This window comes from Vicia villosa, linkage group LG6 (genome assembly GCF_029867415.1).
Source record: "Vicia villosa cultivar HV-30 ecotype Madison, WI linkage group LG6, Vvil1.0, whole genome shotgun sequence".
NCBI lineage: Eukaryota > Viridiplantae > Streptophyta > Magnoliopsida > Fabales > Fabaceae > Vicia > Vicia villosa.
In genome coordinates, this window is record NC_081185.1 from 161,187,378 (window position 1) to 161,258,242 (window position 70,865).

Here is a 70,865-nt window from a genome sequence, read left to right on the forward strand (position 1 = left end):
AACAAAATATCAGTCCAGTATACTACTATTTTTTTTACAGTATCTAGAATCTCATGTCATAAAGTAAAATAATTAAATGAGCATGCAAGCTCATTCTTGTAGAAGCATCGTCTTCTCACAAAAGAATCAACAAATATGCCTATGATACATGATGCTGATGTCCAGAAACTTTAAGCATGATTGTTGAATTAGTATGCAACTGTTATAGGCCAGCCCTTTACATATACTCCTATATAACCTACCATTGTTGGGTTTTCACCTCAGGACTGTTTAGTTTGTTTAAGGAAATGAGTTTACTTTTCTTTGTTTTTTTAAATTAAATATATAAATGAGATTGTTAACACAGCGCAAATTCCGTTAGCTGCATAAAATTTAAGAATAGAAAATAGCATGACGTTTTTACAATTATTGATAAGAATAGAAAATAAATGTGATTTCTTGAATAAAAAACAGGCCCTTAGCTGGGCAAAACCCAGCTAGCTACCCTTCATCGCTGTGCTTATGAAGAACTAACATCCCTTTGAAATGCTAAAACGTATAATAATGAAAGCCATAAAGAACCTTACCTCCCATGATGCTAGATCCTTCATATAGGTGGGAAGACTTTCAAATTCGCTCTTTAATACCTTTGAAGCGGGGCTGGGAGCATCAGGTACTCTGTTGACTCATAACTTTGAGAGTGAGAATCATGCAGGAATTATCATTAGAAATGTAACTATCCACAAATTTTAACTTACTTCTCAAGTTCTGGTGAAGGTACATTATCTGCAAACAAGGATAAAGAAAGATAGTGAAATTAGCAACATAGAATTAATTTCAGAAGCTAAGGCTAGTTTAGTTCTCAACAAAAAGAAAGGCCATCGAACCTTCACTGAAAATACCAGTAAACAATGTAGAGAAAAGTTGTGTGATAACACATAGCCTAAAAACAAGTATCACTAGGGAAAATGAAACATAACAAGAAAAGAAGAGAAACTCGCAGCTAATAGAAGCATAGAAATGGAATTCTCAAGTTGTATCCACTAACCTTCCAATGCTAACCTGGCTAGACTTGCATCTGATAGCCCAAGCTGTTTCAAACTCATAGATTCATCAAATCTAAAAACAGTTAAATGACATAACAAGTTTTTCAAGAACAATAATCAATCAAACTTCTCAACGGAATTTAGTAAGCAATCTATTCCAAAGCTGTAACATCAAATCTCAAAAGGAAAATAATAAATGAATTGTGAATTGAAAAGAGAAATATGTGTTTTATTTGCAACTATGCAGGACTTAATATCAAATTGATTCAAAAGCTGGAACACTGTATGAAAACTTATAAAAACTAAATGAATTCCATAAGATTAGGATACAAATCGTCATCTTCGTAATTCTTGAAGCCAGAATCAGCCACAGAGAGTGATCCATAAAAAGAAGAGAGACTATCCAATTTATCATCGGAAGCATGAGAATGCATTTCGAAAACTTCGTCTTCCTCTGCAATATTCGAAGCTAAATCCAGAAAATGAAATGAATTACAATCAAAATTTAAGCAGAAAATTACCACCAGACAGAAGAAAAAAAACGTAACAGAATTTGAATTTTGAAAAATACCTGGAACGTAGCCGTAGGTTTTAAGACGATCTTCGAGTTGAACCATATCGGTTTGATTTATCTTATACAGTTCGTTGCAGTGACCTAAAAGCTCTTGGAAAGAAACGGTACTGGACATTGATTCGAGCATTTCGAGATCGGAGGTTGCGGTTGATACATGGCGATTGAGGGATTGAATGAAGGTAGAAGATGCAGAATCTGTTGCAATAATTGAAGGATTTAGATTTTAAAGGAAAAAAAGGGAAATTAGAGAGAGTGAAAAGATTACCGAGAGGAATAGGTCTTCGATCGATGGATTGTTTGAGTGCATTGGTAGAGGATTGAAGATGATTGCAGAATGACGATAATTCGTTGCAGAAGCTGGAGATTTGATCCTTTGACATCATTGGATTAGTTCTTCTTCCCTCTTTTGGGTATTTGAATTTCTTATAGGGTTTATGTTTGTGCGGGAATTCCACTAAAACAAAATAAACTGTTTTAACCTTTGATGATTAAAGTATGTGACCGTAAAATAATCATCACAAGTGCGCCTGTAGCTCAGTGGATAGAGCGTCTGTTTCCTAAGCAGAAAGTCGAAGGTTCGACCCCTTCCTGGCGCGATAGAAGTTTTTCTCATTATTTTTCTTGATTTTAAGGGTTCTATGGTCAAACTCCAATCTATTATTTTTGCATTTTATTATTATTAATTTATTTATACACCTCTATTAATGGATTGATTTATTAGAGTTGTGAAAACGAACTACTCGATCAAAAATCTGGTTGATAACGCCATAAAAAGAGCTTTTAGTTTTTCAACTCATATAAATAAAAAAATTCTATTTGATAACTGTTTTTAGTTTTTAGTTTATAGCTTTTTTACTAGTTTTTGTCTTTTTTTTTAAAAGCTATTTGAAGAAGCTTTTGAGCTTGTAGCTAGGGGTGGCAAAACGGGCCGCCTGCCCCGCCCGCCCCGCCTTATGCCCGCCAAAAAACGAGCGGAGCGGGCATGCCCGCCAAGTAAAATGGGCATAAAATTCATGCCCGCCCCGCCAAGATGGCGGTTGGCGGGCGGCGGGCTTCCCGCCTATTTTTATTTATATTTTTTTTAATAGATTAATAGGCTTTTTTTTACCTTTTAATTAAACTTTTAACTTATTTTTTAAAACAATTTTTTATAAAAGTAATTTTTTAACAAATTTACTTAAAAAATATTACATATATTTATAAATAAATGTATAAAATAAACCATCAAGGATTGCAATTACTAGAATTAACTAAAAAAAGAGTGAGTTTTGGAGGAGGAGCGGGCTTTGGCGAGCAGCGGGCTTTGGCGGGGCGGGTATGGCGGGCGGCGGGTTTTGGCGGGGCGGGCTTTGGCGAGTGGCGAGTCTAAATCCCAACCCAACCAGCCATTTTTTGGCGGGTGCGCGAGCGGCCCGGCGGGCCCCGGCCCGTTTTGCCACCCCTACTTGTAGCTTTTAACTTGTGACTTTTTCTTCCATTTATACCCTTATTATTTTAACAAAAATCTATTTTTACGCTTCGATATATATTATGATTCAATGTTTAATTTTTTTTAATCTTTAATGTTTTTAATAACATCTAAAGTATACAATAAATTTTAAAATAATGTTGATAATACGCAAGTTAGTGAAACTTAATCGAAGAATCAATGAGATTAATCGAGACGAAGAAAATTAAAATTTTTGTTATATTTTTATAATATAATATTAAATAATAAACTTACTTTTAACATTAATTTTGATTAATTTAACTGAATTCAAATTTCATGTATTTCGTTAAATTTATTTATATAATTTATTTACAAATTTAAAATATTTTAATATTTTTTAAATTTTTCAAATATATTAAAATTGCTTTGTAAGTTTGTATTAATATATTTATTTTTATCAAATATAAATTAATTTAATAATATAATATGATAAGATAAATAAATCACAAATTTCTAAATAAGAATGTCTTTTTGTGTCATTTGTATTTATCAGCTAGTGTAACAAATAATTTATCAAACACTCAAATTAACTTATCAGCCATCAGTCACCAGCTACCAGCTATCAGTCATCAGCTACCAGCTACCAGTCACCAGTTACAGACTATCAGTTACCAGCTAGTTTTACCAAACAGAGCCTTAAACGGGCTGACTCAGTTAGATCTCGAGTTTTTTAGGGTTGACTCACAAAAGCCATGTTATAATATGTGTTCAAAAATTACTATCCGAACCCGATCATATACAAATTTCAGACTATTCGCCTCTAAACGGACTTTTTTTTATGAATAAAACATAAAAAAAATTAAAATTAAAAATTTCATAATATTTATTATAAATATAATAAAAAATTGTTAGATTAAACATAATACATCCTTAAGTATTATATTATTGTTTATAAAAAAAGTAAATGCAATACATGTCTAAATTCTATATAACAAAAATCAAATATTTAAAACAAGAGTAACTAATAGATGATGAAGTTCAAATAGAATAAACATAAAATTTAGTGAAGTGAGAATAAATAATGTGTTGTTTTGGAGTGAGACAACATCAGTAATAATATATTTATAAAATTGTATACTTATGCGGGCCTAACGCGCTACCTGCGCCTCATACGAGTTAGCCCTAATGTGTACCGATCTTTTTAGGGTCTGGTTAAAAAGCTAAAGAATATGGGCTCTAATTTTTAAGGCCTAAGCCCTATTATTTTTGGGAATTTCTCTTCCCACCTCTATAGGTTCCTAACACTTGGCTAAATATAAAAAATGTCTTTAGTTTTTGGAGATATATTTCCAAACACGCTGTTTTTCCATAAAATAAGCGCAATTGAGTGAGACACCCTCATTTTGCCCAAATTTAATCTGGAGATACATCTATGTATGTGTTTTAGGGTGTGTCCGCAGATGCATCTTCGTATTTGTTTTAGGGGAGTTTTCGGAGATACGTCTTCGAACGCGTTTAATTTATACAAAGTAGGTATGTTTTCTTTTTAAATTTTAGGAAGTTTTAGTATTATTTTCTATACTTTGAGAACAATGTTTGTAATATTATGAGATGTTTTTTTAATTAATACGTTACTTTGTTTTATAATGTGCGTGATTATTAATATTTGAATCAAATTATGACATTGTTAGTCGAATTAAAATGACTTTACCTTCGAATTGTTAGTCGAATGAGTTTGAATCAAACTAAAATGATTTTAAGTTAGGACAATGTTTTTACCCAAGATGCATGCAAAGAAGTTTTAGGAGATGTATCCGAAATAATGTTGTTTAAATTGTTTAAAATGCACTCAAAGGTGTTTTTGGAGATGCATATCCAAATACACCCATAAAATTTTTGCATATGCATAAAATGGGGTGCCTGCTTGAATTACGAAGGATGAGGTGACTTAAGATACGTCTAAAGATGCATCTTCTAAAAAACTGAAAAAGATTACTACTTTTTAGCGGTAAGAACCACACGCTAAAAGTGTGAAAAGAAATTCCCTAACTTTTCGAGTATGGAGGGCCAATCTATACGGACTACTTTATTTTGACGGCTCTAGGTCTAACGCACTTCAAACTAGTGATTAATTTTTTGGTTATTACCCTTAATCGTTAATCGAAATTTTCAATTTAATCAAATTAATTGATTTCCGAGTTTTAAATATCTTAAATGTAAAAATATAATCAACTTCACAAGATTACATATACTCGTGTGTAACCGCACGAGGAGTGACATTGTCGTTTTTCTAAGTAATATGTCGATATTAATTTAATATGAAAAGAATATATTATTTAAAAGAATAAGTAATTTAATTATTTAAAAGAGAGAATATATTAATAATTATGCATTAAATTTTCATTAATTTTAAATTGCAATATATATATATATATATATATATATATATATATATATATATATATATATATATATATATATATATATATATATATATATATATATATATATATATATATGGGATGTATCAAGTAGGAGGAATTTTTAAATAAGAGATAAGAGCATCCAATCCTAACCATTGGATTAATCAAGAGAGAGAAATTAAATTATTTATTAAAATATTAATATAATTATTATTTCTCTCTCTTGATTAATCAAATGGTTAGCATTGAATGCTCTTATCTCTTATTTAAAAACCCTCCTACTTGATACATTCCCTATATATATATATATATATATATATATATATATATATATATATATATATATATATATATATATATATATATATATATATATATATATATATATATATATATATATATATATATATATATATATATATATATATATATATATATATATAAAATAAATTTAATAAATATTTTAAATAATATATTACTTTAACATTGAAATATATTGATATTGAAAAAAAATATGTTTTATAAAAATGATTATGGAGCTCAAAAAACTATTAAATTTGATTAATATTTTGTTTAGAGCATAAAATATACTAATATTGATAGTATTAATTAATTTTGCTAATAATATAAAAAAACAATTAACAATAAGTATATATATATATATATATATATATATATATATATATATATATATATATATATATATATATATATATATATATATATATATATATATATATATATATATATATATATATATATATAAATACCCAATAAAACATTTAGAAACTTCTTCTAAATAAATAAAAGGTGTAAATTAATATTTTCTATAGACATTTGTTCAAATACACTTATTTGTTTTTTAGAAAGTGTGTGTTAATAAATAATAACTAAAATTTGTTAAATACACTCTAAAGTATATATTATTAAAACACTCCTTTATCAAAATAAATGAGTGTATTTTATGAAAATTTTTTTTTTTTTAATTAAGAGAATGTTTAAAGGATTAAAAATACAAAATAAGATATTCTATTATTATTTGTTATTATAACTATTATATTATATAATAATAGAACTATTTATTTTTGTCATTTTTACCCTTTAAACCTTCTTTTACTTTAAAAGAAACATAATTATGACTTATATGGCATGGTCAAAACATATGGTTATAGTATGTATATATTTTTCGTTATTACTTTTTTTTGTTAAAAATCATTTTATTTTAATTTATTTTTATAAAAAAAATTAATTCAAATTTATTTAAAAATATTTATTTTGATGTACTATAACTCCATTTCTTTTTTCACGTGTTGCATGTAGGACCTAAGAAGAACACAAAATGTGAGAGGTTACGTTTTAGAGACAAGGCAATAATGTCCATTATTAAAATTAAATACTAGCCTTTAAATATTTGAGTTGCCAAACAAAATATTCATAAAAACAAAATTGCCAAATTACTATCGCTGCTAAAGAACAAACAGATTGAACCTTGAAGCCAAAGATAAATTCCAAACTATTTTGATTTACACATGAGGAAAGATATCAAATTACACTTGAAAACATATTTTTTCAAACTTTATCATATTTATATTTTGAAAGTTTATATCATATATAAATCATTTATATGCAGTTTTTATTAAATAAAATTATTTAATATTAATGTCATTTTTATAAAATCAACGGAATCATCATATTTGATGAACAAATATTTGGCAAATTAAAATCTTCTATAAGTAGCATAGGGTCTCATAATTTTCTTGATTCGATATGATTCTGTTCTAATTAATTCAATGGTGAAAACAAAAACCATATAAACCTCATTCTTCGTCCATTTCTATTCTTTTCATTTACATCTTCCATCTCATTGTTTTCTTTGAAATTACAACGTCACAATGTTTTCTACCACGGTTAGAGCCTATAGTACTCTACTAGATTCACATTCTTTCTTTTTCTTTACTTGATATTCATATAAATATTTAACAATTCTCTCTTTTTTCATGGCAGACTTGTGCTTTGAAAGTGAACACAAATTGCGAGGGATGGTCTGAGATTATAAGCAAAATACTTAACGAAATCAAAGGTATGTGTTACTATAATTTATGTGTATTCTTTTTCTATTTTATTTAGGATTAATTATTATTTTTTTGTTGATGATAGATCTAAACTACAACTTCAATACAAAGGAAGGGGTGATATATATTTCTGGCAGGATGGATTCACCTAAAATTATGAAGATGATAACCAAGCATGGAAATACAGTGAAGCTTTGTTGGATGAAAAGTGTGAAACAATTTCCTCCTATGCATATGCCTATGCATGCTGCAGGTTATCCATCATATCAAAGAGGATTCTACCCTAGTCCTCATCCTACACCAATGCCTTATTATCATCCCTATTATCATCAGTATCAACAGTATCAGTACAATAACTATGATCCCATGTATGGCCATCACCAACATGGTTATTATCCACGGTTACCTTATTATTACTAGTGCTTCTGTTGGTGTTTTTACCATGTTCCTGTCATTATGAACCCTATCTGTGATAATTCTAGAATTGTACTCCTATTATTAGGAACCATATCTGTGATGCTTCTAGAATTGTACTGCTATTATTGTGAACCTGGTTTTTTAAGGTTCATAATTTTAAGCTTTTGATGTTTAAGTATTGTTATGTTTCTAGAATAGTATTATTATTGTGAACCTGGTTTTTTAAGGTTCATAATTCTAAGCTTTTGATGTTAAGTATTGTTGGTGGTTGTTATTTGCTCTTCTATTCAATAATAGTATGAAATCTAAATTTGTTTTTTCATTACCAAAGTTGTAAATTTATATTTATCATAAGCATATTGAAGTTAACAACTACACAATTCAAGAGGGCAAAATAGGGCAAAATCTGTGGAAATATTGATTTCCCTTTTGTTAACTTAATGTACAGTTATATAGATTAAAATGTTGACCACTATACTCTTGTTATAGAGGATAAATTAATGTTGACCACTATACTCTTGTTATAGGGGATAAGTAAACACTAATATGTACATGTAAAACTCAAATATAGACTCTTTCATCTAACTCTAGATCTGTTTTTCTTATTAGTAGTGTTTATGTGAATTCTCCTCTAAGTGCAGAAGTGGCTCTTTGTATGGCTCTGGTAACCCTCCAGATCTCATGTTGAATTTCTGTTGGTGTTTCTTTTTCACTTGTGCCACTTGATCTAGTCGTAGAATCAGCAATCCCAGGGAAAAAATCTAACTTTTCAGCGTCGTTCGGAGGCCCAAACACCTGTAATACAGAAACATAAAACAAAGTGATTAGTAACTAACTAGTATATTACGGCGAGTGTTGTTTCCGCTGTGGTGTTTCCAACAGAAAAGTAGCATATTATAAATCTCATATATCAAATTTTGGAATGTGAAAAAAAAAAGAGCTATACCCTTGCACAATATAGTTCACATTTTGCGGCTAACTTTGAAGATATTAACTTAAATCAGTTAAAGAGGTTTAATCAGTGTATCCATAATAGTACAAGGTAAATAAAGTCACTTACAAGATGTTTGAACCACTGTTTTCCTTTAAGTCCGTCTCCATCTAGGAAGCCTTTTTCTGTGAGCATTAGTCTATCATTCATCGCTCGCCTTTTCATATCTACAAACTGACCTGAAGTTTCTACCAATCTAAGTTCCTGTAGTTCAAAATAAAGACAAGTATAATTATCTTGGAAGATAGACATTCCTTATTGATGCTGAGGTTATTTTTGTTTTGCTTTAGTTACCTTTAATTCGCCGTCGACTTCTTTTGCAGCCAAAGCAAATTCTTTGATTGAAGTTGTTAATGGGAGCAGAGAAATTTTCTGGTCTAACACATTGCTCAATTTGTCCCTGTACAACTGCCAAAAGCAGGGGAAGATTATATAAGTAATATAAGAATATATTCTGTTGCTGCAAAAAAACACTCTTTAATTCTCTTCTCAGATCTTAATGTCTTTGCATTTACTGGTACGAAATTAAATTTGTAAATTGCATTTAGCTCTCAAATAAAACTCCCTAACTTAGGGAGAAAGCAATTAGGAAGAGGTTAATTAAAATAAGAGGTGAATATAGATGCCCACCTGTAACTCATTTGCATATGATAAATAATCGAACGGAAGAATGGAATCATCGGCCAGGCGCAGAGCTAGAAGGCCCCAAATTCCAGTAACTGATACAACAAATAACGCAAAAGATAAATCTTACAATTGCTGCACCGATTAATATTTTATCAAACGAAAAACCATTTTACTAGCATAATAAAGTGTTATGCTAGAAATCTGACCGGCAACATGGCGCTGGAAGAATGGATCTCCATATTCTGCCATCCAGTTATAGGAGTCGAAAGCAGTGTGATAGACAGGAAAATCTGGGGGGAAAAGGGAAAGATATTATTGCATAATCATATCAACCTAACCATATAGCAATAGAATAAAAAAAGTAAATGCCTCTATAGGTGATGTGAACCACATGCATAACTTCCCACAAATCAAACAGAATCCTTTTCGCTCATATTGACTGAGTTATGTACCTTTTCCGTAATACACATCAACAGATGGAACCCCTGCATGTTGCACAAAAGGAGCAAAATCAGAATCAACCCTGCCGAGCCTTTGAATCTGCAATCCAACAAAACAAAAGCAGCTAAGTAATTAGAATATGATAACAAAATTGAACCTGTTTTTTAAATAGCATTGAAGTATCTGCGTTATATACATGTCAAGAATCATATATATACACAGGCGTGTGTGCTATCGAATTGACGATAAATGCATAACCAGTAAATGCAAATAAATACTTGGAAAGCAGTAACAAAAGCATTACATTATCTTCTCCATCGGAAGCAGCCCAAGTCTCGTATACTGATACACCCTTAGAGTCAGGATCCTTGACCTGAAATTAAAGTCAATGCAGCTTAAAATTTAGAATTACTAAAATACCAAAAGCAAGTGAAGTTTATGTTTGTTTGTGCGTAAAGAATTATTCGTATGCACGTTTGGATATGCATTAATAAATGATTGTTACTTAAAATACCTTTCTTGTGACCTCGCGAATAAGATTGTCTAGCTGAGGAGTTGAGCCAACAAAGAATCCAGGGCCTTGAACAGCACAATCCACATTAAGGTATGCTACAGCTTTGGAACCAAGATTGATAAGGTTTTGTTCAACCCATTCAGTGGATCCTATCTACATAAACAGATAAGCTTGATTTACAGAGAATATTACAGGAAATGACATCATAATGGAAATAAAGCTAACTCGCTTAATTTAATAATGGGTATATTGGGCAATTGAAGAACGAAATTGACGATGCATCAGTGTTGTTGATGGCGGATGGCGGTCCATGGAGGAGAGCCAAAATCCCGCCGTTATAGCGGATTATGGCAGAAAAACCCGCGATATCGGCCGATATTTACAATTGCAGCAAGCCCAAAAACCGCCATGTATATCCGCCATAGCAGCCATGGCACCACATAACACTACGATGCACCTAAGGAAACTGAAGAGTTATAAGCATACAAGGGGTAAAAATCATTGCAGTCATGGTATATTAAAATTGAGAAGTGAATTGCAGTGCTGCCACATTAAATGTGTCATATTCTAATATTTCCAAGTAAGTGTTGTTGCGAGTTGCATCCCCATGACATTAAATGTAAATGTTTGTCGTATTCTAAGTTAGCGTCATCTCATGAGTCGTAGTGTCTCCATATTAAATTAAATGTTTTTTGTATTCTAATGTTACAGCATAAACAAAAGATTTGAGCAAGTTACAAAACTTGTTTGCTGTTCAAGAAATTCATTGGAAAAAAGCTATCTAATGCACCAGGTTACGTGCAGTGTTATCAAATATCCGCAATTGCGGCTCTTTGGCGGATATACATTGCAGTTTTTGGGCTGGGCATAATGGTAAATATCGGCAGATATTGCGGGTTCCGCCATAATCCGCTATAACAGCGCCACAAAGGGTCCAGTATGGTAGGATTTTGGCTCTCCTCCATGGACCGCCATCCGCCAGGAACAACATTGGCTACGTTTCACTTTCCCTTCTACCACTTGCAACTAAACCTAGGTGCCACAAGGTAAGGGAAGCTCAAATTTGGCGTTAAATGTGGTGCGGAAACTCACGAGTTATGTGGAAAAAAACAAATCCATCGATTTGATTCTTGGACTACGTATGTTACACATGCAACCCAACTACCATATTGAAGACACGCTTAGAGACATGAGTTGTTAATAAGGAAATATTTCCTACCATGCCAAATTCCTCGGCATCCCAACTGCATAGAACGATTGTCCTCCTTGGCTTCCAACCTGAACTCAGTAGAATAGAGTATCGTCGAGCCAGGTCAAGTAAGGCAGCTGTCCCACTGCTGGGATCAACAGCACCATAAGTCCATGCATCTCTATGGTTCCCAAGTAGAACATGGCGATCAGGCTCTTCTGATCCTTTTATGACAGCGAAAACATTTTGAATGGTGGCGATCTTTTTTTCACCCTGAAAAACAGAAAACATATTGAGAAATGCATGCAAAACACTTTAACAAGCTTCAGTTTAACTTTTCTATTCCTCTTTTTTGACACCACAATTCATTCCTATTTACACAGACATCACGAAAGCAAGGATTCACAATTAAACCGAAACAAGAGCAATGTAACAAGAGCACGCAGTCATAACACAGTTGACTATAAATAAGCCCAACTATTAGATTAACAAGGTTCAAATTTAAGCATATATACATTGTTTTGGGCAAAACCATACCATATTTCAGCATTTCAATTATTAAAGGAACACCATCCATAAACAACAAGAACCAGCTACTTTCTCACTAGATGTTTATAATTTGAAAAGTCTTTTGGCTCAACCAAAGCATCAAAAACAGGAAGACATTTGAAAATAGAATAAAATAAAATTTCCATTTCATTATTTTAATATTTTCTATGATTGAATATTTATCTATTCCATAGTGAAATATTTCATGTTCCAATCCATTTCATCCACCCAATTTTGAACAATCCAAACAATAAAATCAAATTCCATTCCACCCCATTTCATTCATTTCCAGTTTCCTTCAATTAATCTGAATACAACCTCAGATTTACCTATGCATAGAATGTAAAAAGAAACTTATTAAAGCCCAATTTGAACCAACAAAAAAAAAAAAACTCAATTAAACAAAATTATAGTTAAACACTTTTTATATAGATGCTTATTAGTAAGTTATTTCTACAAAAATAAAAGATAAAATAACATCAAATTCAACATATTTTCATAAACTATGATAACATGCTTTCATAAAAAAAAAAAAAAAAACTATCATCTAAGAACTTATGAAAATAAATTAAAAATAACTTATACACATATCATAAGTTTTCAAACTATCTCGGAAGTGATTGTAGTTGTAATTGATTCAGAATATGGAAAATTGATTTTGACATTGCGCTAAAAAAATTTATTATTACTTTTTGAGAATTGATTCTTCTTAAAAGATAGTCTAAACAAAATTTTTACACTAAAATTTAGTGATCAACTCACTTTTGCATAAACTATTTTACATTCCAATCACTTTTAATCCGAATCAATTTTACAAAATCAATTTTTTAAGCCGCATACCAAACACATGAAACACACAGTAGATAAAGTCAAGGCTCAATCATGAAAAGAATAAAAGCAAATGACATGACATTCTAACAAAAAAAAAGGCATACGAGTGGGTACAAAGTACTACTAACCAAGTAGGTGAAATTGAGCATAGTGGGACCAGGACCAACATGGCTAATAACACCCTTATCTTTCAGGTTCAGGGTATCCCTCCATTCGAAAGGCACCAAATTTCCCCCAAGTGAAGACAAAATAGCATCCGCAACATTAGCAGAGATTGGCATGGAAGGAATTTTAGGAAACCTTTCCAAAACCTCATTATCTTCCAAACTCAACCTCTCACTCCCATCCACACTTCCCCAACCAGGACTCACTGGGTCCCCCACACCTTTCATAACATTTCCTCTCTCAAACCCGTTACGCCACGTGTCGTTTTCGTCGTTGTAGATTAAAACCGCCGCAGCACCGTTTTTCTCCGCCTTCTCAACCACCGTATTCCTCCCCAATCCGCCGCCTTTTCTTACTATCACTATACATCCCTTCACATCCACCCCAAGGGTCTCATAGTCTTTATCTCTTCCGTAGTTAACGAACACCGCCTTAGTGTAAACCGAACCGGACGGTGAATAAGCATGGTAGGCGTGAACCACGTCCGAACCGGGTTCGGATGGTTCGGATGGTTCGGTTAAAGGAAGGTTGATGAAAGAACCGTTGGTTAAATGTAAAGAGAGTGAAGAGTGTAAGGGGTAAGAGAGTAGAACGTTGTAGGATGTTGTATGGGATTTGAGGTTTAAGGAAGTGAAGTGATTGAGAACGAAAAGAGCGGTGTTGGAATTGGGTTTGGTTCCGGCGAGGTGAGGGTGCATGGTGAGGGTGCGGAGGTAGGAGGAGATGGTGGAGTTGGAAGAAGACGAGAGGAAGAGGCTTTGGAAGGTGGTGGATTTGTTTGGATGTTTGAGAGAGTGAGAGTGAGGGAAATGGAAAGAGTAGAAAGCGAGGATGATGAGGATTAGGATTGACACCATTGTTGTTAGAGGTGAAAGCTTTGTTGTTATGAGATTGAGGGGTTTTATTGTCATTTTGTTTATGTTTTTTTTGCTCTTCAGTATTTGCAGAAGAAGAAGGAGAAGAAGAGGTTGTGATTGTGAGCGTTTTTTTCTTCAGTGGTGAAGTTAAATAGTAGGTTGGACTTGGCTTGCGTTTTTCTTTTTGATAGTGATTTGATTTTGTATGAGTAGGAGAAAAAGGGGAGTCGTTTTTATATTTAAAATACTATTATTTTTACAAGGTTAGATATTTTCATTTCTAAAAACAAATTGAGATAAAAGGACAGTTAACAAGATTAACTTGACTTTATGACTTTCTTCTAACACTCATTTTTATTAAATAAAATAGAGATCATAAGAAAGTGATAGATAACACTTCATTAAACATTTCTCTGTAAATTGTCTCAATACTACACCTATGTAGTCATGAACGGAAATGAAATAAGAGATTTGTTTATGGTTTTAAAATAATTTTGTTCATTAAGAAGAGTATAACTCTTTGTTAACTCTTTGTTATCGTCTTGCTTTCTTCCATGTATTGAAATATGTTATGTATAAGATAGTTCTATTTTCGACGCATTTTTTATATATTTGAGAATTCGAATAACTATGTTTCAATGACTATCACAAGGAGCGTTCAGAAATTGGCTCACAATGCTCACTGCAAATGTAATATTTGGTCTAGTAACGGTAATATAATTGAGTCTACACACTAGACATTGATATCTTCCCTAGCCTTTCAATGGCTCTCCATGACTCGAAAGAAGCTAGACATTATAATCCATAAGAGTATCAATAGTCAAGCATATCCGTTTCACTTAGGATGTCTAATGCATATTTACGTTGGTTAATTGCAATTCCTAATGAGGATTAAGCAACTTAAATGCCTAAGAAGAATTTGAGTGGATCCAAATCTTTTGTCTGAAAGTTTTTGAAAATATGAGTTTAAAGTCGTTGTATACCATTCGGGTCACCTCCGGTGATAACAATGTCATTAACATAGACAATAAGAAAGATATGTCGACCTGTAAAAGAGTGAAGGAAGAAAACAGAGTGGTCTGCTTCACATCTAGTCATACCAAATTGTATCAAGACAGAGAGCTAAAGCGACCAAACCAAGCACGTGGCACTACTACAAATAACACTTTTTATGAGGAAGATTTCACCTCGAACATGCTAAAAACCGAGACTATAGGTCCTAGGAGCGCCATGTTTAATTTATAAAAAAAACATTTTCCCTCGGTTTTCTCAAAAAATGAGGTAACATATCTATAAGTGAGCGCCATGTTTTATCAATAAAAAAAATAATAAACCTATCCCAAAAACCGAGGGAATATATATATATATATATATATATATATATATATATATATATATATATATATATATATATATATATATATATATATAAGGGATCTCTCTTTGAATCCATGTCACAACATTTAAAATTTTTTCAATGATTTCTCACTTGACACCTTTTCAGCTTCCATTTTTTCTTTGTTAATTTTTTTTAATTTTTTCTTTGTTAATTATTAATTCTTAAAATCTTTGTTATCAATAAAAAAGAATAGGCGATAATAGAAAATGAAATATTTCATTGATATTCAATTATGAATTACAAAAAAAAAGAACAAATAATTATTTCATATATTCATACTTCTGACTCTACTCAACTTCAACAATATCCTTATTAACTATCTCTAACTGAGAAAAAAGTTCAGAAAGAACTCTTTCATATGGTATGAGGAAAGTCATTTCCTTTAAGAATTTAAAAATGGTAAGATGAAGATTAACTCTGACGTTGTGGGTAAGGTAGTACAAGAGATGTTTGTCATCCCAAGTAAACGTTTCCAATTGTTTCTCTCTTGGACGGGGATTTGACACTATAAGTTGATACCAAACTTTTGCAATTAGGACTGGAGTATCAGGACTGGTGAGCTTATCGTAGTTGGCATAAATTAGGCGATGACAGGTTGAGTATATATTGTTAAATCTATAATGTTCAATACAACTATATTTCTCTTCATAGTTTATTGTCTGAGCAATAAATGATGGAGTAATAGTGATAAGAAGGCCATGAATATAGGACTGGATTAACTCAGCATCATGACTAGATGGCACAACGGATGCATTTAACCATAACTCTTTAACGAGATTAGTGTAGATGGATCCATGAATCATGTCAAATTAACCATTCACTTTTGTTTGGAAATAGTTTTCCATAGATCAAAACTTTTATCTTTCAAATCATCGAAATCAACAAACTTTTCATTGATAACGAACAAAAGATTATCATCTAAGGTTTTGAAGATATTTTTGAAGAAAATAAAAGACTTTGAAACTAGGTTTGAAGACACAAAGAATTGGAAATGAGACGTTGAAACTAGGAATAATGGTTAAATAAAGTGGAGAATAGGAAGTGAAACAATCAGAGTAGCTCAAACGCCTCCTTGGAAATTCAAAAGATACGTTACATTTTTAATATGAATGACCATTGATATTCTAGTGATATGATTCCAATGTGCGTCATGTTTTATTTATTTTTAAATAAAAATTATATATTACCTCAGTTTTTCTAATAACCGAGAGGACAATCCCCTTATTACCTTGGTTTTTCTTATATTTTTTATTTGTAAACTAAACGCCCGTTAATTTTCTTAATAACCGAGAGATAAAATAAATTAGATTTTACTATAGAAAAACTCGTTAAACGGATTTTACCCTAATCATAACTTATATGTAGCCGTCCCAAACTAAATATTCAACTCTCTTCTATCTTAAACAAAACATTTTTGGAATAAACTTCCAATATTGTCAATCAAAGAAAACATCTTTGCATTCCTTAGTTGACAACATTGAGAAATTTATTCTCGAAAATGGAATCTTGCCTAAAAAAAGAAGAAGCTTTTTCACCTCGATTTTTAACAAAACTAAGGAGATAATTTTGCGTGATAATTAAGCATATTGATCACCATCCTTAAACAAATAAGTGTCGTCTAATTCATGAGTGTTAACGCTCAAGACAGTATCATTAGCGATCTGCGTGAAACCTAAAAAACTTCTATATAAAAGCATTTCGATATCTAAAATTGATAATGAAACATCATGAAGCGCTTGAAACTATCTACATCCTTCACCTTAAGGTTTGCAAGAGTATTTGCCATGAAGATTTCTCTTGGGTTTAAGGTTTGTGTTCTTACATATTTATTTGAGTAGAAAGTCATTTATTTATCTAACCTTTTTTTGTTATATTACAAAGAAATGCATAAAAAAGTAATTGAGAATATAGTGGTGCCTATCATTTGATCTTTCCCAAACATCTAAGGATTCAAATATCCAAAATATGATCTCCATGGATAAATTAATATTATTTTAATATTATGTGTAAACAATATAATATTCTGGGTAAATATTGTAGTTTGTAAACAAATTATTTTATTAATTGTCTGTGTAAACAATGCAGCGAGTTTTAGTTTTAAAAAAACAGTCTATCTTACCCGTCGATTTTATTGATTAATCGAGATGTATGAGGCACTAGTTTTGTAAATAATAAAAGTGTAGATGATGAGTTCAAACCCGTGTGCAAATAAATTTACCCCTCAGTGTTTTAAAAATCGAGGTGTTAAGTCGTTACTTTTCATGACACTCTTTGTTGCCTCGCTACTTTAGCCAAGGTAAAATGCATTTCGCGTCCGATATTAAAATCACTTTTATCGTAGTGTGGGATTTGTTTTAAACCATAAAGAGAACGAAAAAGCCGACAAACAAGTATAGAATTGTCATGAATAGTAAAACCTGAAGGATGATCCATATAAACTTCCTCTTCCAATTCTTTATGTGAAAAAGCACTTTAATATCCAATTGATGAAGCGACCAATGATGAATGACAACCATTGCAAGAAAAAGGTAGACTGAACTGATTTTGGCCATCGAAGAAAAAATGTCACCATAATCAAGACCAAATATTGGTGTGTATCATTTGGCTACCAATTGGGCTTTGAAACGATCGATCTGACCACCTATTCCAACTTTCATTATACAAACCCATCGATATCCCATTGTATATTTGTCTGGAGGTAAAGTACCAATGTCCCAAGTGTTATTTAAATGCAATGCAACCATTTATTCCATCACCGCGTGGAGCGAATTGGGATCAGTCATAGTTTTACATATAGACTTAGAAATAGACATAGAATCCAAAGCATAAATAAAAGAGACATAGGAAGTAGAGATATAGTCATAATTAAAAACACAAGCATAATTTAAGATTAGGATGATGAAATTGAATACCTTTTTGTAATGCTATTGGAAGGTCAAGTTCAGGTGACGTAACTGGAGGAGCTATTGGAGCAGAAGGTGGTGTTAGGGGATCAATATCATCTCTTGTCTTTGATGGAAGAGGGTAAATATCATGTTGTAGGTTTAGGATATAGTATGGAATCTAATCTTGAAGGACCGATGAATGCATTTGGTTGATAAGATGACAAGCTGTGAGAAGAGCATCTCCCCAAAAACAAGAAGGGGCATTATTGTAAAGTAGAAGAGTTTGTGCAGTTTCAACCAAATGACGATTCTTTCGTTCAGTGACACCGTTTTGCTGTGGTTTGTAAGCACATGATGATTGATGAATAATCCTATTTGATGTTAAAAAGTATTAAAACTGGGATGACATATATTCACGAGCATTATCAGTGCGTAAAATTTTAATGGAAGTATCATATTGGTTTATAATTTTGGCATAAAATTCTTGGAATATATGGAAAACACCTGAACGATTTTTCATTAAAAATATCCAAGTACATTGTGAAAAATCATCGATGAAATTTACAAAATAATACTATCCTAAAGTTGACTTGACACGACTAGGACCCCAAATATCATAATGAACTAAAGTAAAAGGTGATGTAACACTTTTAGTTTCTCATTGACTATAGGTGTGACGAGTAGGTTTGCCTGATACTACTAACACTCTAATGACGAAAGGTTAGAAAAACTAGAAACTAAAAGACACATTTTATTAAGGCTAGGGTGACCCAAATATTGATGAGTAGGGCTTTGAGAAGCAATAGAAACACATACCATCAGTGGCGATAGATGGTATAGTCTTTCAGACTCACTCCCTGTTCCAATCATCTGTCTTGTACGTCGATCATGGACATAAATAGAATTATCAATAAAGAGGACTAAACTAACAAAAGCACAAGTAAGTTTGTTAATAAATAATAGAGCACTGAATCTAAAGACAATTTTGGAAGTGAGTGTGCCTGATCAAGGCCTTGAACTTTGATTTTAGATCCATCCGCCACAGTAACAGAAGGAAAAGAATCAGAAGAAGACAAGTGAGATAAAAGAGATTTACTATTAGTCATATGATCAGAGGCACCAGAGTCAAGGACCCAAGGACCAAGAGAGGATATATAGACAAAGTCTATGGGATTATCAGACTAAGCAACATTGATAGAAGATGATGGTTGATGGGTTGTTTTGAATTGAAGGAACTCATTGTAATCAACGGTCGAAATAGTCACATCTTTAGTAAAAAGTTTTAGAATCGCTAGCAGACTATTCTCCCATGAGTGTTGGTGGTTAAAAAAGCGTGCAACACGGTGAAATAGGGGTTGTTTGAACTGGAGCACGATTTTCCGTGAGTGGAAAATAAAATATGAGGTCAGATCTAAAATTGGGACAGGTAGACAAGTGGAGCGACAGAAAACTAGTTGGAATTGGTCGCCGAACTCGTTGTCAGATGCAGGTTATGAGGTGGCGTGTATGGTCACGTACGGTTGTTGCAGCGGCGCGTAAAGGCGCGCGTGTGGAGACGGTTTGGACGATTTTTTGTGGCTGGGTCGAAGCAGAGCGGACGCTTCTGTCTGCATGGGTGGTGCATCGAAAAGTCGTCAGAATCAACGACAGCGGCGATGGTTGGCTATACGGCAAAAGAATGGGTCTTAAAAACCTTAACTTCTGATACCATATTAACATGATATTTTATGTATAATATTATGTATCTAATGAGATCATAATGAATGTATATTTATACTCATATGATCGGTAAACAATAAAATAATACAATCAATCATATTAATACAATATTAATATTAATCAATTAAAATTTGATCACCAATCGATTTTCACTATAATTATTATAATTATTAGTGGAACTTATTTACTACTTGTTTTTGGATTTTTCATATCGAAGGGATTGAATATTTATTAAATTTTAATATCAACAAACCATAAACAAATTGTATGTATATGTAAGAACCGCATAATAACACATTCACATTTTCACATTTTCATAGCTGAATGGATGGTCTCTTCATCTCATCCCATCCGATCCAATTCCTTCAACGGTGGAGGAGGTTTGATATTGACTAAGCTCACTACAATTCAAAAGAGCAACCCCTGCCACTACCACATGAAAAATTTGTTCCTTATCAAAAACAAATCTTTTATAGATCCTAAGAATAACCCCAACTTGTGCTGTGGCCATAACTCAAATAAAAAAGGTAGCCGACGTTAAAACATTATTCTAGCCTTTCCTTAAAAAAAAATTTAAAATTACTGTTTGTCTGGCATGAAAAAAGAATAAGAATCCATGTTTTATTTTTCTTTCACAGATAGATCCATGCCAAAAGTAGCGTAGATGTCCACCTCTTTATGAGTGGGTAAACCATTATTGCAGCTCTTGTGCATCCATTATGTCTCCCCCACAAAAATACGATAACTGCGCAATCATCATAATATGTTTTTATTTGTGTAAGAGAACTTAGGTAGACCCATATTGTTCCCTCGTGATTCTCTAAATCCAAACATATCTTTCCACGTGGGGTTCTTTGGTTTCTTGCTTTTGGATTTTCTGCTATTATGAACTAAATTCTAATGTGCTACGTGTTTCATATTGGGCAAGAGTACTTTCTTATCCAATAAATGGATGGAGTGGATGATGCCAAGATTATATAGTGTTTTTGGTGCGTTTCATTAAAAACCTTACACCAAATCCATGATATGATTGATGAACATGTACAACTATACAACAATAATGTATGGTAGTTGAAGAAAGGGACTCCCTGGCGTTATGTGAAGGAGACTTTAGCAGATAGAGATTCTCTAATTCGGTTAGGATTGTTTTAAGGGACATGATTGCTTAATATGACCCCAAAAAAACAAGATGCCGGCTATGAATTCGATTTATTTGACAATAAATGCTAAGAACACTCTCTTTTATAGATTCCCTCTTAACACTCTCTCTTTTATTAGATAAAACACATGTGGATTCTAGCACTTCATGTGAGATTCATTTTCAAAGTGAAGAACTCCTACGTATTTCATCCAATAAGAGAGTGAATGTTTGAGGAAATATTAAAACGAGACTGTTCCTAATACTCCTCTTTGTTTGATTTTTATCAAATTCAAATTTTGCAGCTTATGTCTTTTGTCAGCTCAAGTCATCTTTGAATTGTAAAGTGTAGGTTTTATAGCTTAAAGATGTAGTGAGAAAATTAGATTTGCGCGGTAATCGATCTCAGCCGAAATTGAACAGTTGAGATCAAAAACTGCGTGAAACGTTCACTCCACCAACTCGGAACAGGTTACTCGAGCTAAGACCAATGGATTGTTCAATTCACACGTTAGTTGAGCCCTGGATTTGGACCTCAGTTGAATACTCTACTGCCTACATATGAAACCTGTAACTGTAACTGATAGAAAATAAGATATAAGGAATTCAGTTTTCAAGTGACAATACTTAAATGTTAAACAAGAGCAAACAAACATTATTGAAGTTTACTCATGAAAATTTAACCATGCCGAAATAAAATATCTAGTCAGAAGAACTTTGTGTGATCACTACTGAGGAAAATGAGATGAAGAAAATGATCGCAACCTCCTTTTGAGGGGGGAAGTGCGTTGATGCATTTGAATCTTAAGTTAATGCATAATGTTTAACTATGCTACATAAAATCATTATTTGAGTTGTTCAAAAGCTTCAACATGAGTATCATATATGCATCAAGCTCCAACTCCAACAATTGTATTGTAAGTTCCATAAACAGCGAAAAATATTCCACTGATTAATACAATGAAATCTAGGACTATTTGCCAGATGCGGAGAGAAGAGCCAAATAATTTTAGGTGAAATGTGGCTGGCAAAATAAATGAGAGCGAAGCACATAGGGTACTTCCCGTAAATGAGGCGAATACTCCAAATTCTGGCACAAATGAAGCAATGACAGCCAAAACAACCACCACAATAGCCCGACTGGTGTATATTGTAGTTTTTCCTGGTTCTGTTGAGTCATTGTTGTTGTTTCTGTGGATGATTCTGAGTTTTCCTTCCATAATTTCATTTATTGGATGTAACATGATTGGGAATGTGAACATAAGCCCCAGGCATAATCCTACCTGTCATATCAAATGCTAGATGTTAAACATTGAGCAATAGCAGATACTACAAAAATTTGAAAACAAACAATGAAATATTAAAAATTCTTGGCAAAGGAGATCTAAATTAGCTCTTTGTGCACTTTATAACTATAATGCTTAAAAGTTGAGATGTTGATGTGTGAAATTGTTAATTGTACACATGTTTACCAATGACAAATACAAATAGATATGCTACACTTAACATGTGTTTGTGTTTGTGTATGTGTTGAACATGCTCGTAAGCATGTTGATTGCAACACAAAACTCCATAGCAAGGTGTTGTGTCCAACATGTGTCAGAATAAACAAACACAAACGTAATGGATAGATTTAGGGAGAATGACTTCATGTAAATCAGAGTACTGACAGGATACCAATTGACACAAATAATTCAAAAGTGAAAATCAAATAGTTAAAGCAACCAAACACCATAATCACTATCAAGTACTGTCCTCTAAAAACATGGACCAAACAAAGAGCATCAGTAGAGGATTCAATCAATTCAAAAAAGCAATTCCGTAGTCAATTCTATGTGACTAATAAGGTATCTGGTATTTTCCAATTATAAGTTCAAAATGAAGTAATAAAGTGGTTGAGGAAAAGAAACCACAAAAACGGCGAGCATTGTAAAAACGGCAAGGACACTAATAACCATGTAAAGAAAAAAATATGAGCAGGGCATACAAAAATGAATGTCGTCGGTCTTTAATATACCTGTACAGTAAGCGATGACCAATTTCTAGGGAGATTAAGGGTCACAATATCTTTAGTTTCTTCACCAAAAGCCATGTAACCACATAACCCAAAAAGAATGTATACAAGTGTTATCCCACTAAAAGTCTGAGCCAGCAATTTTGGGAATTTAGATTTATCCTTCATCGAATTCTCTAGGGCAAGTGTCATTCCAAATCCCTCAAAACAGAAAACAGCCATGCCTGCTGCAAATGGTAATCCCCCAATGTTCGATGTGATTGCCGTCCTTTCCCCAAATGGTAATCCACCTTCTATGGCCTGTCGTACATCTTCCTTCATTACAATTCCCATAGCTAGGATATTGCACACGTCGGCAAAAATGCTAAATGGTGCTAAAGATGATAAGCTCCCTATCCATGACAATCCAATTTCAATTGGTACTAGCATAAATATGTAAGCGGTAATCGAGAGTCCATTTCTTTGAAATACAGAATCAAGGTTTTGCCCAATAAATATCAAATACGCAATCGACCCTGCACATTGTGCTACCACAAGCACAACTTCAGTCAGATACCGACCCGAGGTTCCAAAGCATCTATAACCCAGGTCTCCATATGATCTTGACTCCGCTAATGGCTCTTCTATTGCCAACTTATCTCTGCACTTAACCTATATCAATGAAATAAAAATCAAACAATGTAGTGACAACAAGCAAGTTGGATCCAAACCCCATGCATGAAACATGAAATCACACACATTAATTGATCTCAGCCGTCAATATAAGATCGTTCAGCTCACATTACACCTACACCGTCAATTTGATATCTAACAGCCAAGATCAATAAATGTATGCATAGAATCAATTACGGTATAAATTATAATAATGGCAGGAATTGCAACATAAAAAATGTTCGATGTAACTTTAAATCAGGTCCTTGTAGTAATGGAATCATCAAATAAGGACCAAGTCAATGAAGTAGCAAACCCATTATCCATATCCTAATAAAAACAACTAGAGAATTTGTGGAAGTAGTGAAATTATGATTTTTTTTTCAAGCAAGTAAAAAAAAGAAAAGGATTCAGCATAAAAAACTGCATATGATCAAACATTTTGACATTGGAAAAGCAAAATAGAGAAAAAGTGAAGATGACCCACAAGAAGGAGCATGCAGTAGTAGGTTGAAATTCCCACGATAGCAACACCAAGCGACCCAGCAACCCAACCAGCAACCCGAAAAGCAAAGGGCAAACCCAAAACACCAGTTCCCACAACAGTGACAATGATATTCCCTAAAGTTTGAAGCTTTGAAGTTTTTTTGGAAGATAACAAAGGGGTTTCGCTACTTTTAGGATCGTAGTCCATTTTTGCTCTCAATCAGCTTCTAAGACGCAATTGTGGTATCAAGATTTATAGAAATTTAGGGGAAAAAGTGAAATTTAGGGTTCATCCCCCATTGGTTTGATTCAGCATTCAGATAAAAGTGAAATTCTGGTATGCATAAAGACAATAAGCTAGAAATTACTGTGAAAGGAAAGTAAGGAAAATTACCGTGAAAAAAATAGAGTCGAAGAGTGGATGCATGCATCTGAATCATAGATAGAAAAGAGAATGGTGTTTGACCCCATGTTGGAAGAAATGACCAAAACAAATTCTAACACGTAGGATCTTAGCGGTAAATGATCGGTTTTTTCAAACCGGATTCGTCACAAGAAAGAAGGAAACGTGAATGTTTTACTTTTAAAAAATAAGTAATTATTTTATAAATTCATAAATTATTTGGAAATTCTATTAATCTAATCAACAGTATAATAAATTAAGAAAGTTGAAAGAAATAACTAAATTAATTTTCTTTTTAATTGGTGATAAAAAGTCAAAGTTAGAGATTAATTATTCATTGAATTTATAATTTTATTCATTTATTTAATTTAAAAGTTTAATAGTTAAGAACGTTTAACATTATCAATGCATCATAACCACTCAATTATATTATTTAAAAAAAATAATAAAATAAACGTCAAACACTTTCAATAAATTAACGGTTGTGATTTATTAACTGTATAAATTTTTTTACACCATCAAGATATTCTAATTAAATTTTTAATTTAATAGATAAAGTGTACAAATTCGACTTAAACATGCAACAAGTGTTACATTTTTTAAAAATGGTTATCTTTAATTCAAAATATTTTAAAATGGTCATCTTATTAATATTTATATTTGTGTGTAGAAGATATCTGGTTAATAAAAAATAAATATATTGTAATTACATTTATAAATTAATAAAGTAATTCAAATTAGGAATATAATGGATTGAGATTTTAAAATATCAAAATGAATTTTTTTTAATAGATGATAAAAATTCAATGTTAGAGATTAATTTATCAAAAAAAAAAAAACTCTACATTCATAGTTTTATTCAATTATTTAATTTATTAAATAAATTGAGATTACATAATAAATTAAAGAGAAAATGCGTAACACATGACAATATAAAATATTTTTACACTGTCAATCAATCACCACCATGTATCTAATTAAATTACTCTTTTATTTAAAAAAAGTAATGACATGACAGATTAATGGCTTTTGATTGGATGACAGTGTAAAACTATTTTACACTGTCAGCGTATACTCTTTAAACCCTAAATTAAAAAGCAATCAACAATAGGAGTGTTTGGATTGAGATTTCAATAGAGTATTTTGATGGAAAAAATCTTGAAATTTTTGAAAGAATTTATAGAATTATATTGACTTTTCATTTTATTTTATTTTTTAAAATGTTTACCATCAAGACTTTTTAGTTTGGATTTTAAAAGATTTAAAATAATTTTTTAAGATTTAAAGAATTTATAATTTTGGAATATTTGAAATGAATCAATAGTTTTTTTTTATATAAAATAGATAATAATGAATTCTTCTTTTACCATTATACTATGAGAAATAACAAAATATATATCTTGTTTTGTGGGAATGAAGTATGAACTAACCGCTTATTGCTTGGAATGAACATTGTTTTGGCGATGTTCACCTCAAGGTTAGTGATGATGAGGCCAAGTTAGAGGATGTTCAACACAGAATTCAATTAAAAGGGTACTCGGATGCCTTGAGAATTCAGGAGAGGAACTACTTAGGTGTTGTAGAGGATGCCCTACACATAGAGAATCTTTTGTAGCAAGAAAAAGCTATGGTTAAATGGAAATGGGAGGTTGACAGAAGCACTAGGTATTTTCACATGATGGCAAAATTTAAGAACAATACTAAAATGATTACCTCTCTCAAGATTGATGGGGTGCTTCAAATTGATCAAGACTTACAAGGGAATCATGTTGCTTTCAAATCCTTATTCTACAAGTTTAATGTTGTAGGGTTGGATCCTGACTGAGAATAGTATTCCTCACATCTTGAATGATGCCATTAATTCAATGCTTTGTAGAGTTCCTCATGCCTTGGAAATCAAGGAAGTTGTCTTTTGCCTCAATAAATAGGGGGGCCATGACCCAAATGGCCTTGGAGCTTTTTTTCCTGCATTACTAGGATATTATTCACCGGGAGGTGGTGGAATCAATCTTGCAATTTTTCAATTCGTCTTGGATTCTGGCAAATTATAACTCTAATAGTCTAATCTTGTTGCCTAAGACTAATTGTGTTTACTCTGTGGATCTATCTAGGCCAATAGCATTGACTAACTTAAAATTCAAAATAATATCCTAAGTCATTGCTGACAGATTAACCACTACATGCCTAAACTTATTTCAATGCATAGAAAAACTTTGTCCATGGCAAATACATAAAGGATTGCATTGGTCTTACCTTTGAGGCTATTAACTTATTACACAAGAAATATTTTTGTGGTAATGTTACTCTTAAGGTGGACATATCCAAACCCTATGACTCTCTTGAGTGGGTGTTTCTTTTGTAGGTTTTAAAGAAGTTTGGATTTAAAGATAAATTTTGCTACTGGATTTGGTTATTCTCATTTTTGCCAAGGTCTCCATTTCTTTGAATGGGAAGCTTTTTGGTTTCCTTTCTTGTGGATGAGGAGCGAGGCAATGTGACCTTCTCCCACCTCTGTTGTTTTGCATTGTAGAGGAGGTGTTGGGGAGAAGTATTACTCTTTTACTGCAAGCCAATAAAACCAATTTGATCTAGGACCCTAGAGGTTTTGAAGTTTCCTTTCATTTCCTCTATACTGATGATATCATGGTCTTATGCAAGGGTGACAAGGGCTCATTTGTCTTTCTTCTCTCTCTTTTTAACAGATATGCTGCTTCTTTTAGTAAATGTGTGAATCTTTCTAAGTCCACTATTTTTGTTGGTTCCTTGGCTGATTCCAGGGTTCACCATATTTCTAATTTGCTTATTATCAAAACATGCTTCATTCCATTTAATTACCCAGGGGTCCCCATTTTCAAAGGCAAACCTAGAGCTAGGTTCCTCAGGCTTATTGTGGATAGAATCAAAGTCAATTATCTCATAGAAAGATGCCCTTCTTAGCTATGTAGAAAAGTCCAAATGATCAAATCACCATAATACCAATATTGGTCTATAGCATCTCTATTTATTCTTGGCCCATCTCTTTGATAAAGGACTTGGAAAAATGCTTCAAAAATTTCATTTGGGTTTTTGACATAGTTAAACACAAGCTCGTCATTGTGGCTTGGAGGAAAGTGTGCAAGTCCTATGGTCAAGGTGGGTTAGGTATTAGATTATAGTCTTTGGTTAACAAAGCATCTAATTTGAAGCATTATTGGGACATGTTGAACTCCAATGAAGACTGGACCTTGCTTCTCAAGGTCAGGGTGGTTAAAAATGACTCTTCCATTCATCATCACATCTCCTTTTCTATTTGGTCCAACATAAAAGAGGAGTGGGATCAAGTTTCTTACAATAGCTCCATCCTAATTGGTAATGGTAGAAATACTTTTTTTTGCTGGAGCCTTGATGCGGACCTCATTTAATCAGCAACATTCAGAATATTTCACTTGTTTACCTTAGATCTAAGGTCTCTGATTTAATCCTCGAAGGGACTTGATTTTTCTTGGATCACATTTTGGCTTTGGTTCCTACTATTTTATCCTTCGCTAACCAAGTCATTTTTCCAATCAACCCGATAGAAGACTCTAAGTCCAAGATTCATTCAACTTCGGGATTCCTCACCATGAAGGAGGCATATCAGTTTAAAGACATTGTTTCTCACATAAATCATTGGGCCAGACATTTATGGAATAATGTCGTTTATCCTACCAATGCTTTCGTGTTCTGGATACCTTTTCACCACAAAATGCATACTGATGAAATTCTTTGCCTCATGGCGTTTAGTGGAAGAATAAACAACATTGACAACAAAAATCAGTTGATCAAAGAATTTATGTATTGCTTTGACTTCTCTTGATGATGTAATCAAGGCAAGTTGCAATCAATGAGAAAAACAATTATCATAGTATGCATAATGGATAGTCCTTCATAAAGAGTGCTTGTAAACCATTCCATTCTCATCTCATGTTGCTAGCACCATCATACCCTTGTTTGCGTATGTTAGAAACATCAAGGTTATGTCGAGAGAGTATATCACATATTGCTTCCTTAAGAGTTAAAGATGTGGTGTCTTTAACATGTGCCACATCAAAAATTCTCTATTATATTAAACTAACTTTATTAACAAATCATAATACAAGAGCCATTTGTTCCTTTTTTTTTACTCATCGCGAGCTTCATCTACAACGATACAAAATTTGAAATCACCAATTTCCTCATGAATTTGCTTTTTCACCCTACTAGAAAGAATTTGCAAGAGCTCTTTTTGAATCTAATGTGAGGTATATTTACAATTTTGTGGAGAATTTTCCAACACAACTTTTGCAATTTCATTATTGTAAGATGCTAAAAGTTTTAACATCTCAAGAAAGTTACCTTGATTTCTTGAATTGCTAGTTTCATCGTGACCCCTTTAAGCACGACCTTGAAGTGCTAACCAACAAACAATGTTAATTGAAGTTTTGAGGCGAATCCTATTACTCATTCTTTGACTTGAACTTTGAACTTGAATAATATTTCTAATATGACCATCTTGATTTAACAAGTCTTGACAAGCTTGCATTGCATTGTTGTGTGGTAAACATGGTCATATTAGAAATATTATTCATTCCTAACTTCTTCCAGGTTTTAAATCCCGTAGAAATGAAGACATGTGATCCGTGACGTCTACTTGATTTTTTTGCTAAAAAGGTAACCTAGTAAGCAGTATGCAACATCTTCGGATGGTGAATATTCTAACAAAGAGGGAAATATGCTAAACCAAGTGTCTTTAAACCTTTTTGGATGATCCTCATTACCGGACAAAGGATAGTTGTCTAAATGAATTTGATATGGACCCCATTTTCTATAAGCTCTTTGTATTGCATCCACTTATTTGGTGGATATTGCCGAATCGGACGGCGCTTTCCAGGATCACGTTCCAAAGAATTTTCGAAGCCATGATGCTCTTAAATTCTTGGAATCTCAAGAATCGTTTCAGGTTCAAATGTCGAGATTATAATTTCTTCATTTCTCTCTTCTCTTTCCATTTCACGTGCTTTCCTCTTGAAAAAAAAATTAATTTTCCTATTATTCATCTTTACTTTTCTAATGAAAAAAATAAAACATAATAGAATGTCAAAAAAAAAAATTATCACATATAAAGGCAACAATTTTATCTAATATTGATAGTAATTAAATTTGAACCTCAAAGGCAAATGTTCATCACACTTGAAGGCAACAATTTTATCTAATATTGGTAGTAATTAAATCTGAACCTTAGAGGCAACAATTTTATCTAAAAATTTATCACACTTTAAAGCAAAAATCTTTACAATTTATCCAATGCAATGACATAACTATTTTCTACACATTGATCAATCTCATTGATCAATATAGTTTTCTACACATAAAATTGAATGACTCAAACATATCAAAATACAAATTCTATCTTTTTTTTAGCAACTTCACAATCTCATTTTTCTGTAAAATACAAGTAAAAACATTTAGAAATTCAGAAAATGTAGAACTCTAACATCCCTAAACCATAAATCTAATATTTAGAAAACCCTAAAAATACAAAATACATAAAGGAAGAAGAAGACCTTTTTAAACAGTTAAAATTGCAAGGATTATGAAAACAACTGCAGCGACGACGGCGAAGACAAATGATTTACGGTGCTCTTCAGATGAATAATAGAGTTTTCAATTTTTACTCTATAAAACCTTTTACACAAAGGAGAAGATATGAAAAATAAAGTAGAACTTTTGATATTAAATAAGGACATTTTAGTATTTTCTCTTATATGAAAAAAATAAAATAAAGGGGGGCCATGGCCTTCCCCTGTACCTACGTGGCTCCGCCACTGCCAAGATCTATTAAAATGATATTGACATCTTCTTTAATTTTAAAATATGCAATAACCTCATAGGTATATTGAAATATCATGGACACTCTAATTTTTAGTGACAATAAAAAATCTTAGGTATAGATGACATTTACCTGCAATTTTTTGAATGTCACTGAAAATTTCTATTGATACGTATAAACTTAGGGTATGTTTGGATTGATGGAATACGATGGAATGGAACGGAATGGAATGGAATAAGTTTATGTTCCATCGTTTGGATCGATTAAAAACGGATAGAATGGAGTGGTATCGAATGGAATGCATTTCATCCCATTCCATCACTTTCCACCATTTGTTGTATCCTCCGATTTGGGCAGAATAAAAAAATTACTCTATTCCATCATGATGTATCCAAACAATGGAATGACGTATTTATTTCGTTCCACTCCGTTCCGCTCTATTCCATCCCACTCCACTCCGTTCTTTTTATTGTATCTAAACATAGTCTTAGAGTGTGAGTGCATATTTTTAAATTAAGGTTATGTTTGAATTGATGGAACACGACGGAGCGGAGTGAAATGGAATAATATTATGTTCTATTGTTTGGATTGGTAAAAATATGATGGAATGGAGCGGAACATGATGGAATGCATTCTATCTTATTTCATCCGATTGTCTGTTTTCTGTTCATCCAATTTGGGATGTATGAGATGAAATGAGACATTTTAAATAAAATAATGAAGTTATATTTATATTTCATTTTACTCCGTTTCATTTAGTTCCGCCATATTTTATTCTGCTCTGCTACGTTGTGTTTCATCAATTCAAATATAGCCTAGAGAGGATATTGTGTCATTTTAACATATTAACATATTCAATGTAATTTTTACTAAAAAAAAAAATCTTAATTTTGAGTATTTAAAGAAAATCAAATTTGAATGAGATCGTTTTAACTCCCTCATTCTTACATTTGTTTCTATTTTTTTTTTCAAACAATGCATTCATGTGTATTCGGAATATAAATTCCAACTTTTGAAAAGTATTGTGAATAAATTACTACAAAATTTGTATACATAATAAGTGGGTCGAAAGATAAATGTTTAATTAAAAAACGATGAATACAATAAATTAAACTCTAAAAAAATTGTTGTTGATAAGATCTCCCTTCATTCTCTTTTATAAATAAATTTTAATATTTTATGTTTATTGAATAAATAATATATTTGAGTTATATATAAATTAAATACATAAATTATTTAATAAATCTAAACAATTAAAATTTGATTATAAACGAAAATGGAGGGAGTATCGATTAGTTGAAAAAATGTGAAAGAAAATACAATGAATATTGGTTAGTTGGTAAAAAAATTTAAAGAATATAATTATTGTTGATGAATTGGAGAGAAAAATTTAGAAAAAAAAATAGGAAAGCAAGATATAGATTAAGCAGAGTTGTTCCTCTATTTCAATATCTATTTTATCAAATTCTAAACATGTGAAAAGAATCAATAACTGAGGGAGGTGTAGACTTTTCAATAGATGAAATGAGAGGTGTATTAACATTACTTTATTTTAATGAAGTGTGGTATAGGGAACCAAAAGCATACTTCATTGTCAATTTGTAAACCATAATTCACCTTTGAACCTTATCTGATATGCATTGTTCAGGAAAGAAAAAGACTTTCTCCATAAGCTTTTTCCCTTTCCTTGATGAACTTGTGGAACAGAAATTTCAGTATGATGATCAGATGATCCAGCGTAAAAATTAAAGTCAACAATGTTAAAGTGAGGCATATTATCAAGGAAATACGTTTTCATACCATTCATACTTTTTTCTTTCACTAAAATCTCTACCCTCACCTCACTCTGTGAACCAAACAAACAAAGAGTTACTTTTCTACATCTCAACCAAATACAATATCTCAGTGAATCTCACTTCTTCACTCATTTAGACTGCACTTGCTTGTAATTCATAAGTATATACAAGAGAATAAATCTCTTCAAACACTATTTGAGGCTCAAGTGCTATGATCACCCAAAAACCAAGTTTTCCATTTTTACCGTACCATGTTGAGGAATGCTGTGAATATAAGTTCAACATCCAACAAACCTCTATAACGCCTCAAAGCAATATGGCTGGCAAACACAGTCCATGGCGTGGATCAGCTTCCTGCGAGGTCCCACTGCATTGGCACCCATATCCTTCAGTTTTTTCATGGTTAGATTCACAAGCTGATACTTACTGATAATCTTCCCCTGAAACATTCTCACAAACTGATCCAGTCCAAGTGATGTCAGCCACTCGTTCAACCCACCAGCTCTTCCGAGCTTTCTCTCGAGATTTGATGCTCTCAAACCTCGATTCAAAGTGGCCAAGTTGGAGGAACTTCTTGGTGCGGGTAATGTTCTGGGCTGCTTGATAGCCTTTGATGTATTAGATAATCCAACTAATTTGTGGGACTTCAAACTACTGACTTGGTGTGGATTTTCTGACTCTACTCTTTGATCTACCCGTGGTGAATTGGCTGAAGGTGATTTAGGTATTAAGGGAGGAAGAGCTTTTGTCACAGTATGAATCTCTGCTTGGCCAGCCAATGAAACAGTCTTCTCTTGTTCATTACAAGAAGGATTTTCATTACCAGTCTCCGTGGGAAGTTCCTCCTGGTTACTTGACGTTACAGGAGGCATAGGGTGCATGTGATTCGGCTCTTCGTTTTCTGTTGAGGATCTTTCGCTAAGAGGTGCAGCCGGAACCATAATGATGACTCTCTGCTTTTTAACTATAACCCAATCATCATCCTCATTCCGATTATCACAGGCCGGAGGATCCACAAGGCAATGTGAAGTATCATTTCTTTTACCAGGAGATTTTCCTGTGCGCTTCTTATTTGTTTTAGCCATTAGTCGAGAACCTGCACGTCCAAACATCGGGAAATAAGCCACAAACAGCACTCACGGTTTCATTTCATTTGATAAATAAAGGCCATGAAATCAACGAAAACCATTACTTGAAAATCATTTGAAGCATACAAACATCTATGTCCCAAGGCAAAATGACTTGTAATCCAGTTGTAGCTACGAATTTAATTTATGGGAACTTTATGTTTCAATGTTGATTGAAAAAGCTTTATATTTAGGAATGAAAATTTTGTCCATGAATTCACATGATCCATCTCCTACTTTGTTACTTAAGTAAATGAAAATAATAAATAATCTCTAGCATTTTGCCACATCCGTCTAGTTATTCACTATTGTTATATATTGACAAAACCATGATTTTCAGGAATGCGCTATAACTGCCGAGGTCGTACGATCTCGCGCGCCTGCAACTGTTCTCCGTGTTGGATGTTTCAAGATCACGGAAGATGGCGGCGCGGTTGACGCGTAGAGGAAAAGTGCTAGATCACGGGATCGTGAGAACAGTGGGACACACGATTTCAACCCTTGACCCCGTTTTGCATCCGCTTTTGATTAGTCACACAGTGTTGTTGATGGCGGATGGTGGTCCATGGCGGAGGGCCAAAATCCCGCCATACCGTCTGCTTTGCGGCGCCGTTATAGCGGATTATGGCGGAAAACGCAATATCGGCCGATATTTACCATTGCAGCGAGCCCAAAAACTGCCATGTATATCTGCTATAGCTGCCATGGCGCCGCTATTTGATAACACTGGTCACACGTGTTACTGACCCATTCGGCCAGATTTTGACCCAATATTCCTTGGAATATGAAAGCTGCCCCGTAATGGTTAGGGCTTTGGCATTTATTGTGTTCTAATTGAGCACTCAAGTTTCCAAATGTTCAATTAAAATAAAATTAAAAAACAATAAATTCATATCAAATCCTTCCATTATTCTCATTTCTAACCTTATTAATCCATTTTATCTCTTCAATCCATATTACCTCTGCATACTTCGCAACCGTTCCTCTTTCTTCTTCACAAAACAGAAGATTTCCATTATTTTTTAAACTTGTTAAATGATATTTTTTAGACAATGTTTTAGTTGAGACGTTATTTTTAGACGATGTTCTTTGGATCATGTTTGAGACAATTCTGTTTTTAGTTGCTGATTGAGTAAATTATATTTCAAAAAAAAAATGTTTTTTAGATAAATATTTGCTATCTATGAAAATGTTATGTTAAGGCTACTTTTCCAAGGCATTTCTATACTTTTGTCTATATGGTGGGATCTTACTATCTTTGTTACGACCTTAAAATTTACGCTTTTTCTATACCCAAACGATCTTTAGTGGGATCCCGATTTTGACAAACATGGGCAAAACATTAATATGAAAAACTAACTTTACAACTTGATTTTTGCGTTCATTTTAATTCCAAATCCCTTTATCTCAAGCAAGTTTCTTCTATATATTGACCCTACGCTCATTGAGCGCTTGTCATGATAAGCGCTCATGTATAAGCTAATTCTATAACAAAAGATAAAATAAGGTTCAATCATTTTTGTATAGTTATAAGCGGTTTTCATAAACTATCTTGAAGAAAAACTGAAAACAACTTATGAACATGCAATGAACAATTTTCACAACTTCTCTCTGTGTTTATGAATGATACTAGATATGCTCGGAGGAACCGAATCAAACAAGCAAATTGTTTGAAATATAGAAGCAATGAAACTAAAATTAAAGGTAAATCAATACTCAATAGTCAATATGATTGATTACCCTTCGTTGATAGCAATTTCTGCAAAATCAGGAAGTGGAAAATCTCACAACAATACCTAACCACAAAAATGAATACAAATTTCAGCTATAAACTTTTCTATTTCAATTCTATTTTGTAAATACCATGAGTGGCAATATTGAAACATGCAATTATGAGAAATATGAATCTAATATAATCGAAATATCGCTGTGCAATTCTCTAGTGGTTTTTCTTTTGCAAGATCGTTAATTTCTGCCGAAAAAATTTAAATAGAAAGATAGAAGAATAAGGGATTACCACGATGAGTTTCTCGCTATTTGTGACGGCCGATGGACACTCCGGCAGCGTTTTTCCGGGGAATTTTTTGTTTTCACGGGAAGTTATGTTGATTCAGTGCGATTCCGATCAAACTTGTTTCTGATTCTGGTGGGCCTCATAAAAAAGAAATGGATTGGGCTTAAGAATAGAGTTACATCGGTTTGAGAATTTGTTCTTACACCTTTTTATTTTTATCTGGCACCCCGTTCTTCTTAAGAGTAGTGCTATTTAGTACGAAAGAAATTGGAGAAGAAATACAAGAACGTACACATGTCATTATTTTAGAGTAGAATTTTTAATTTATTTTAAATTTAATTTTTTATTTAGTTGGGATCATGGGATGGTGATGATAATGAATGGTTGAGATTATTCTTGTCTTTCCTATTTTCATATTTTCTTAACAATAAACATTTTTCTTTTCTTAATATAACAAATATTCCTCTTATTTATTTCTTTATCAATTTCGCGCAAAAAATTTGATAGACTAATAAATATTTATTTTGCAATAAACAAATCTGGCAGGTCAATAAAAAAATATGATATGCATTTTAACTAGTTTTTTTAAAAAAAAAAATCATTGTGTGGCAAATTTTACTGTCTTTTAAAAAAACACACGAGATTACAAGATTTTTCTCATAATTTTGAAATTTCAATAGTGTTGATTTACCTAATTTTTTTATTTAAGAGCTTTGTCTTTCTTCGTCGTGGTCGGCTTATGGACGACAGTTTGAGTTATCCTTGATACAGCCTCTTGAACAATGTTACCTTATGAAGGAATATTGTGCAGGCTTTGTTTGAGCCACATCAACTTTCCTCTATTGCTTGTGAATTCTGCTGTCGAACAATATTCTGCATGTTGTTGAGCAACTCATTAGCGTCTTGTAATCCAATGTTCGCTCGCAGTAATTGAAATACATCTACTTGAGGAGTCATGACAATTGGACAAATACCTACCCGAGGAGTCTGGATTAGATTTAGATGCACAATGATTGGCTGAAGAGGTGAAGGTAGATGTGGTTGATTGATCGCTGCCTGAGCTACAACAACAATGGCAACTTCTCGAAAAGCAACAAAACAAGTAGTTTTGGATCCAACCATCAATTGGAATTTTAGGAATTAAAGATATAGAAATTTTAGGAATCGAAGTTGAAATGACGCTCGATTGGACCGAACGCGACATATCTTTGTCTTCGATTATAAATGGTCTTGATGCTGTGACCTGAGTGGGGATGCATATCCCTAGGGGATATTTTTGCATGTCACTAACACATGCAAGGGGAGCATCCCTAATATGGTTATTTTGTTGTTTGTCTTATTGCTTTCATTTATCATTTATTGAGTCTCCTTCACGATTTTACATCTTCGAATCAAGGTTGAAATCGATTTGTTATTCCTTTTAGCATGCATAAATCAATGATTATGTTTAAACTGGATCAAGATGCTTTTAGTCAATTGCACGAGTCACTAGAAAAAAATTATATGTATTTTTTTATAAAAGTTAGGTGCAAAGAAAAATTTCAAAGTACTTAAAAGTTTGATTCGAATCATGAAAAATTGAGATTTTGTGTGTTTGATTCAAATCAATCAAATTAACACACATTCTGATTCAAATCAAATTCAATAAAGGAGAACCAAATCTTTTTAAACAATTTGATTCGAATAATATTATGCACATGATTCGAATCAAATAATTTCCTGGTCACCTCTGCTCAATTTGATTCAAATCAAATTTTGCACATGATTTGAAACAAAGCATTTTTAAATAATTTTCTTAAGGGTCTGTTACAGTTGATTTATATCATATTTTGTACATGATTTGGATCACGGGGTCTGTGATTTGAATAAGACGTTGTTCTTGATTCTAATCAAGCTGAAATGGGTAAAAAATATGATTTTCTTTTATTCCATTCACTTGCTCATTTGACTTAAACCATGCATTGTTCTTTATTCAAATCTAACCAACTTTTACCACTCAATTTTGTGCTTAATCTCAAGTACGTATAAAACCTTTTGTCAGCACTTTTCATGTAACAGATTTCATAATCATTTTATGATTTTTTGTGAAATCAGCTCTCTCTCATTTTGAAAAAGTTAAAACCCCCTATATACGAATATCTTCCATCTTCAACCTCAATATTGTTTTCCAGATCTTGATAAAATGAGAGATATGTGATTGATTGGGCGTAACGATATCTTAAAACTAATTATTCTTGAAGATTGGGTAAAGATTTTTAGGTTGTTGCAAGATTAAGGAGTTCTCATTGGTGCTAACAAATTCTAGTGTGAAAAGAAAAATGTTATTCTCTCCAAATTTCCTTAGTAGTAATCGTGTGGAAGGCTATGGATAAGGCATAATTCTTCTCAAATTTTCAGATAATTCAACACTCAAGGAATTGGTAGGATCAATGGGCTGATTGCTACGCACAAAATCTTGGGGCAGAATGTGATATGGAATATTTTTGAAGCATTAATCGAGTAAAGATTATGTAGAAGAGTTAAATATGAAGTTGTATACAAGTCAATATCCAAATAGAAAATTACTTTTATTCAGCACTATTTTGGATTAATGATTGTATGAACTTTTGATATATTTGTCAAAATAAAAGCAAATATGTAGATTCTGATGGAAAACCATTGAAGAGTGGACGTAGACTCACGCGAGGGCGATAGAGTCGAAGCACAATAAATCCTGATGTGCTCTCTCTCTCTCTCTCTCTCTCTCTTACTTTTGCATTTAAATTTTGTAGTATATTGCATGCCTAAGTTTTCAATTCTTAAAGCAGTTTGTCATTTATTCAATTGATAATGATTTTTTTGCATTAGGTTTTGTTGGGATTGACACCTAATCGAGGTTTCGTGGTGATTAAAATCTAATAAACTTGTTGAGTTTATAATTCACACATTGAAACATTGTATAATCACTTCTCGTGAAACATACAATTGGTATCAGTCGAATACCTTGTGCATCATCATTCGATCATTCGTGATATTTGTAAATTGATCATGTGTTTACGCGAAATAATTTTATTAGAGTATAATTCTCACTTTTTCACTCTTGACATTTTCGTGCGCAACTCTGAAAATCTTTGGTAATTCATTTATGAAAAATCAGTTGAATTTGTTATAAAAGTCTATTCACCCCCTTTAGACCGTTTTCTTACTCCACATTCTCACCCAACACTGAGAAGGTCATAAATTTACGAATTAGAGAGCGAACATGAAATCATGGAAAATGCAGGAATCATAAGTTGTTTCCTACAGACGGCGCCATTGTTTTATATTGGAGTAAAAAATGAAGCGAGGATTGGAGGTAATGGCGGATTGTAGCTTGCAACGGGTTAGAGAGGGGGTCGACCTTTCAGGTTAACACTCTAATGCCCAAGTCAGATAGTGAGGGAGAAGATTAAATTGAAATTGAGTTCAAATACTTAATTGCGTGAGGGAGTAATGAACTCCCTGTTTGCTAGGAGTAAATTAGAGAGAGTCGTTGAATGCACTTTTAATTTAAATTCTTTGTGATGATTAGGAGGAGAATCTTCATGTACCAATAAGATTTTATAAGGATTAAAGTTCTTTCAAAGTGGTCGGCCGGAGTCGCTATGGTCAGTCCAAAAACAATTATAAATATTAATTACTTCTATTAAGTATTTTTTTAATCATAGTAATCAATGTCATATATTAGTTAATGTTATTATTTTTTTGATAAATTCTTTCGTATCCATGAATTTCAATTGAGTATCAATATCTCAAATGAAAATTGAAAAATTAATTTAAAATTTTAATTAATTTTAAAAAACATGACATTAAATAAAATTACTTTTTTTAATTTTTTAATTATATTTGTTGACTTTTTATACATATCAATAAAGTTGATAATTATTTTTGTTTTTCAAATAATAACTTTTATTTTACTTCTGTATCTAAAAAAAATTTCTCACTTGTTAATAAATAATTACAAAAGTATAATTAATATTATTTTTTAAAATTTGAAAACGACAATTAAAAAACACTTAAATAAGATATAAATGAGTTTTAAAGTGTTTATCTTATTTTATTAGGATCTTCCAAATTTCATTAGGCAAATTTTAATTCCTATTCGTAAACGTTACTAGTTAATTTCTGTTTTTTATTTTGGATGTAGGTCCTCTTTCTCATAAAAAAAAAGTGTTTATTATATTTTTAATGTCATAACACAGTATAAAAGAAAAACAATTTTATTTCTGGTTCATTATGATTTTTCACGCACTACCATGTGCATTTTCAAAAGTAGATAGAGCATCCACATCCATGACACTCATTTTTGTGTCTTAAATGGACCCCACTTAATTATTTATATTACTTCACATTTTTCAATAAATTATACCATTCAATCATATTTTTTAAATATCCATATATTCATCTAAAAGTTAATAAAAATGAAAGGAAAAAGTTAAGACACAGTGGTGTTTTTTTACCACGGTAGCTTTATTATACCACCCATTAAAAGATCAATTATCCAAAACACTCTGACGCCACCTTCAAAACCACCCGATGTGCATGCTCTTAGAAGTGGATTTTGAATTTTTTTTTTGTGGATTTTGAATTTTTTTTTTTTTACTTAATATTGATTTGTTTCGTAGACGTGTCTACAGAAAATTCAAATTTAGACAAAGAAAATACTACATTGCTGCTGTCAAGGATCGAACCCTGGACCAACAGCCTACACCCGCTCAGTCAGCAAGTGCCAACTGATCTGCTTTTAAGTCTATTAAATTTGTCTCAATCCAAAACATGTCCTTTACCTACATAATTGACCTACGTGCATGCATTCTTCACTTAAAGCGTCAAAATAAAGCTAGAAAAAGAAAAGGTGATGGTTGTGGTGACTCATATCAAAAGTAGCATATGTTTCTCCTGAACAATTTTTAAAACGCGTCGACAAAAAGAAAAAAAAAAGAGAAATTCCATAAAGTTCCGTAAATTTCTCAAATCTCTGAGGTTTAGAGTTCCAAGTAAAAATAACTCTATCTTCGTTATTGTATATTCTCAAACAACACCAGTTCCAAGTAATAATAATTCTCTCTTATAGATATCACTAACTCATTCTTTCAGCTCTCAGACAACCTCGACGGCAACCACCGCCACCTCGTACGTCTATCTCGTTTCATTTCATCATCTTATCGTTTTTTCTTCAGTTATTATATCTGAGTTCTCACGCTAATCTTATAGGTATAGTGTGTAATTAATCAATCACGTGAGCGAAATTGTTGAATATTTTACTGATTAATTGAATGATTAACTATTATTATGCAGATATTAATATTTAATTAGGTTTTGTAAGTGGCGAAAAGGGAGAAATGAAATTCGGGTGCATGTTTACGGAATATCTGCAAGAGGAGCGGGAGTGGTTGATGGATGAGAATTGTGCTCATATTAAATATGACAGGTTGAAAAACGTTTTGAAGAGTTGTCAGAATTACAAAGATGGTTCTTCTGATGATCATCATCAGTCTTGTGAATGTCAATCTTGTCCAGGTATGTCATGTCTTCTGCTTTATGTTTATGTTGGTTTTTTGTGTTTTTACCAAGGTATTAAAAAACGGCCGCGGTCGTAAAGCTTTTGCGATTTTGGTGTATAAATGTTGCGACGACCAATTGCCGCCGTTCCGTGTGAACTAACTACAATTTTATTCTAACTTGAGTAACGGTATCAATATCAGCATATGCCAATACCGTTTTGTCGCGGTAGATGTTTATGCATTCATCCATTTAATTTAGTACCTTCTAACACGTTAATAAAACGAATTTGGTAACTTCGAACACATTAATAAAGTGAATTTAGTACCCCTGTAATGTTAGCGAATTTTGTTTTTTTCCCCCTCCCTACCTTTTGGCAACGGTTTTTCAAAAAAAAACCGTTGCGAAAACCTGCCTTTGGCAACGGTGGGGGTAAACCGAAACACGCTCATATTACAGGGGGTAAACTACTATTAACCCTTTTAAATATTTCGGATATGTATATCCGAAAATACCATGAACCTACTTCGAATATGCATATTCGAAATTTGTTCTGAGTCCTTCATTTTTTAAAAACAACAATATTGCATTGTTACAATTGAAGCATCGTAGCAACTAAAATTAATAACTCCTATTATCCTACAAAATATAATGGAAATAAAAAATACGTAGACTAGAATAAAATATCGATATCATAATATAGAAATAGTTGTTCGGACAAATGTTCTGGGTGAACCTCGGGTACCTCATCCTCCTCCCGACTAACTTCACGAGAGGAAGACGCCCGAGACAGCCGACTCCTCGGTGCAGATGAGGATCTTGTAGGCGCCTCACACATTTGGACTGGGACTCGGACTCGACCCCGTCTCCGGGTCACTCTCTGCTGCGCGGCTCTCTCGCGCCGAGTCGATGTTGTCGGTGACTGTCTCCCATGTCTAAGTCCATCGGTACCTGATTGTCAGTCATTTTCCTGAAAAAATTTCACTGGTAAGAGTATGATGAAAACAAAATTGAGAATTAAAAAAACAACTCAGAGCAAATTTCGGAAGTGCATATCCGAAACTGGTTAGAGGTGATTTCGGAAATGCACTTCTGAAATTACTTGCGAACAATCATTTTGACAAATTCTATTTCTTGCCCTAACTCATACAAAATCCAATTTTTTAGGTATAAACACTATCATTGAGTATCAATTCTTCAACCTACAACATTAACCTAATTTCTAACAGCCCTAATAACATTGAACTAGAGTATATAGTTGTGGAATCTTACAAATTTGATAAGCTTTGAGTATCACTTGAATGGAGCTTTGAGCCTTAAATGGAAGTTGTGGAGTAGTAATGCCTTGACAGGAACTTGGTAGAAATGGGTTTGAAGTAAAAAAATTTGAGTTTTTAAGAGAATGTAAATAGTGGTGGTGGTGGTTGTTTGCGTTTTTTGTAAAACCCCAAAATATTTCGGATATGCATATCCGAAGACACTTTTTTTAAAAACAAAGGGTTACTTTGGAGATGCATATCTGAAATTACCCTTATTTTACAAAAAAAAAGGTGTCTTTGAATATGCATATCTGAAGCTTAGGGGTATTTTGGAGTTTTCACCGAAGATCTGTGAATATGTATATGAGTGCATAGAAAAATTATCCTGAGAATTTGTTCATACACCTTTTTCTTTTGATTTGGCACCCCATTTTTTTTAATATAAAAAATATTCCTCTTATTGATTTGATAGGCGAATAAAAAAATCTAGTAGGTCAATTAAAAAATTTGATATGCATTTTTATTAATTTTTTAAAAAAAAATCGTTGTGGCAAAATTTACCGTCTTTTTAAAAAACACCGGAGATTACAAGATTTTTCTCATAACTTTAAAAATCCGGCAGTGTTAATTTACCTAATTTTTTTATTTAGGAGCTTCGTCTTTCTTCGTCGTAGTCGACTTATGGACGGAGATTTGAGTTCTCCTTGATACGACCTCTTGAATAATGTTACCTTGTGAAGGAACATTATGGAGGCTTTATTTGAGCCACATCAACCTTTCCTCTATTACTTGCGAATTGTGCTGCCAAACAATATTGTGCATGCTGTTTAGCAGCTCGTTAGCGCATTGTAATCCAATGTTGGCTCGCAGTAATTGAAATACAGATACTTGAGGAGTCAGGACAATTGGACAAATACCTACTCGAGGAGTCTGGACTAGCTTTAAATGCAGTGAAACATCCGCTTATGGATTCACAATATTTTGCTGAGGAGGTGAAGGTAGATGTGGTTGATTGATCGCTGCCTGAGCTACAACAACAATGGAAACTTCTCGAGAAGCAGCAAAACAAGTAGTTTTGGATCCAACCATCAATTGGAATCTTGGGAATTAAATATATAGAAATTTTAGGAAACGAAGTTGAAATGATGCTCGATTGGACCGAATGCGGCATATCTTCGTCTTTGATTTTGAATGGTCTTGATTCAATGACTTGAGTGGAGATTCATATCCCTAGGGAATATTTGTGCATATCATTTATTGAGTCTTCTTCATGATTTCACATCTTTGAATCAAGGTAGAAATTAATTTGTTATTCGTTTTAGCATGCATAAATTAATGGTTATGTTTAAAATGGATCAAGATGCTTTTAGTCAATTGCATGAGTCACTAGGAAAAAAATTATATGTGTTTTTTATTCAAGTTAGCTGCAAAGAAAAATCTCAAAGTACTTTTAAAACCATGAAAAATTGAGATTTTGTGTGTTTGATTCAAATCAATCAAATTAACACATATTCTGATTCAAATCAAATTCAACAGAGGAAAACTAAAGCTTTTTAAACAATTTGATTCGAATAATATTTTGCACATGATTCGAATCAAATAATTTCTTGGTCACCTCTGCTCAATTTGATTAGAATCAAATTTTGCACATGATTTGTAACAAAACTTTTTTTTTATAGGGCAAATGAAATGATGAATTAACATCAAAGTTGCTGTGGTGTAGTGGTTATCACGTTTGCTTTACACGCAAAAGGTCTCCGGTTCGATCCCGGGCAGCAACAATTTATTTTTAGAAGGCGCTTCTTGCTATTTTCCGTCTTTGTTTTATTTGTGGGTTTTATGTTGTGTTATTTAATTTATTATTTTGTTGTAATGTTTTTTTATTTATAATAATATATTATTAGTTTCAATCTATTACAAATTCAATTAATAGTTTGAGCGACAAATCACATATTTGAAGGTATCAATATTCAATAAATTTAATTTCATCCTTTATATATAATTTTTTTTGTTTTATTGTATTTATTTAAAGTAGTTTTTTTTTTAAATTTTAATAATGTTGAATTTGTCTTATTTTCAATGCATTCTATCATATGAATATATTTATCTTTTTGTAATTTCTTTAGTACCTTGAGTTTGTTGTGGTGTTTTGCGTCTTTGTTTTATTTGAGTGTTTTATGCTATGTTATTTAATTTATTATTTTGTTGTAAAGTTTTTTATTTATAATAATATATTATTAGTTTCAATCTATTACAAATTCAATTAATAGTTTGAGCGACAAATCACATATTTGAAGGTATCAATTTTTAATAAATTTAATTTCATCCTTTATATAATTTTTTTTTTGTTTTATTGTATTTATTTAAAGTAGATTGTTTTTAATTATTATAATGTTGAATTTTTCTTATTTTCAATGCATTCTATCATATGCATATATTTATCTTTTTGTAATTTCTTTTATTCCATTCACTTGCTCATTTGACTCAAACCATGCATTGTTTTTTATTCAAATCTAACCAACTTTTGTCACTCATTTTTGTGCTTAATCTCAAGCTTGTATAAATCTTTTTGTCAACACTTTTCATGTAACAAATTTCATAATCATTCTGTGATTTTCCATGAAACCAACTCTCTCATTTCGAAAAAGTTAAAACCACTTGCATTCGAATTTATTCCATTTTCAACCTCAGTATTGTTTTTAGATTGTTGCAAGATTGAGGAGTTGTCATTGGTGCTAACAAATTCCAGTGTGAAAAAAAATGTCATTCTCTCCAAATTTCCTTAGTAGTAATCGTGTGGAAGGCTATGGATAAGGCAAAGTTCTTCTCAGATCTTCACACAATTCAACGCTCAAGGAATCAGTAGGATCAATGGGCTGATTGCTACACACAAAAGCTTGGAGCAGATTGGTGATATTGGAATATTTTTGAAGTGTTAATCGAGTAAAGATTGCGTAGAAGAGTTAAATATGAAGTTGTATACAAGTCAAGATCCAAATAGAATATTTCTTTTCTTCAGCACTATTTTGGATTAATGATTGTATGAACTTTTGAAATATTTGTCAAAATAAAAGGAAATATGTAGATTCCGATGGAAAACCATTGAATAGTGCACGCATACTCATGCGAGGATGATAGAGTAGAAGCACAATAAATCCTAGTGTCCTCTCTCTCTCTCTCTCTCTCTCTCTCTCTCTCTCTCACTTTTGCATTTGAATTTCGTAGTATATTGCATGCCTAAGTTTTCAATTCTTAAAGTAGTTTGTCATTTAGTCAATTGATAGAGATTTTTAGCTTAAGATTATGTTTTGTTGGGATTGACACCTAATTGAGCTTTCATGGTGATTAAAATCTAAGAAACTTATTGAGTTTAGAATTCTTACATTGAATCATTGTATAATCACTTCTCGTGAAACATACAATTGGTATCAATTGAATACCTTGTGCATCATCATTCAATCATTCGTGATATTTGTAAATAGGTCATGTGTTTACGCGAAACAATTTTTATTAGAGTATAATTCTCACTTTTTCACTCTAGACATTTTTGTGCGCAACTCTAAAAATCTCTGGTAATTCATTTATGAAAAATCGGTTGAATTTGTTTTAAAAGTCTATTCACCCCCTTTAGGCTGTTTTCTTACTCCACGTTCTCACCCAACACTGAGAAGGTTATGATTTACGAACTAGAGAGCGAACATGAAATCGTGGAAAACGCATGAATCATAAGTCATTTCCTACATATGGCGCCACTGTTTTATACTGGAGTTAAAAATGGAGTGAGGATTGGAGGTAATGACAGATTGTAGCTTGCAATGGGTTAGAGAGGGGGGCGGCCTTTTAGGTTAACACTCTAACGCCTAAGTCAGAATGTAAGGGAAAAGATTAAATGTAAATTGAGTTCGAAAACTTAATTGCGAGAGGGAATAATGAACTCGCTATTTGCTAAGAGTAAATTACATAGAGTCGTTGAATGCACTTTTAATTTAAATCCTTTGTGATGATTAGGAGGATATTAATCTTCATGTGCTAAGAAAATTTTGTAAGGATTACACTTCTTTCAAAGTGATCGGCCGGAGTCGCTATGGTTAGTCCAAAATAATTATTATGTATGCTTTTAATCATAGTAATCAATGTCATATATTAGTTAATGTTATTATTATTTTTTATAATTTCTTTAGTATCCATGAATTTCAATTGAGTATGAATATCTTTAGTTAAAATTAAAACAATAATTTAAAATTTTAATTTATTTTAAAATAAAAATATTAAATAACATGACATTAAATAAAATTACTTTTTTGATTTTTTTAATTATACTTTTTGACTTTGTATACATATCATATCAATTAAGTTGATAATTATTTTTGTTTTTCAAATAATAACTTTTATTTTACTTCTGTATCTAAATTTTTTTCTTACTAGTTAATAAATAATTACAAAACTATAATTAATATTATTTTTGAAATTTTAAAAACGATAATTAGAAAACACTTAAATAAGAGATAAATGAGTTTCAATGTGTTTATCTTATTTTATTAGGGTCTCCCAAATTTCATTAAACAAATTTTAATTTCTAATGTATAAGGTTTCCTATTCGTAAGAGGAAGGTTACTGTTTAATTTTTGTTTTTTATTTTGGGCGTATGTCCTCTTTCTGGTAAAAAAAATGTTTATTTTATTTTTAACTATCGTCTAGACGGACATTCGCGTGCTCGTCTATCTGCATATGCGGGTGAAAATATAAACAGTATTATTTGTGTGTTTATTTTTTATTTGATTTTAATTATTTGTAAAAACTAAAAAAAATGAATTGAAAGAGATATGCAAACTGGCATATAGAGATTAAAAAAAAAACATATAAGAATATAAATGGAAAAAAAATAGATTACACCAAACCTATGTTTTGTAGGTTTTGCCTTTATATATAGTATAGATATTATAACAATGAAAAAATGAAATTAAAAAAAAGATAATCTCTTGTCTCATTCGTGGGAGTTTCTCACGCACCGCTATATTTAAAAAGAAATTCTGATATGTATCTTTATAAGCGGGAAAAAAGAAATTTCGTAAAATAACTAAAAATATTAGAGAATGAATTGAGATATGGTCTACCAAATTTTTTCTTAAAAGTCCAAAAGAATCGACTTTTAAAAGAAAAAAAATTAAAATTGATCTGCTTTTAAGTCTATTAAATTTAGGGTGTTCAAAACCAAATCAACCCAATAAAAAACCGCAAACCAAACCAAATCAAACCGAAACCGCAAAAAACTGCATTTGGTTCGGATTAGTTTGGGTCATCTTTTAACAAAACCGCACGGTTCGGTTCGGTTTGCAGTTTGTATTTTGTAAACCGAATCAAACCGAATCAAAGCGCATTATGTTACAGTCTAACTTTTACTTAACTCATATCCAACCCAAACTTAAATCTATTACACCTTAGCCTTATGATTACGAATGATTTTATCATTCTTACACATATGATTTTAGTCCAAATCTTCTCAAATCTCTAATAGCATTATCGCGTCTTCTTTGCCACATACACCTTCCCTCTTTTTCTATAATCTCTACTCTCTTATATTCTTTCTTTTTCACCTTCTCATTTTTATGCAAATGTTCCCTATTTTAGTTTTGTTTTTATCGCACATTTTCTTCTCTAATCTCTCAACTCTTTTATTTTTTCTTTTTCACCTTCACTAATCTCTCGTCTCTTCTATTTTTTTGTTTCATTTTAGTAATTTTTATATTGTTTTATACTATTATTTTATGTTTATTATTTCACTTTTGTCTAATTTAATTTTTACATATTAAATAGAAAGTTGTTGTCAAAATATGATGAGTTTTGTTGTTATTTGATAGTCTATGAATGTCTAAATATAAAGTTATGTTGTCATCTATATGTATATATATGGTTCAATAAAATATTTGTAAAAACCGAACCTATCCAAACCGCATTAGTTTGGTTTGGTTTGGTTTGGATTTTTTTTAAAAACCAACCGAACCAAATCAAACCGCACGATTTTTTCTCTCGCGGTTCGGATGATTTTTTTCGTCAAAACCGCCCAAGCCGCACCGCGAACACCCCTAATTAAATTTGTCTCAATCCAAAACATCTCCTTTATCTACATAATTGACCTACGTGCATGCATTCTTCACTTAAAGCGTCAAAATAAAGCTAGAAAAAAAAAAGGTGGTATTGTTGTGGTGACTCAAAAGTAGCATATGTTTCTCCTGAACAATTTTTAAAACGCGTCAAAAAAAAAAGAACTTCCATAAAGTTCCATAAATTTCGCAAATCTCAGAGGTTCAAACACAGTTGTAAATTACTACTACTTCGTTATTGTTTATTCTCACACAACACCAGTTCCAAGTAATAATAATAACTCTCTCTTATAAATATCACTAACTCATTCTTTCACCTCTCAACAACCTCGACGGCAACCATCGCGTTCATTTTCTTCTAATCAGGTCACTCCCTTTCATTTCATCATCTCATCGTTTTTTTTTCTTTAATTATTATTTCTGATTTCTCACGCTAGGTATTTTGTGTGAAATTAATTAATCACGTGAGCGAAGTTGTTGAATATTTTACTGATTAATTGAATGATTAACTATTATTATGCAGATATTAGTATTTAATTAGGATTTGGAAGTGGCGAAAGGGGAGAAATGAAATTCGGGTGCACGTTTACGGAGTATCTGCAAGAGGAGCGGGAGTGGTTGATGGATGAGAATTGTGCGCATATTAAATATGACAGGTTGAAAAACGTTTTGAAGAGTTGTCAGAATTACAAAGATGGTTCTTCTGATGATCATCATCAATCATGTGAATGTCAATCTTGTCCAGGTATGTCATGTCTTCTGCTTTATGTTTATGTTGGTTTTTGTGTTTTTACCAAGGTATTAAAAAACGGCTGCGGTCGTAAAGCTTTCGCGATTTCGGTTGTATAAGTGTTGCGACGGCCAATTGCAGCCGTTGCGGTGTGAACTAACTGCAATTTTATTCTATCGGGAATAACGGTAATACCATTTTGTCGGGGTAGATGTTTATGCATTCATCCATTAAATTAGTACCTTCTAACACGTTAATAAAATGAATTTAGTAACTTCGAACACATTAATAAAGTGAATTTAGTAAAAGTGTACTGTCTTTTGACAACTTCATTACATTTCTTCATGTGTGTGAAAAAACTTTCCACGACATTCATTTTAAAGCGGATGAGTATTAGATTACTTAGATAAGAATAAGTAAATATATTAGTACAAGAAGTAATATAATGAGAATAAGACTCGGGAACCATAATGGTTTAAATCAGCTTATAATGGTGGATAGGGGAAGAGTGTTGATGTTGCCTATGTACGGGTCTGTTTGCGGGTTGATTTTTTGAGGGTTTGAGAGGAAAAGACTTTGGAGGACTGTGTCTATATCTTGCAATGTGTTTGATATTTTTAAAAAAATTTCAAAACAATATACTACATTAGCATATAAAATTACATTGTTTTTTAAACATTTTAAAGATATCAAACACATTTCAAGATATGCACGCAACCTTCCAAAGTCTCCCCCTCTAAAACCCTCCAAAAACCAACTCTCAAATAGACCAATAGAGTTTTCCTCAATGAATGTTTCTTTTGCATATGATTCTGTTGTTCTACTAATCTTTAGTGTGAAATAGTTACATTTGTGATGATATCTGAACCAGAAAACATAATGGGTCTTCACTTATTAAAGAGTTCATATAAAATTGCAGATGTTTATGTGAAAGTTAAATAAGATGCAGAATTTAATTCTTACCTAGATGAAAAGCCATTGTTCAAAAACCCATGATTTATAATTGTTTCTTGATATGTTTATACAAACTGGCTCATAGTGCTTTTTACCTTAGCTGAAATTGGTGTTTATTCACCAAAATGTGGTTGGTCCAAGTGGACATGGACTCGGGCACCTTATGCAGTGGTCAGTATCAGAGGCTCGATCCTTGACTCTTGCGTACGAATTAAACTTGGTTAGAGATAGAGATTCTCATTTTATGGCCAACGTCAGGTTATCCAAACAGATATTAGTCAAGCTATAAATGGTCATAAAAAATAGTCTATTTGAGGAATACGATTGTACTTTAGGAACTCCTCAAACACCAGAGCTTTGCAAAATGTAATTAGTTTTAAATCGTTACCTGCCGTAGTTTTAAATTGTGCTTAAGCAAAGTACTTGAGTTTTATCATGCGCCTTTTTATTTAACCGAAGTGTTTTAGTTTATGAATTCTAGTAACGTATTGTTGTTTTCCACTTGTAGTATGCGATCAGAAGTTCTTCTCAGAGTTGATGAAGGAAGCATCAGATATAGCAGGATACTTCAGTTCAAGAGTTCAACATCTCCTAAATCTTCATATTGCAAAAGGGCTTCAAAGATATGTATTGCGTTTGCGCCAGTGTTTTAAAAATGATATGGGAGCCCTTGACCAAGAAGGGAGAATTCTAATTGAGTATATTTCCATGAATGCAATTGCAATGAGGAAAATACTTAAGAAATATGATAAAGTATGTATCAACCGAGACAATTTCCTCCCCGGCTCGAGGGTTAGTCTCTGCAGTTGCGCGCAGAGGATACCCGGTTTATACCAAAAAACTGAGACAATTTCCACTTAATGTGCCCCCGTCTTTTTTCAATTATACATATCTAATATCCTTTGTTATTTTACACCAGGTGCACAGCTCTATGAATGGGGAGAACTTCAAATCTAAGATGCATGCTGAGCATATTGAACTTTTACATTCACCTTGGCTGATTGAATTGGGTGCTTTTTATCTGAATACAAGTGGACTAGATGGTTGCGAGCTTGAAGGAATCCGTGGTCGCTTTTCGTGTAGTTTTAATGTTACTAATGCTGTAATGACATTGACTCTTCCAGATTCTGTTAAGCTTGAGTATCATCTAACTTGTGCAATTTGCCTGGTAAGTCCTAAATGCATACCACGCTATGGAAACAAAAATTATATATCGGTAAGACGCTAACGGTTATAAATGGTTGGATTATGATATGATAGGACTTTGTTTTTAATCCATATGCATTGGGTTGTGGCCACATCTTCTGCAAGTCGTGTGCTTGCTCTGCTGCATCTGTGATGATTTTTCAAGGCCTTAAAGCTGCAACTCCAGAGTCAAAGTGTCCTATATGCAGAGAGGTATGCATTTTGCACTTAAGTGTTCTTATATCAGTGATAAAATCAAACCTCTTCAATTAGGAAACCAACTATCAAATTAGAACTAACTCCTAATTCAAAAACCCATTAAGACACCGCCCATCAAAGACGCTCTTAGTTACCGTACTCAGTGTTGTCAAATAACGGTACTACAGTGCATTAGTATAGCAGAATTTGAACAAATTTCCATTTCACCCCGATACGCTTTTAGTACAAATTGTTTTCAAATAGCAGTGCTATGACACTGTTGTGTAGAGATCTGGCAACACTATGTGTGTCAAGTTCTATAGCACCGACACCTCTGAAAAAAGGTGTGTCCGTGTCGGTCGGCACTTGTGATTACGCTCAATTTATTCATATTTTAAAATTATTGCCAGTGTCAACTGTCAGCGTCAGTGTCGCGCCTTGTGGCCGTGTCTATGTCCATGCTTCACACTGCAAAGTCTTAAGGCCATACTGGCAAATTCTATTCATTGGTTTCTTAAAACATTAATGTTCTTAAAACTATATATCCATTTGATTTTTTCTTTATCATTCTCACAAAAATTACTTTCATTAACACTGGTTAGAAGTTGGAGCTTTAGAGCATAATTTTAGTTTGCTTTTATTTTTAATAGTCAAGACTTACTGTCATTTCTTTCTTGCAGCGAGGAGTTTATTCCAAATCAGTCCGAATGTCAGAACTCAATCTTCTTATGAAAAGAAGGTATTGTATGTGTGGTGTATGATAAAAACATTTCATAACATTCATGTATGAGCATTGTCATCATAGTAACTTTCAATATTTCCCAGATGCAACGATTATTGGAAAGAGAGGCTAGCTAGGGAAAGAGTCGTCGCTTTGAAGCAGTCAAAGGAATACTGGAATTTGCAGTCTACATATGCAGTTGGATTGCTGTAGGTTTTGTTATGATTTGTCCATTGAAATATTTTTTACAGGAGTGTAGCAACTAGAAACTGGTTTTTTATCAAAGAGAGAAATGGCAAATAAATCTGAGAACTTGGGGAACTTAGTACCATTTTCAGCGTTAAAAATGAGTATGTATCAACATTATAACGCTTGAGAGAAATATCAAGAGAGGAGATTTAAGGTTAGCCTTCGAAGCAGATGGCGTGATTGAGAGAAAAATATCGAACATTGAACATTTCTTGTTCCCCAAGACATTGGCTCATTTTGAATCTTGGATATGTACAAGGTTGAAAATGTAATCAACCTTCACTGTTTATTTCATAGTATGCTCCTAATTCCAAACTTGTAACAAATTCTACATGTCCCTGCTATTACTATGAATCTGTTATTTGTCTAAGTTTTCCAAAGAGAGTGTTGTCGGTTTTGAATTTCATGCTAAGAGGTGCTATATGAAATCTCAGGTTTCTAAACAAGTTTTGCTTGAAGGATTCATTGATATGCCAATGGTTTGTAGTGCCTTGCTCACATTCATTTGTTTCCAATAAATGTACATGTAGTTATCATTATAGCTCAAGTGATTGTACATCTTATGATGATGTATCTCTTCGGCACTAAAAATCTTTAACACCGTTAAAACTGTTTTAATATGTGTGATATCAAAGTTCATAATAAGAATACACTTCAAATTTGTAACTCTTGTTGTTTAGGCTGGTCATATAGATTGCATGCTCCCATGCATTCCACTGCTTATAATTCTCCCTTTGACTTAGTTCATGCACATGGATTTATTTCTTAAGGCTTAAGTCCATAACATGCATGCTTTCAAGCTGTTTCTTGCTTTTGTTCATACTAAAGTTAATTAACATTTAGAATTAAAGTTGTGCTGTTTGATTTTGAGGGTGAGTTTAGGCACATCATTAAATAATTAAATGAGTTACGAGTAGTGAGTAGACTAATTTGTCCTCACACATCTCACCAAAATGACACTGTTGAACGAAAACATAGGAAAATTGTGGAATTGGGCTTAACTCTTATTCTCTCACTTGTTGGAATCATAGTTTTGTCATACCTGTCTACCTTATGAATAAACTTCTAACATCAGATCAGCCTAATTCATATTCACCTTAATTTTTCCTTCACAAAATTATACTTAATTATAAGTGATTCAAAGTGATCCAGTGCTCATGTGTTCCTTTATTTAGATCCTATAACCAAAAACAAGTCACAATTTAGAAGTTACATAGAAACAGATCTCAAATGTCTATAACAGATATAATGTCTATAATGGAAGGTCAACTTTTTATCTCAAATGTCCTTTACCGAATGCAAATTTCCTTATCTAAATTTATTCTCACGTAGTACATGTACTTTACTTACAAGGTATGTCAGCTCATCTTTATTGCTGCCAAATTCATATGGATCTCTTTTATATGTTGTGGATCCTCATAAATTTTATTTTATTTTTTTAAAATTTCTTGTAAATTTTCAACCATTGGATTGGCAGCATGAGGGACCGTAACATAAATCTGCAGGAGGTGATATTTTTCCATAATAATCATATACTAGAGGTATCTATCTTTGATCAACATCTTGCAACTATAGTGTCTCCATCTGAACCAAACATTATGATTTCACTAATATCTATCATATGCTTACTTGAGTTAAGACATCTTGCTCTAGACCTAAGGCCTATGTAGCTCACATTGAGCTTACTTCAGTCAAACATGCCCTAGCTAGTCCTCAATGGTGTCAGGCTATGCAAAAGTAATATAATGCCCTGTTAAGCAACATAATTTCGATTCTTACCAATTTATCCTGTTATGCATTACTTTATGTGGGTGACATCTTAGTTATTGGTTTCATGGCATAAACAACACACTATATCTCAAAGGTATTAACACAATGGATTCTCAGGAGGGATACTTGTCGTCCTTGAGGCGATTAATACGCTGGATCTTTGAAAGGGATTCTTGTTGTCCTTAAGGCGATCAATACATTAGATCTTTGAGAGGGATTCTTGTCGTCCATGAGACAATCAATACGTTGGATCTTCGAGAGGAATCCTTGTCGCCCATGAGACAATCAATACATTGGATCCTTAAAAGGGGTCCTTACAGCTCGTGAGATAATGAATACGCTGGACCCTCAAGAGAGATTTTTTCCGCCATTGAGGCAATCGATATGTTGGATCCTCAAGAGGGATTTTTATTGCCCTTGGGGCGATCAATGTGTTAGGTTCTTAAGAGGGATCCTTGCTTCCCATGAGACAATCAATATGTTGGATCCTGGAGAGGGATTCTCGTCGCCTGAGAGGCAATCAATATAGTGGATCTTCGAGGAAAGAGAGATCCTTGTCGTTCGAGAGACAATCAATATGTTGGATCCTCAAGAGGGGTCATTGTCTCTATTAATGCAATTAATATACTAGATCTTCAAGAGGGATCCTTGACGCCCATGAGGAAATCAATATGCTGAACCTTTAAGAGAGATTCTTGCCGCCTTTGAGGCGAACAATATGGTAGATCAATAAGAGGTATCACTGTCCCTCGTGAGGAAATCAATATGTTAGATCCTCAAGAGGGATCATTTCCTCTATTGAGGCGATCAATACACTGGATTATCAAGAGATATGTTTTCTGCCATTGAGACGATCAAAACGCTAGATCCTCAAGAGGGATCCTTTCCGCCTTTGAGTTGATCAAGATTGTTAGATTCCACAAGGGGTCTTAATCTCTCACTAGGGCAATGAATACATAAAACCCCCCATAGAAGAGCCATTAATTCCTCCCTTGGGGTAGTCAAAGGCTTGGGGGTCCTCGCCCCACAAACCATTTCTACCTAAGTAGGAGTCGATGATGGATAGCAAAAAAGAAATTATACAAACAGGAATATCATTAAAAAGCAGAAAATAAAATGAGATAATACTAGAGATGGTATATTATAAAAATGGATCAAAATACAGGGGTTCACCCGTTATCAACTAGTCGGCCATCTCGAACCATTAGAAATAGGTCCGTCAACTCAAGTGTATGATCGGGTATAAAAAGGCCACATGTTCTCCCACTCTCTCAAAATACTGGTCGGAGACGGCCACAACCTCATCGTTGAGAAAATACGCCTTATCCTTCAGGCCTCTTACAAGTTAAGAGCTTCCTCAAATGACTTCTCTATGCTCTTTGCCTCCTTAACACGATCTAGGGCCTTGGTGGTTGTTTCTTTGACATGGGTCCTTAAATCATCCCATTTCTTTTTCATCACCTCTATCATTTTCTAACGTTCTTGAACGCTTCCTATGACGAGGTTCGTCTTGGATTGTAACTTTCGGATCATCTAGAAATGTTTCTCTTGGTCAAATTTCTCTACCAGAGACATCACAACATTTGCACCTCTAGGAGGTGCATGTGAAATTCTTGTTGAGAAGTGACTGTTAGTCGGCTAGAAAAGTTTTCTGAGAGAAGAGATGGCGCTGAGAGAACTCCTGAGCGTTAAAGGAAGCATTAGTCCACAGTGAGGATCCAAGAGCTCTAGACAAAGGAACAAGTTTGTCACCCAACTTTCCGCTCTCATCTAATGTCAGGTGGCTCCCAGACGGTCCTGAAGGATCTTCCTCCCACCTCTAACTCACGGGGTCACCAACACGAGATGTTTCATCATTTCATAATTCTCTCTAAAACTTTTTCAAGCCTGTATATTTTTCCCAAGGGAACATAATGAAGGCTTCAAATAAGTAGGAAAGAGAAACGATTTCCCTAGGAAAATATCAGAGTCTTTTATATAAGTCTAATAGTACAACCAGCATACCCACTCAATGGAGAAACTCTTGCAAAAAGGGAAAAAGTTTTCATACACCGAGGACACATGTAAGAAAAGGGGTTATATTGGTCTTCCAAAGAAAATTATCATGAGTTGCATTAAATGCCACCCAAGCTCTTTCTCCCATAAGCATTTAAGCTTTCATAGTTGATTGACTTTTTGACGTCTCCAGGGTCATTCAAATGATGTTTGACACCCCTTGCAAAGATTCCATGCTACTTAGGGACATTTGGTAGAGAGGTGACGACTCACCTTCAACTGAGGGACTCGCCTCTAATTAAAGGATCCACATTTAGCTGAAAGACTCACACTTAACTAAGAGACTCACTCTTAAATGAGGAACTCACCTCCAATTAAAGGAACCACCTTCAGCTGAAGAACTCACCTTTAATTAAAGGTCACACCCCTCGCTGCAAAGTGCGAATGAATGGGGGGGGGGGGAAGAGGCTTAAAAACACTTCGTCCTTTACAAGTCCTCGTGCTTGAGGGACTGTGTAGTGATATATTTATATGAGTACCCAAATAAGGGGACATGTTGATGTTTTGTATCAAAAGTAAGTATTTTGTTTATCGTATCCATAGGGACTAGGGTGATATTAATGTCGTTCAATAGTTAATATAATTTTAAGCAGAAGTGGTAAAGTGTTTTGATTGTAAAAGTAACCTAATGTAAAAACGATAATTGGTAAATAAAGTTTCATAGATATAAGAACTTGTTAGAATTGGGTTTCATCCACCAAATACGTACATAGTTTACTGACCAGTTATACAAAACCTAGATAATAATCAATATCATCACGTATCACTCACAAACAATGTTTATTTCTAAACTACAGATGAGAGTTCAACTGTATTGTTTAATCAACAATTTCTCATCCTATTAAATAGTAAGGTAACAATAACAATCGATACTTTGCTACGAATGTAAAACTTAAATTTATGTCTAGAGTTTAGAATCTAACATATGTTTATCTTAAATCAAGATTCAAATTGTATTTCTCAATATCAATTCCAATCTATAAAGTTAAACAATAAAACAAATATAACATCAATATTAATTTATTAATAGATTATATATAACGCCATGATCAATAAATATACATACTGTTATAGTGAACTACATCCAATCCCAATAAGAAAGAGATTTAGCTACTCATGGTAGCTTAGTACAAGTGGGAAGAATAAAGATGAATAAGCATTAACTGTGATTTTCCGACGATTAATGCGTATCCAGCTTCATTTCTATAAGATCCACCCCTTTCCTATTGTTGTGTTACTTTCTATGGTACTGTTTGAAATCAAGTGGGATCCCCTTCTAGTTATGAGTGATGCCCTTTTATAGTGTTTTTGTCCTATTGATCTCGCCTGGCGAGTAGTAGCCTCGTCAGGTGAGCAATGTTTCTTCAATGTAAAGTTTCTGCCACGCCAACCTCTTAAACCACTTTGGCTCAATTAGAAAGCAAATGGATCGCCTGACGAGTCTCCTCGCTGTAACCACAATTGATTTTGCCTAGCGAGAATGATAAATTTTCATTCTAATTTTTTTATTTCTCCCCACTTGGTCCCCGGTACTGGCTCACTGGGTGAGGTGTCCCCTGGGTCTCGCTGGAGGCTTGCCTGGAGAACTAAGCTATGTTCTTCCTTATGCTTGAGTGACCATATTTCCTCCTGAGTTAAATTACCTACAAAAACCATTAAAATCAGCAGTGAAATGGTTAACACACTTACTATCCTATTATAACCCTAATCTTATTAATAATTGGGGATGTTTCTATTAGAAACTTACAGACCAAGTCAATAAATGCCTTTTGTTCAAAATTTTCCGTCTGAAGAGTTGATCCCTAACGTCAAATGCCACTAACGGCTGCTTATGTGGCAGCGCACGTGGAATAAATGATTTATTCATTAAACTTCCTTGAATGACAATGTGGCACAAATAGGTCCAATTTAAAAACGAATCCCAATTTTTCATTTTCCCTAATTTCATTCCTCATGTTCATCTTCTTCTTCCTCTCCTCCCTACTAAAATCGTGAAACCAATCTTCCCATTTTCTTTTCCCACTTGCTCGTCTTCCTCATCCTTCAGTTGTCATTCTTCTTTTGCTCTCCAATATCATGTTATGTTCACAGATAGTTTGGTTGTAGACTTGGCAAAACAGACTTGTCTTGTAATTTTTGGGACTTGGTTGGCATCCCCTGTAGACATGTTGTTGCAGCCATACATTGAAAAGTTGATGATCCCATTAAGTATGTCCACAAATGTTATCATAGGAATACTTATATATCATGCTATAATGAATTTATAACTCTCCTTAATGGCCAAAACAAATGGCCAAGGACTACTGACCCTGACATATTACCACCTAAATTCAAGGGAGGTCCAGGTAGACCCAAGAAACTCAAAAGAATAGATCTAGATGAGGCTTCCCAAAACAGGTGGCAAAGGAAAAACACAAGTCATAGGTGCAAGACTTGCTTTGAATATGGGCAGAACACAAGTACCTGTAAGCAAAACAAACAACTAGTAGTTGTTGAAGGTGAACTACCAAGAGATGTTGCGGCCGCCCAAGGTAGTCAAACTCAAATTGTGGAGACAAGATAAAAAAAGGGTTAGTAAGTCAAACTGTCAATAGACTTTATGGTTGCAGGGTAGGCCAAAGGGAACAAGTAGAAAAAGGAGGCGCAAATAAGAAATCTAAGACTTCTGCACCAGTTGATGGAACTGCACCGGATGAAGGGACTGCACCTGTTGATAGAACTGCATCAGTTGAAGGGACTGCACCAGTTCAAGGGACTGTACCAGTTGATGGAACTGCACCAGATGAAGGGACTGCACCCGTTGATAGAACTGCATCAGTTGAAGGGACTACACCAGTTGAAGGGACTGCACCTGCTGATGGAACCGCACTAGTTAATATTACTGCAAGCAATGCATCACCTGAAGTGACCAATGCACAACCTGAAGCAAATGTTTCACCTGAGGTAACAAATACATAATCTTTTGGTAGTTCTGCTTAGGCCATGAGAATGTACTGTGGTATATATCTTGATGAACTTGAAGCATTGTTGAATGATGATGACATACTATATGTTCAACCACTGAGTGTTGATACAAGTACTGTGAAATCAAATTGGTTTGGTCCCAAAACTTTTATAAGTTGATGTCCTAAGGCACCAAAACCTTCTGTAAAAACCTTCAATGGTTCAAGACCTAAGGCACCAAATCCTACTGCCAAAACTGTGTCAGCTGAAGCCAGCAACCCAACTGTGATTGATCATATAAGTGTGTACATAATTATATCATATGCACAACAAGCCAAGTGTATTTACATTGCTAATCTCTTCTGTTATGACAGGTGAAAATAATGATATCACCAAGGAAAAAGTCCAAGATTGTTGCATCTCCTACAAGAAAAAGTGACAGACTTAATACTTTGAGGACAAAGAATATAATGGGACCTAGAAGGGATCCAAAGGATCCACTTGTAATTCCTGAAGAAGAATAAATGTTGGCAGTGCTAGGGGGAATAACAAGTGGAATGACATCCAAAAGAACATGACTCAATGAAGACCTATAACTACTTTGTTTTGGAACTTATGAACATTATGTGTTTTGGTTGAAACTTATGTATTATGAACCAAGTTTTTTATTATGTAATATGAACCTAATGTATTAGAGATCCACTTTTTGTACTTTGCAAGTTATGTAAAGAGCTCCACTTTTTGTACTTTTCAACTTATGTTATGGAGCTCCTCATTTTGTACTTTGCAACTTATGTAATGTTATCCTTATCCTATTGCCAATTACAGTCATGCTACAAGTAACTTTTGTTCATCAATCAAGTAAATTAGCCTTAATGTTACAAGTAAATTAGCATTAATCAAGTAAATTAACCTTATCGTATTGACAATTACAATCATGTTACAAGTAACTATTGCTCATTTTGAACCTTAATGAAAACAAACAAGTAAATTAGGCAAGTAAAATAGACATAGTTCAACAACCTCTCTTCATTAAAAATCAAGTTCTATGAACAACATTACAACACTAACACCTTAAAAAACTACATTACAAAATCCAATACATCACCCTTAGTTCAGCAACTGCATTTCATAACAGAATACACATTGATCATAAAGGACCCAACAAGACACAACATCTTCAATCTTCCATGAAATTTCTCTGTTTTCAACTTTCGTCTTCAAGTTCTTGCTCTTCTTCCTTGATTCTTCATACAAGGACTTCATATATCCCACAAATGCCATGACTTCCGAATCCGTGTTAGTCGTATTTGCAACTTCAGTTCCTGATTTTTATGCAAAATTTTCATCCCAGATGAAGAGATTACACGTATCTGCATTCCTCCAATAAGGACATCTCCAAAACAACCTACCTTTGTTTGGTCCATTCTTGCAGTGATATGACACCATACAAACTTGACACCCACAAAACTTCCCAACTCGAGATTTTACCGAAGCAGTTGACATGATGTTCGAGAGAAGAAGAAGAATGAGAGCAAAAGGATGACGAAGACGAGCAAGTGGGAAAAGAAAATAGGAAGATTGGTTTCACGATTCCGGTAGAGAGGAGAGGAAGAAGAAGATGAACATGAGGAATGAAATTAGGGCAAATGAAAAATTAGGATTCATCCTTAAATTGGACCTATTTGTGCCACACTGTCATTCAAGGAACGTTAATGAATAAATGATTTATTTCATGTGCGCTGCCACATAAGCAGCCATAAGTGGCATTTGACTTAGGGATCAAATCTTCAGACGGAAAATTTTGAAGGGATGATTTCTTGAAGTAAAATTTTAGAGGGACTAAAAACGAAATTTAGAATATTTAGAGGGACCAAAAAGTTCCTTAACCCTAAATTAAGAGAATCTCTAACCCCACCCCTTGGATCTCTTCCCCACCATGCGAGTTGCCAAAATTGCCCATATGCTTTCGTAGATGTGTACCTCCGGAAGGACATTTTTTTAAAAAAAAATTGGTTTTTTTCCATAAGTGCACCTACGGAAGCGTTAAAACATATTGAAACTTGGGAAAATTCCAAATTATTTGGGAAAATCCCATTTTTAAAACAAAAATAGAACATTAAATTATAGTAAATCAAAGTAATGCAATTAAGGTTTTCCAATTACTTTAATTTACTATAATTTGATGTTCCATTTTTGTTAAAAAAATTGAAGTTTATGAGTGAAATGTAGTTGATTTGAAAATATACCAGAATGTTTCGTAGGTACATCTACGAAACACTCTATTTTTCAAAACCTATCCGTAGAAGTAGCTATGAAAGATTTCATGAACTTAATAATGCTTTCATAGATGCACTACAGAAAAAATTAATTTTTCGCCGGCTAAGAGATTCAATGGGTAAATTGAGATTCTCTATAAATTAAATATTTATTCTATCTTCAATTGTCATTTGATGTCAAATTTACATTACTATAAAAATTAATCTATTAAACAATTAATCTATTAATCTAATGTTAAAGCCATCTTGGAAAGAAAAAAAAACAAAACACTTCTCACTAAAGCGGTCATCTATAATATAAGAAAATAAGTGGTTCTGGTTTTTACAGAATTACCCATTCTTACTTTTTGCACACCTATTAAATCTATAATATAAGAAAATAAGTGGTTCTGGTTTTTACAGAATTACCCATTCTTACTTTTTGCACACCTATTAAAATGGTTGGTTTTTTTTGTCTATCCACACAATTGTCCATTATATCTTAATATTTTATTCAACTATATTATAACTTATTTTCACCATTCTTTATCTCTCTTCACCTTTTTAGTTTTCTACCCCAATCTCTCTATACTCCATTTACTTTTTAAAAAAAATGGTATTTATGATCCACAAAATTTTAATAAAAAATAATATAATGGAAAAAATTATTATTGATCTAAACATTTTTGTATACAAAAATTTACTATTAATTCAGATATTTTTTAAATGATACCTAAACATAAATAATATTTGTATCAGAAAAATCTATTATTGATCTAAATATTTTTATATAAGAAAAATATTATTTATGATTAAAAAAAAATTTATTCAAAAATGGTATACAGGAAAAAATCTATTATTGATCTAAATATTTTTTATCCGAAAATTTACTATTCACTCAATATTTTTATAAATGATATCTAAACAAAAATAATATTTGTATACGGAAAAAATTTATTATTGATCTAAATATTTCTATATACGGAAAATGATATTTATGATCCAAAAAATTTTATTCAAAAATGGTATACGGGAAAAAAAATCTATTATTGATCTAAATATTTTTATATACGAAATTTACTATTGATATAGATATTTTTGTAAACATTACCTAAACATAAATAATATTTGTATACGGGAAAAATCTATAATTGATCTAAATATTTTTCTATATGAAAAATGGTGTTTATGATCCCAAAAAGTTTAATTTAAAAATGATATGTGGTAAAAATTTATTATTGATCTAAATATTTTTATATACGAACATTTACTATTGATCCAGATACATTTATAAACGATACCTAAACATAAATAATATTGTATACGGGAAAAAATCTATAATTGACCTAAATATTTTTCTATATGAAAAATAGTATTTATGATCCAAAAAAATTTAATTCAAAAATGGTATACGGGAAAAAAATCTATTAATGATCTAAATATTTTTATATACAAAAATTTACTATTGATCCAGATATATTTATAAACGATACCTAAACATAAATAATATTGTATACGGGAAAAAATCTATAATTGACCTAAATATTTTTCTATATGAAAAATAGTATTTATGATCCAAAAAAATTTAATTCAAAAATGGTATACGGGAAAAAATCTATTAATGATCTAAATATTTTTATATACAAAAATTTACTATTGATTCAGATATTTTAGTAAACGATACCTAAACATAAATAATATTTGTCTACGGGAAAAAAAAATTTATTGATCTAAATATTTTTCTATATGAAAAATATTACTTATGATCCAAAAAATTTAATTCAAAAATGGTATACGGGAAAAAGTCTATTATTGATTTAAATATTTTTATATAAAAAAATTTACTATTGATTCAGATATTTTTGTAAATGATACTGAACATAAATAATATTTAAATACGGGAAAAATATATTATTGATCTAAATATTTTTATATACGAAAAATGGAATTTATGATCCAAAAAAAATTTATTCAAAAATGAAATACGGGAAAAAATCTATTATTGATCTAAATATTTTTTTATACATAAATTTACTATTCATTCAAATATTTTATAAATGATACCTAAACAAAAATAATATTTGTATATGGAAAAAAATTATTATTGATCGAAATATTTTAATATACGAAAAATGGTATTTAGATCCATAAAAAATTTATTCAAAAATGGTATATGACAAAAAAATCTATTATTGATCTAAATATTTTTATATACAAAAATTTACAATTTATCCAAATATTTTTGTAAATGATACCTAAACATAAATAATATTTGAATAGGGGAAAAAATATATTCTTGTCTACATATTTATATATAAGAAAGATGATATTTATGATTCAAATATTTATGATCCAAGAATGATATAAGAGGGAAAAAAATTATTATTGATCTAAATATTTTGATATACGAAAAATTTATTATTGATCTAAATATTTTTTCATTTTAAATATTCTATTTAAAATAAATATATTATGTAAATAAATGCGCGTATCAGACCAGAACCCGTGCGTACGAGGGGTTTGTTACTAGTTGCTCTAATATCTCGAACTTTGGTTTGTTGCTCAAATTATCATTTCCACAATGTCAAATTTCTTCAGCTCGTGGTTATGGCTATCTCGCTTTCGTTCATCTTCATTCAAGCACTCCTTTCACCGCACTCTCCATAGCATCACCACCACTCCTCACAAAACTACACCCACCTCCTCCAATCTCTTCAACTCACACAGAAGAACAAAGAGCCCCTGGACCACATGGTCAATTCCTCTCGCTCTCGCTCTTTCCGCTGGATCACTTTCTCTTCAACCTCATTCCGATCCTTCCTTCTCAGAATCCATTGATTCCGATACCAGGTACCGCTTTCTCAATTACGTAATACTGACCTCATATTAATCATCTTCTTCACGTTTTTATTTTACCCCAATTTCAACTCGTTACATTTCACTGCTGCTAATCTTACTATAAATCAGTTCATGTTCTGGAAGCTTCTCAGTTAAAATCAGTTATGAATGAAAAAAGACCTTAAAATTTTAGATACGTAAACTACGAGAGCTTGTGAAAAAATGAACCTGCATCATGCCTAATCTAATTCCAACTTATCAAATAAGATGTTGCTCAAGGTTTTAAATAATGGTCACTTAAAGGCTTTTGCGATTTCTGTCGGTCGGTGCAGGTGTTGCAACACTTATTGCTGTCATTGTGGTGTGAATTAAACACAATTTGTCGAGGTCGTATTTGCTGTCGCAGACAGTTTTTTAAATCCTTGCTGTTGCTTAGAAATGTCATAATTATTGCAAGTTTTTTTTTGAATTTAATTCACATACACATTAAGTGTAGAGTTTTTTTTTACACTTTCGATCGTAAATGTTTGATTTTAATCATTTTTAATTGTTTGACAGTCTTTATTTGTGACACAAATCTTAATGTTTAACTTGAACTGCAAGTTTAGCTGTATAATCTTTTAACAAATGAAGTAATGGTTTGATAATGATGTGAAATTTCTTATAATGGAAGTTAGCAGTGTGAGTATTGGGGGCAAAGGTAGCACACAGTATGTTGTTAAGGGATCACAGAAAGAGCTTCCACAAGAGCTTCTCGAGGAGTTGAAAATCATCTGTCAGGTACAAAATCCTAGCGTCTCCAAATATCTCATAAATTGTAACCAAAGAGAATTTAGAGTAGAAATGCTTGGGCTGGTTCTAATTTGTACACCAATTGCATTTGAAAATTTCTTTTTTGTTCTTGCTATTTCTTGTTAAGAAGATTTGGTTATTATATAATTTGCTGTGTCTTTTTTGTTGATGTTAAGAATTCATTTTCTATTAAATGAGACTTTGTGTTGCATCTCAGGCTACAGCATTGAGTTTATCAGTCCGGATTTTTATAATATTTGATATCTACAGGATAACATATCACTTGACTATGATGAGAGATATTTCCATGGAAAACCACAAAACAGTTTTCATAAGGCTGTCAATATCCCTGATGTGATTGTTTATCCAAGGTAACAAGCTTTGAATCTTTGGCTTAAATTTTTGTTCATCATTTTTCTGCTCATAGTTCTGAAATGCGGCCGTGATTAGTGTAACCCTTGTAGGTTTCCATTTCATTGCATGTTGGTACTTGCATTTAGTGTAATCATTTTGCAAATTATATAAGTTTTGAAATGCTTAAATAAAATGTTGTTCTCTTTTTCCATTTCAGTTTACAAATAAGACTTTTTAGTTTACTCTCTATTGTGCTATATGGACAATGTGTTATTTGTGTTTCCTTTTTGGAGTTGAAAATTGTTATAGTTCAACTACTAAAGTGAATATGCTAGTGGAATTGTTATGATGGTCATCAAAGTGATTTGGTCTAGAATCTAGCTATTTTGTTAGTAACCAGTAGCATTGTTCTGAACACCACTTTGATAATATCACATACTCTTGTAGAGTAATGCTATGGTCTTTACAATTTTAGCCCGTGGTATTCATTTATACTCATAACTTGTATTTCTTTCATGTTTGACCCCACTGGTGTTTAAAATGGGAGAAGTATATGTAGTTGATTTCTTTGTAGAAATAAATTTCTAGATAGCACGGTCATTTGTATGCTTACAGAACAATAAATTAATTCAACTCCATCAGTTCTTTGAATGCAGCAGAACCATATTTTTGATGGTCCCTTATGTTAAGTTTTTTTCACCCACATGTTGACTTCTTTCATGCGCATTGAAGTATCAAAAGTCCAAATCATGCTCATACACACACATATTGTCTGACATTTTTTGACAAACAAATACATCAAATGAAACAGACACTCATAAAAAAAGTGTCTAGAATGAACATGAATGGACACAGGACAATAGGAGTGTTAAAACATTGCCGTTATGTTGTAGTGGTGAAGTTAAAGCATCCACTTGTATTCTTATCTAGCATTATACTTCTTGTCTCCTTTGCAGATCAGAAGAGGAGGTCTCCAAGATTGTCAAATTATGCAACATTCATAAGGTTTGAGTTTTCCAACTCATCTAACAATAGTGAATGGTATGAACATGTTTAAACCAACTATTTTACCTTCTTTTTTTTTCACCTTTCTTGAGACTTGCCTTTGAAAAATCCCACCAACAACTATTTGGATTGCTCTTCTTCCAAAAAATCCACCAATCAAGAACATCATTTAGGGGGTTGGTGCTACGCGCCGCTCTCTGAGATTAACAACATCGAATTTATCCTAATTATAGTGTTATGACCTATTCTTGTTTTTAGCGTACACATTTTCATGATTAATATCTGCTTTACATGTATGTAAAAGAGGAAAAGTTACATATTTTACACCAATCAGCTTTAAAAAAAGTCATAGTTTTCTTTCAATTTCATGGATGCATAATGTTAACAATGTTTGTATTCTTGAGAAACTGTTCAACTTGGTTTTAATTAATTATTTTATAACAGATTCCTATTGTACCTTACGGTGGAGCAACATCAATCGAGGGTCACACTTTATCCCCCAATGGAGGGGTTTGTATTGACATGGCATTGATGAAAGTATGTACATATTAGAATAATCTAGTTGTCCGCATATGTACCATTATATAAACAGTATATTTGTCTAGATTTATTTAAACATGCAGACTACAGTACACTTGTGCAAATAGGCACAAATTGGACTTAAAAGAATAACTACTTTATCTGTTATACTTACACACTACACTGCCTACGGTTGAATCTATAGAAAGTGAAAGCATTACATGTTGATGACATGGATGTGGTTGTTGATCCTGGAATTGGGTGGATGGAGCTTAATGAGTATTTGGAACCTTATGGTCTATTTTTTCCACTTGATCCCGGTTAGTTGATATGCCCAAGAATATTTCTTATTGTAGATGAACATGAGAGACATGGAAATCTGGAAGAAAGCATTTCTTTTTTAAATGCCTGTTCCCTGAACATTGAAGCATTTACTTGTTACGAGCAGGTCCTGGTGCAAGTATTGGTGGGATGTGTGCTACACGCTGTTCTGGCTCGTTAGCTGTGAGGTGCTTACTTTTCTGTTATATGTTTATTTTTATCTATTGCTGGCTATCAGTGTCATTCGCTGGTTTAAATGTTTAACATCTCTAGGTATTAAATTGTCAGTCCTTTCAAAGTCAAGTATTTGTTTGCTTACTGCTTATTAGTTTAGTTAATATTACTGAACTCAACTTTGATCAGTTTGATCTAAATCTATCACTTAAGCATCTGGATCTTGTAAAATCCTGTTATAAGAAAAATTATAAAACTATTTTATCCTACTAGGCGTGATGGTTCTCCTTACTGATCTGTAGGTATGGAACTATGCGTGATAATGTCATCAGTCTCAAGGTTTGTTAATCCCAAGTTTTGGTAATGCATTGGTGTGATGATGTATTTATAGTGCTGAGTATGTTATACTACTAGGTAGTTCTTGCCAATGGAGATATTGTGAAGACTGCATCTCGAGCTAGAAAGAGTGCTGCAGGGTTTGTTATGTTACTTTCATTTTGTCTATTAATCAACTCCACTTATAACTTTCTCACCTTCCATGAGTGGATGCTTCACAGCTTCTTTAAGTTACATTGCAAAACACTTCATTGAATTCCCTGTGAAAAAGATATGTAATGAAATGCTCTTATTAATTTTCTTTAAATTATACATTCTAGGTATGATCTGACGCGCTTGATGATTGGGAGTGAAGGAACTCTTGGTGTCATAACAGAAGTAACACTGCGGCTTCAGAAAATTCCTCAGTCTTCAGTGGTACATTGATTCTCTCTTTTTACTTTTGGGTGTATATTTTTCGCTAAGTTTGATCTTATAAACTGAAATTTGTTATTATCGTCAATTTATGAAATCTAAATGTTATGCTCACTTCCTACTTAGTTTGATTGAAACTCATTAAAATGCTTTTTGTTGATTTTGATCCCTGACATGAATCATTGTAAGCTGTATCATCCCAATTCCGAACTTGGATTGCAAGGTCACTTCTTTCCAGTTTCTGTCCTGGAAAGAATCTTTAAGCCGAAGTGGTGCAGCTTGCAAAATTCATATGTTACTTTTTTAATTCATTCATTATTATATAGATTTCATTTTCCTATCTAATATCTTCCAGTACTTGTCGGTTGCTTTTCATAAAATATTGGAATTATCAAGTGGAGATTTAGAATTTTAAAGTCTGTTTGTGTCAAGATTCATGTTATGTCATCATACAAAAAAGCTTCTGAGCTACTAGGACTCCGGTCTCAAACATAAGCAAAAAATCTGATGTGGTGGTCTTAAATATATAAGCAAAACCTAACTAATTTTATCTTATTTAATGCTATTATTATAATACCTTTCAATGAAACAAGTTCCCATACAAAATTAAATGAAAAGAAATGGTAGTTTAGGAAATGAGATTATTTTTTAGATTACATCAAGAAAATTGTACAACGATAACCACTATTCTTAATATGTGTGTAGTTAGTTAGTTAGTTTTGCTTATCATTGAGACCGGAGAGTGTCCATGGATAACTTGTTGCTTCTTTTATTCTACCCGAATGCATTTGAGCTATTGCAGTAAGTGCATAATGTGATTTATTTGAAATCATACAGATTGCCTAACTAATCAAAGAACAGGTTGCAATGTGCAATTTCCCTTCTGTGAAGGATGCAGCAGATGTTGCTATTGCCACTATGATGTCTGGAATACAGGTAGGATTCTGACTTTAATTTTTTATATTACATCATTCTTGATTCAATCATGACTTTTCTGTTTATGGTGATTAGGTGTCAAGGGTTGAGCTATTGGACGAAGTTCAGATAAAAGCTATCAATATTGCTAATGGGAAGAATTTTCCTGAAAGTCCAACTTTGATGTTTGAATTTATAGGAACAGGTGAACATGGGTGTATATAATGTGATTTTTCTTTATTGATCATTATTTCCCACATGTGTTTTTCCTCATGGATCATGAAATTAGAGAAAATTTATGCCCACGAGCTTAATATTTGAAGAGGGCAAACATAACAAAGGTTACAACAACAACCAAGCCTTATCAACTAAGTGGGGTCGGCTACATGGATTGAATTCCGCCATAATGCTCTATCCAAGACCATCTGATCTACTCTCCTTACAACAAAATCTACATGTCTTCTCTATACATGTTCAAACCAAATACATCCATTTTCCACCATCTTTTCTAATATAGGTGCTAGCCCAACACTCTAATATTGTCATTTCTAATCTTATCTCGTACCACACATCCAACGCAACATCTTCATCTCTACTACACTTACCGTGTTGATTCTTAATTGTCCAATAGTCTGTCCCGTACAATATAGCAAGTCTTACCGTTGTCAAATAAAATTTTCCCTTCAGCTTGAGTGGTACTTTTATGCCACATAAATCCCTTGAGGCCCTCCTCAATTTCAGCCACCCAACTTGAATTCAATGGTTTACATTCCCTTCTATTTCTCCATCATTATGTATTACGGACCCAAGATATTTAAACCGCGTGACATGTGGGATGATATAGTCTCCAACATAACAAAGGTTAGAACATGAAATAACAATTCTGTCGGGCTATGTCATTATTGGATACAGTGTGAGTCTGTTATCTATTAACTGAGAAGATTCTTGGGTTCTAATGATGTAAGCTTCTCAAACCAGACATACAAAGTGTTAGTGAAGTAGGATTAATATAGTGTTCTTGTCAATAGTAAATAAGGTAGTGTCCTTTTTAATGAATGCACCACATTTTGCTAAGTAATTGTAATACCTAGCTTACCGTTAATCTTATATGTATATTCTTCAGAGGCATATGCACGTGAACAAACACAAATTGTTCGAAAAATTGTTTTTGAGCACAATGGCTCAGATTTTGTATTTGCAGAAGAACCTGAAGCCAAAAAAGAACTTTGGAAGGTACTGTTTCCCCAAGCTTTTACATCTGTTGGTTGTTTATAATTTGCTTCATCAGAGTGAAGTACATGCACAATTTACAATATTAGGATTTTGATGAGCGTCTCTCAAAGTCATGTTGCCACCCCTATTCATACTTTCGATTCTGTCTTGTTTAATAGATGTGGTGTAATTGATTTTACTATTGAATAGTCAGTATTACTATTTATTTCTACTTTTATGTGAATATATCTTGTTCATATACAGGTAAGGAAGGAAGCACTATGGGCTTGCTTTGCTATGATACCTAATACGGAAGCAATGATTTCGGTGAGTTAGATGTAAGACATATATTTTAATAATAAATGTATTCTGTTTGATTTAATAATAACTGTGGATTTAAGATGGCATATGCTTATTGTAGATTGGAAAATAGAATAAGAAAAATGGTTTGATTTCTTTCATTGAACATATTTTTCACA

The 70,865-nt window shown here is 32.7% G+C and overlaps 7 protein-coding genes, 2 non-coding genes and 1 pseudogene across 14 annotated transcripts in view; 5 read left to right on the forward strand and 5 right to left on the reverse strand.

The window, feature by feature from the left end:
• LOC131613023 (uncharacterized) overlaps nt 1-2,052 on the reverse strand; it is a 2,785-nt gene extending 733 nt beyond the window's left edge. The window contains exons 1-6 of the mRNA XM_058884750.1: nt 1,865-2,052; nt 1,597-1,794; nt 1,356-1,494; nt 1,028-1,098; nt 738-765; nt 567-657 (exon numbers count right to left, since the gene is read on the reverse strand). Coding sequence (XP_058740733.1) covers nt 567-657; nt 738-765; nt 1,028-1,098; nt 1,356-1,494; nt 1,597-1,794; nt 1,865-1,982 — 645 coding nt within the window. The 5' untranslated portion in view covers nt 1,983-2,052. The remainder of the gene's footprint in view (nt 1-566; nt 658-737; nt 766-1,027; nt 1,099-1,355; nt 1,495-1,596; nt 1,795-1,864) is intronic.
• A 70-nt stretch (nt 2,053-2,122) lies between these two features.
• On the forward strand, nt 2,123-2,195 carry TRNAR-CCU (transfer RNA arginine (anticodon CCU)). Its single transcript has one exon. It is a non-coding gene; the product is annotated as a tRNA-Arg (tRNA).
• A 5,048-nt stretch (nt 2,196-7,243) lies between these two features.
• LOC131610885 (uncharacterized) lies at nt 7,244-8,202 on the forward strand. Its single transcript, XM_058882945.1, has 3 exons — nt 7,244-7,358; nt 7,456-7,531; nt 7,609-8,202. Exons 1-3 carry the CDS (start codon nt 7,344-7,346, stop codon nt 7,941-7,943), a joined length of 426 nt encoding a protein of 141 aa, XP_058738928.1. The 5' UTR covers nt 7,244-7,343; the 3' UTR covers nt 7,944-8,202.
• A 145-nt stretch (nt 8,203-8,347) lies between these two features.
• Nucleotides 8,348-14,302, reverse strand: LOC131610884 (probable glutamate carboxypeptidase AMP1). The gene is made up of 10 exons (XM_058882944.1): nt 13,211-14,302; nt 11,733-11,975; nt 10,514-10,666; nt 10,304-10,372; nt 10,011-10,098; nt 9,765-9,848; nt 9,562-9,650; nt 9,226-9,339; nt 9,001-9,135; nt 8,348-8,735 (listed from the first exon to the last, which is right to left on the reverse strand). The coding sequence occupies exons 1-10, from the start codon at nt 14,156-14,158 to the stop codon at nt 8,556-8,558; spliced, it is 2,103 nt and encodes a 700-aa protein (XP_058738927.1). The 5' UTR covers nt 14,159-14,302; the 3' UTR covers nt 8,348-8,555.
• A 7,704-nt stretch (nt 14,303-22,006) lies between these two features.
• On the reverse strand, nt 22,007-24,929 carry LOC131610886 (amino acid transporter ANT1). 2 transcript variants are annotated; one of them, XM_058882947.1, is made up of 3 exons: nt 24,791-24,929; nt 23,263-23,910; nt 22,007-22,528 (listed from the first exon to the last, which is right to left on the reverse strand). In XM_058882947.1, exons 1-3 carry the CDS (start codon nt 24,821-24,823, stop codon nt 22,136-22,138), a joined length of 1,074 nt encoding a protein of 357 aa, XP_058738930.1. In that variant the 5' UTR covers nt 24,824-24,929; the 3' UTR covers nt 22,007-22,135. The 2 variants fall into 2 exon arrangements, with proteins under 2 accessions (XP_058738930.1, XP_058738929.1); XM_058882946.1 differs by lacking the exon at nt 24,791-24,929 and adding an exon at nt 24,398-24,780.
• A 3,531-nt stretch (nt 24,930-28,460) lies between these two features.
• On the reverse strand, nt 28,461-32,433 carry LOC131615186 (uncharacterized; annotated as a pseudogene).
• LOC131610887 (uncharacterized) lies at nt 32,372-35,708 on the reverse strand. Of its 2 annotated transcripts, XM_058882948.1 has the most exons (3): nt 35,567-35,696; nt 35,290-35,345; nt 32,372-33,518 (listed from the first exon to the last, which is right to left on the reverse strand). In XM_058882948.1, exon 3 carries the CDS (start codon nt 33,505-33,507, stop codon nt 32,719-32,721), a length of 789 nt encoding a protein of 262 aa, XP_058738931.1. In that variant the 5' UTR covers nt 33,508-33,518; nt 35,290-35,345; nt 35,567-35,696; the 3' UTR covers nt 32,372-32,718. The 2 variants fall into 2 exon arrangements, with proteins under 2 accessions (XP_058738931.1, XP_058738932.1); XM_058882949.1 differs by lacking the exon at nt 35,290-35,345 and having other exon boundaries at nt 35,567-35,708.
• Nucleotides 35,709-40,602: 4,894 nt separating this feature from the next.
• Nucleotides 40,603-52,860, forward strand: LOC131610888 (probable E3 ubiquitin-protein ligase BAH1-like). Of its 2 annotated transcripts, none has more exons than XM_058882951.1 (7): nt 40,603-40,714; nt 40,880-41,101; nt 50,636-50,880; nt 51,047-51,295; nt 51,388-51,525; nt 52,191-52,249; nt 52,336-52,860. In XM_058882951.1, the coding sequence occupies exons 2-7, from the start codon at nt 40,924-40,926 to the stop codon at nt 52,442-52,444; spliced, it is 978 nt and encodes a 325-aa protein (XP_058738934.1). In that variant the 5' UTR covers nt 40,603-40,714; nt 40,880-40,923; the 3' UTR covers nt 52,445-52,860. The 2 variants fall into 2 exon arrangements, with proteins under 2 accessions (XP_058738934.1, XP_058738933.1); XM_058882950.1 differs by lacking the exons at nt 40,603-40,714; nt 40,880-41,101 and adding exons at nt 48,549-48,809; nt 48,967-49,188.
• On the forward strand, nt 44,051-44,123 carry TRNAV-UAC (transfer RNA valine (anticodon UAC)). Its single transcript has one exon. It is a non-coding gene; the product is annotated as a tRNA-Val (tRNA).
• Nucleotides 52,861-64,050: 11,190 nt separating the features above from the next.
• LOC131610889 (D-lactate dehydrogenase [cytochrome], mitochondrial) overlaps nt 64,051-70,865 on the forward strand; it is an 8,612-nt gene continuing 1,797 nt past the window's right edge. Inside the window, exons 1-14 of one of the 3 annotated variants that reach the window (XR_009286678.1) lie at nt 64,051-64,356; nt 65,022-65,124; nt 65,407-65,507; nt 66,447-66,495; nt 66,940-67,032; nt 67,220-67,334; nt 67,463-67,523; nt 67,812-67,848; nt 67,924-67,985; nt 68,166-68,262; nt 69,121-69,195; nt 69,271-69,379; nt 70,298-70,407; nt 70,651-70,713. Coding sequence is in view for 2 of the 3 variants with exons in the window: in XM_058882952.1 (XP_058738935.1) it covers nt 64,088-64,356; nt 65,022-65,124; nt 65,407-65,507; nt 66,447-66,495; nt 66,940-67,032; nt 67,220-67,334; nt 67,463-67,523; nt 67,812-67,848; nt 67,924-67,985; nt 68,166-68,262; nt 69,121-69,195; nt 69,271-69,379; nt 70,298-70,407; nt 70,651-70,713 (1,344 nt within the window). In the remaining variant the exon portion in view is untranslated. The remainder of the gene's footprint in view (nt 64,357-65,021; nt 65,125-65,406; nt 65,508-66,446; nt 66,496-66,939; nt 67,033-67,219; nt 67,335-67,462; nt 67,524-67,811; nt 67,849-67,923; nt 67,986-68,165; nt 68,263-69,120; nt 69,196-69,270; nt 69,380-70,297; nt 70,408-70,650; nt 70,714-70,865) is intronic. The other 2 variants (XM_058882952.1, XM_058882953.1) reach the window with 2 other exon arrangements.

Coding starts and splice junctions, on each gene's coding strand:
- LOC131610885 (XM_058882945.1), top strand. Junction 7,532..7,608: donor AATACTTAACGAAATCAAAG/GTATGTGTTACT, acceptor TGTTGATGATAG/ATCTAAACTACAACTTCAAT.
- LOC131610884 (XM_058882944.1), bottom strand. CDS start 14,158: ATGACAATAAAACCCCTCAATCTCATAACAACAAAGCTTTCACCTCTA. Junction 11,976..13,210: donor TGCTCAATTTCACCTACTTG/GTTAGTAGTACT, acceptor TCTGTTTTTCAG/GGTGAAAAAAAGATCGCCAC. Junction 9,849..10,010: donor TGATGTGTATTACGGAAAAG/GTACATAACTCA, acceptor TTTTCCCCCCAG/ATTTTCCTGTCTATCACACT.
- LOC131610886 (XM_058882946.1), bottom strand. CDS start 24,604: ATGGACTACGATCCTAAAAGTAGCGAAACCCCTTTGTTATCTTCCAAA. Junction 23,911..24,397: donor ACTACTGCATGCTCCTTCTT/GTGGGTCATCTT, acceptor TCATTGATATAG/GTTAAGTGCAGAGATAAGTT. Junction 22,529..23,262: donor GGTCATCGCTTACTGTACAG/GTATATTAAAGA, acceptor TTGATATGACAG/GTAGGATTATGCCTGGGGCT.
- LOC131610887 (XM_058882949.1), bottom strand. CDS start 33,507: ATGGCTAAAACAAATAAGAAGCGCACAGGAAAATCTCCTGGTAAAAGA.
- LOC131610888 (XM_058882951.1), top strand. CDS start 40,924: ATGAAATTCGGGTGCATGTTTACGGAATATCTGCAAGAGGAGCGGGAG. Junction 41,102..50,635: donor TGAATGTCAATCTTGTCCAG/GTATGTCATGTC, acceptor TTCCACTTGTAG/TATGCGATCAGAAGTTCTTC. Junction 50,881..51,046: donor TACTTAAGAAATATGATAAA/GTATGTATCAAC, acceptor ATTTTACACCAG/GTGCACAGCTCTATGAATGG.